Raw genomic sequence first — 72,089 nt, forward strand, 5'->3', positions numbered from 1 at the left:
TCCTCTATGTTTTACAATGTCTTTTATTGTTTACATGCCATGAATTTACAAGAATTATGGGGTTCTATGATTTTAGTTCCGCTATCTACTTTAGATTCTCATCACGTTTGGCTATTGATGAACATTAAATATGGAGCATTAGAAGCAATTATATGTTAAAAGGGTAGGCCATTAATGCATTTGCAATTGGTAATGTTGTATTTGGCATCTAATGTCTATCTTAAACAACCCATTTCACGCCTTAGCGTTTGGAGTAACTATGACCGAACCTCTTTCCCTTTATTTATTAAGTCCTCCTTTTGAATGAGTTATTAATTGATATTCTTGGTTTATTTTAGTTATTGCTTGGCTGTATGTTGTAGTCCTATGAACTAAAACTCTTTACTATTTTCGCAGTCATTGGATGTGCATGCTCAAGTTCCATCCAAACCTATTGGACTGTCATACCAAAGTGCGATAGCTACGAACAAGACAAATTGGCTTTGTTACTTTTACTTCAACGATTTATGCAATAAACATGATAGGTGCACTTTTCATGTTCAAAGTGCGGCAACCGCTGGATGTGCATGCAACAAACCTCAAATTTATATTAAAGTAAACACTATCAAATAGCAAATTCATGTTCAAAATTCCAAAACACTTTAATTACATTCTAAATCCCAAATTCTAAAATAATTTAATTACATTTTAAACCCTAAATTAAAGTATTTATAATTTGAGGTTTAAAATATAATTGAATTATTTTGGAATTTGGGATTTAGAATGAAATTGAGGAACGTGTTGCAAGTTTTAAAAGTTGGGGGACCTAAATGCAAGCGCCTGAAAAGTTCAGTGACCATATTGCAAACGTACTAACGGCAGTGTAACGTCGGGGGACCATATTGCAAACAGACTAAATGTTGGAGGACTGTATTGTAAGTTTTAAAAGTTGGGGACCTAAATGCAAGCTTTAGAAAAGTTTAGTGACCATTACTATACTTTACCCTTTAATTTAATATAGGTTAAAATACAAAAATAATCCTCCGACTATAGTACAATATTTTATTGAGTCTCTAATTATTAAAAGTTATAAAATTATACCATGACTATGAAGTGTTGCTTTATTGAATCCTGACTATTAAAAGTTGGACATTCGACTACTAATATATTCTAAACTTGTCATTTTCTATTAAAAAAATAGTAAATGTCTGAGTTGGACATTAACATATTGATTCAGTTATGATAAAATTTGGCAAATTTTAATTATATTTCATGGATCGACTATTTGTTTATATTATGTCGTCGAGCGAATACTTGAAACATTATGTTAGCCAGACAGTGCTTGATAGCAATAATAGTACCAATAGACATCATTAAATAAGCAATAAATTAATTTCCAGCTCAGACGATCGTCAACTTTTTTTATTGAAAATGATGAATTTAGAACATATGAACAATTAAAATACTTAATAAAATAAAATCATATAATCATAAGATCATTTTATAATTTTTAATCATTATAAGACTTAACAAAGCAATGTTTTGTAGTTAAAAATTATTTTATTAATTTTAATAAGGTTTAATACAAAAATAAGTCTCTAAAGAATGCCTCGAAAAACATTTTAGTGTCTAAATAATTTTTCGTTAAAAATAGGTGTCTAAAGTTTTCTCCATTATATTTTTAGGCGTCAATTGTTAAAAAAAACCGTTAAGTGACGCGTGTCTCGTTCATATTTTTTAAAAAATAAAATATTATTTAAAATATATATTTTTAAAAATCTAAACGTGACATGTGTCACTTAACGTTCTTTTTAACAGTATGCACCTAAAAGTACAACAGAGAAAACTTTAGATACCTATTTTTAACAAAAAAAAAACTTTAAGTACCAAAAGTTAATTTTGAGTATAATTTAAACATTTATTTTTATATTAAACCTTTTAATAATTAAGATATTCAATAAAATAACTTTGGATAATTGAGTATCAATTGAATACTTTACTCTTAAATATAAGGAAATAAAACTACAAGGAAATGGAATCCCGTCAGGGTGACTAAACAACTTAGTTTAGCAATTAATACTTACTTTATATATATTTATATATATATATATATTTAAAACAAGTGATAACTAAGATGTTGCATCCCAAGTTTATTAGGATCAAACTTGGTTTATTTTTCTTTTTTGATAAAAACTTGGTTTATTAAATGTGTAATAAATTACATTATCTCATACCTCCTATGTCCTATTTAATTTGCAATTAATATAGTTCTTTTTATTAATTTAGAGGAGTTACAAGTGATAGTATCTATTTTTTTTTTAGGTTAACAATAATTTAACATTAAATATTTAAATATCCTATGGTTACTGATGCACATTAATGTATAATGGATATAACTTCTTTCACCTAAAGTCGAGGTCCCATTGTCATCAAGTGGCATTATAGCCTAGGGATAAAGATAAAGTTTTTGAAGTGATGGTAGTACCATTTTTTGGGGTTTTGTTTTTGTCGTTGAGCTCTAAATTCCACCACCAGATTAGAGGGTTAAACCTAAACTGGATTCCATTTGCTCACTCTTTTGTCCAATGACTAATATAATATTATACATAATTCATCACATCCTTAAAAGTCTTAAACAAATGATAAAGTCTTTTATCTGGAAATATGCGTAATGAGCATTTGAATTTAAATTCAAATTCGAATTCAAATTTATAATAATGATTTACAATTACTAGTGTAAACTAATTACGTAATTAGAACATTTTTTTATAATGGTTGAGACAAGAAATTAGCCACTTAACATCGTATAAGAAAAATGTTAAAAAATCATCCAAAATTCAGACAAGATAAATATGCGAAAAAATCTGACTGTGTTGACAAACGAATCACAACAGAGTATCAAATTACAAAAAGATCATCGACAATTGTGAATTAGAGTCGAGCCAGTGAGAAAAGCATCTCTAAACGCAAATCACATATCCAAATCTAATTAGAGGACCCAAAGCAAGGTAAATCAACAAGATAACAAATAAGCGTCATATTAATCAACCGATTCGACGTGAAATCCAACCTTAAAAAATTTAATCGATGAGATCAACCAAACAACTTGTAAAAAGGACTTTAACATGTTAAAAGACAGACGAAAATATGATATAAAGGCAAAAAGCGTGTTATAAAGATATAATTATTAAAAATTTTAGAAAAATAAATATATGATATAGAAAAATAAAAAAATAATAAATATCGGTGATCGATCAACATCAGGACTGATATTACCGCTAGCCAACCAAGAAAAAGACTAAAGAAAAACTAGAGTAAATTTTATTTGATACATAGTTGTAGTTTGGATTGTTATATCATATAGTGGTGGTGAAAAAAATGGGACGTGAGAATGAAGGGACAAGAAAGAAATAAAAGCGGGGAACTGCCTTGCTTTTTCTGTAATTTGCTTCGAAATGGGTCCATAAAACTGGAAGTTTTTCTTTTCCAAATCATGGAAAGGAAGAGGGAAAGGGAGGGCAATTGGGCAATCCACATCCCCTACATGGAAAAGCACAAAATGTTCACAAATTGGTTTATAGCTGTGAATGGGTATATGGGACCTGCTTTCATTATCACATCAACTTACTCCCTAGTGATTTCATTAACATTATCTTCTCGCCCAAAGCCAAAAAGAGAGATCAGATTTCCCTGTTATGTATGCACCATACCACCAAATGCTTTTATCCATCCATGTGGGGAACCATTTCTTGACTCAAGAAATACACTTTGTTGTTCTGCGACTCTTGTTTGAACTGTTTGAAATCTTGGGCCGATTTGATTTTATAAGATGAGTTAATTTCGGATATGCTGAATTTTGTAACATCACTTTACTTGTTTCATGGTTTCATGTGAAATTCTTCAAAGTATTTTTTAGTTGATGTTCTGAGTAAGAAGGTGGCGGTCTTAGATGGTTCATTTCTCTTAATTGAAGATAAAGTTACAGTCAGTGATAATATAATCATAGGGACATATAATGAATTTATGTCATAGTATGCGAATTTAAGAAATTATATTAAAATATTTAGAAAATGCGAAATCATATAATCAAGAAAAATACAAAGAAAAAAATTCTAAAATATAAGAGACATTAAAATTTTTAGAGGAAAAGAGAGAAAAGTATTGGAGAATATGATGAACAATAAGTGTGTGATTGAAGACTTCTCTTTCAATCTTGCTTATATAAAATATCACTAAAGTACGAGTATTTACCTGTGTTTGTTAAAAAAACCATTAAAAAATAGTATTTGCGTTTATATAAAAACCACTAAAGTACAAGTCTTTAGTGTCGGTTTGTATAAAAATGGTACTAAAGTACGAGTATTTACTGGCTTTTTTCTAAAAAAACGTCGCTAAAAATCCATTTTGTTATAGTGATGGTTATTGATAGATTTGATTATCATATAATTAATTTAGTTAATAGTATGATTGAAGACGGTTATGTCGAGCAACTACAGTCAAGCGAAGGAAATGTAAATCATTTTCAAATAAATCCAAAAATGTTTTTGAAAAAACTTTGAAAGATAACGAGAAAAATATAACAAAAACATAATTTATAGAAGAGATACAATACATCTTATTCTAGAGGTGATGACAAATGACAAGCTCCATGTGCATGAACCGACAACGTTGGATGTTGGATGACTGTTTGGGTTTGTTTGTTACCTCTTTCTTTCACGATAGGATAAGGATGGGTTAATGGAGTTTGGGGAAGCTTTTTTGTTTGTCCGTTTTAAAGTGTTGTATGCTATGGCTGCTTCTTACAGAAACAAAAGTTAATGTGTAGACCATGAGTTGGCAAGTGGAGTTTAAGGATTTCAACTCTATTTGTTTACCTTTGATTATGATTGCAAATGGATGAAGTTGGAACTCTAGTGTTGACAAAAGGGAAAAGATAATGTTGTATTGTTTGTGACGTTGAGGATCGATTCTCTTCGTTTAATTTTGTATTTGTTTTTGATATTTTAATAGTATAAGATAATATTTACTCATATTTTCTCTAATCAATTGATAACGTGCACATACTGCAAACATAGTTGTTCGAATTCAAGACCTTTAATGAGAATAACATCCCTTTTAATTATTGAGACCATTTGATATATTACGTATTTGTTTTGTTTTGGTAAAAGGGTAACTTTTTCCATGCAATAGACCCAATTTATCACTTTAAACCTTATCGTATTTTCACATCAATTTAACTCTCAAAGTTTCTCAATTGCATCATTATATACCCTATCACTAACTTAAAACTATAAATTATACCTAAACCATAACCCTATTACCTCTAAATCATAAATTATACCTAAACCTTAAATCCTAAATCCTAACTTAGGATTTATAATTAGGGTTTTAAGTTAGGAGAAGGGTATAGAACAACTTTGAAGGTTAAATTGATGCGAAAATATGATAAAAGCTAAAATAATAAATTGGTTCTACTAAAGGGGTAAATATGACTATTAAACCTTTTGATTTTATTAAGTTTTACGAATTAGTATCGTTATCTTTCTAATATCAATTGTGATAGATGGCCGAGTTGATTCTAAAGGACAGATTTATAAAATTTAAATAAAGACAAATTTATAAAATTTTAATAGAAATAAAAAATTTCTAATAAAAATATAAAAAAGTATAAATACAAAGATATTTAAAAGATTTTAAAGGCGAATATCCTGTGACTCCTCAATCCATCCTTAATGATTGCGTATATGGATTGGTGTGTAAGAATTTTGAGTGCAAAGAGAACAGATCAACCCACATCCTCTATAGGATTATATTGTATCATACAAATGATTAGGCATGTAAACGAACCGAACGCACATGAACGAAGGTATGTTCATGTTTGTTCATTTAATAAATAAACGAACATAAACGAACACGAACATAAACGAACAAAATTTTTTTTGTTCATGTTCGTTTATTAAGGAATATAACTTGTTCATGTTCGTTCATTTAATAAATAAACGAACACGAACATAAATGAACACGAACATAAACAAACATAAACGTTGGAGACCCTACCTTCCATTGTTCTTTCATGAAAAATAGTAGACAATGCAAATCAACCAAATCTACAGTGATAAATAGCGTAAGAGCTTATTAGCAGTGATGAAATGTTTGAAGATATCAAATATTTCGATCGATCTTTTAAAGATATTAAATGATTCATACGACTTTAATTTAACGCTATAACATTTATCTTAGTGTTCCATGATTACATATGAACAATTATTTTCCGCTATTACATACTTTTTCAGAAATTACATAGAAACCTTTGTTTTGTTTTCTGGCAAATTCTATATATTTTTCTTTTTACTGGTGCTCATATACTTCCGATTTTTACCTTTATCTTCCCATTTATTTCTAGAAAGAAGTATTATGTTTTCTTGAGTTTTAGATGTGAAGATACCCACAATAACTTTACATATCAACTATTAAGTCAAATAAAACAGAGAAAGAGATGAAAATAGACCTGTAAAACTTCATATTGCACTATAATATAACTTATTTTGAATCTTTCAGAGATCGTCTCCACTCTCCAGTGAACAATAAGGTTTGGGAAAAAATGGGGAAAATGAATATAAGTGCGAGGTGCCTCACAGGTTAACATATTGGATTTAATCTCCAAGTAAAATTGGGTTAATTATGGAGTTGGTCATCAGAATATCATATTAATATTTTTAAGATACTTACAAATTGGTCACCAAAATTGATTTAAGAAGATTGTGTTAAACATACATAAACGAACATAATCGAACGAACATAAACGAACATAACCGAACGTTCACGAACGTAAATGAACGAACGAGACCTATGTTCATGTTTGTTCATTTAATTAAACGAACAAAAAATCTTGTTCATGTTCGTTCATTTAATAAATAAACGAACATAAACGAACTTCCCGCCGCATGGTTCATAAACGGTTCGTTGAACGTTCAGTTCATTTACAGGCCTACAAATGATTGGTCATGAGAATAAAATATATTATATTATGTTATAAGGTAAACTACGAATTTAATACCTAATCTATCAATTTTAGTATGTTTTAGTATCTAAACTTTTAATGTTTTTAAAAAATATACTTAATGTTTAGTTTTTATTTCATTTTAGTATCATATCATTAAACATTTAACGGAACTTTTGCATATGACATTTTTTAATGAGTAAATTACATTATTCACTATCTTTTCACTCATATTTTGATCATTAAATTTTAAAAAATTTAAATTGAAGTACTCAACTTTGAAATTGCTCATGTTTTAATCACTTTAATTTATTTTATTAATAATATTTTGTGACATGATATTTTTATTATTTTATTAATATATAATTAAAATAAAAAATAAATTTGAAAGTTAGAGTTATTAAATTAGGAGTAATTTAAACGTTAAGTAATTAAATTAAAAAATATTAAGCTTCAATGACCAAAATAGGATTGAGAAGATATTTGAGTGATGAATGATGTAATTTACCCATAAAAAAAGTGCCAAGTTGTAATAGTTCCGCTAAGTTTTTAACGCGATATACTAAAATGAAACAAAAACTAACTGTTAGGTATGCTTTTGAAAAATTGAAGGTTTAGGTACTAAACGTATAATTTACCCTATGTTATATTATATTTTTAAAAACCCAAAATCAATTATGATATAAACTTGTAAATATGTAAAATTTACGTAATCAATTATTAATATATAAAAAATCATACAAAATGCATAGCACTTCAAAATAAATATAATTCATGATAACTATTAAAAATTAAATGGAATATTATTTTTTAAATATTTTGATTTTAAACTACGTTTATTGTGTATGTATATATTATCAATTGATTAAAAAATTATAAATAAATATTAACTTATAATCATCATAGACTAATAAAAAAATAACTATACTATTAATTTTCTTGAGTAGGCTCAATAATAAGTCTACATATACCTAACAGCTTGAGAAAAATGTTTAATTGTGAGGATAATGGCCATATCTGCAAATAAATTTTGTTTTTCAGTTCTAAGCTACAGTTTACTGCATACCAATTCTTTGTAGGACAAGTGAAACTTATGGCTTAAACTTCAGAGCTTCTAAATGACTGAATTATGCGGTGGTGATTTAGAAATATTTGTAAAATGAATATATATATATCAATAAGTAATAATACAAACAATTTTAATAAGATAAAAATAAATAAAATTTTAAAATAATCAATATCAATAAAATAAATAACTAACTTCGAATTTCAGACATGTCCATCGTCAGATAGATGTGAATCTATCACTGGACCTCTTTCTAAAAAATATTAATTTTGGTGGCCTTTCCAATTGGACACTTAGTTGCAGAGCAGCATGTAAAAGTGTTTCATGCATTGGGCCAAATTGTTTTAGGCTCACTTGTTCTTGGTGGTCTCTATTGTGTGGGCTCATGACAAGCATCTTTTAAGAGAATATGGGCTTAAGTTGAATTAACCTATAATTTTATTGGTTGAATATTATTTGATTACGTTTATTCAATTATGAATTCTTATGGAATAAAGATTCTTGGAGGTCAAATATTTAATCGACTGTGTCTTAGCCTCTAGAATTATGAGAGAAAATTATTTTCGAGATATGTAGTTTTTTTTAGTCTCTACAACTTTCGGGTTTACGTTGTATAGATGAATTTGTAAGGATATTTATAGAGTAATTTGTGATACACCGAGTTCTAGGATACATGAATATCATGTATTTGTACCCTTTATGATGTCTACATTCACATTTGATTTTTATTATTCTCAATTCATAGAGGTAGACAAAGTTAAACCACGTTAAATCTTATCTCTTACATGTGTCTTATTTTGTGTTGATATCGCACTAGTAGCGGGTTGTAGATACTGTAATTTGAACTCAAACTTGCTAATATCAAGAGTAATTGCATGAACTAATTAAGCTAAGCTGAGTATTTCTAGTTTAGCAAGTTTGTTCTTCATAAACTATACATAAAGCAGTTAGTGTTTAGATGCCAATCTGTTTACTCATAAACACCTCCATTGTTAGAAAATAATTAAGTGTACAAGCATTGATGAGCAGTAGATAACTTATATATTGTTGTTAATAAATGACTTCACCAGTAGGTCTCTAACTTGTTTCTGGAAGAAGCTAATGCAAGCTGGAAATATAATATACTTGTAAATGCAATGCGATGGCTCTTCTTTTTATCTTGTAATTTGCCAGTAGGATATGACCCCTTTTGTTTAAATGAACACACAGTTATGTTGCTATTTATTGACAAGAATTTAAACAACGTAAATGCATTTATGGCTTTAAAGAATTCGACTAAGCCTGCCCGATCACATGGCAATGGCTTTTCTCTTCTGTTTTCTCCTTTTCATTCAGCACAAATTACCTAGCAAACAAGTTCTCGGGACTCTCGCAGCAAACTTTCTATAGATTTCAGTCAAAATTTAACTCTAAGGTTTGACAAAATAGCTATTTTTGTACTTATGTTCTTCTTCGAAACATTTTGATCCAATGTTTCATTCTAAAGTAAAATATTCATGTCTTACGTCAAAAGTGATATCACTACATATATCACGTGTTAAAAGTGATGATATAAAACATGTCACATTTCGAATATAATGATGTGCCACATGTCATGTAATAAAAGTGATGACATAACAGACTAACATTAGCAATAAGTGTTGACCATTAATCAAATCTTCATCTAATCAAAGATTATTTGATCCCAAAATAAAAGTACTAAAAATAATGATCAAAGTGACTATTTGGGAACTTTTTGACATCATATAGTTGTTTTTCTTTTCTCATTTCAAGGGCCATGAAGATTTCTTGTCTTTTCAGGGATTTTAAAACTCAAGAACATCCTAACAAACCAGACAACTTAAACCATATATAATTCTTGCAATTTAGACCAAATGAGCTGAAAATGGAGAGAAACTATATGGTGTCCATGTTGACGATAGAAAACCTTATACCAGATTCACATGCAAAAAGGCATGTAGGACTTGTCCCTCTGATTACAAGGACACAACATAATAACCTATTTATCTTTCCACACAAAACTAAGACAGAGATCTGGTCAAGTCAAGTGGGTTTCATGTCCTGAAACATAGCTGCCCATAATGTCTGATCACCATAGTCTCTACCTGTCTTTTCCTTGTACTCACCCTGAATCTTTGGGGTAGGGGGTCTTACATTGTTAAGGGTCGCTGATAGTTTAGGGCTCCTATTTGTGAGCATCAACCTCTCTTGTGCCACTGAAATATCAGTAGGGCCGGACGTTACAGGACTCCTATAATTCAACACCAATTTCTCCTGCATTTTCCTGTCTAAAGGCCCGGACAATTTCAAGCTCCTAGGAGGGGCAAGCAACTTCTCTTGTACCCTACAATCCAAGGGACCGGATTTTGCAACCCTCCTGCTGGCCCTTGGCACCGGCTGCTCTATGTTAACCTCCTTCTCACTCTTGCACTTCTTTGTCAATCCTCCTTTCCACTGATCTCGACACCGAACCGGCTCCGGCAGCGGCTTAATCGCGATATGGTCGAGGTGGACCAACTTGTTGACATACTTGTTGAAGCACTTTCTGGTTCTGGTGATGGCCAAAACGAGCTTGGACAGGCTGTTAGGGGGTTCGCTAACTTCTTTCCTGGCGAGCTTGAGAATCTCGAGCCTGTGCTTGGCAATTGAAAGGCCCATGCTCTGAAGAAACTCATGGTTGAAGTATGCTAAGTCCTCTCTTTGAAGCTCATTGCGGGAAAAAGAGAGGCCATACTGGTAGATAAGGGAGGGGTCAAGAGCAGTTTTTGATAACCAAGAGTACCAATCCATGGAGTGTACCACAGGATGCTGAAAAGATTGAAGGTTTGTGGTGTTATTTGGACTGTTTCATGTGCGCGGCGGTCCAACCTTCCTAGTCCCTAGGGGATATATATATATAGAGATAAGAAAGGTGAAGAGCAAATAAATGTGGTGGGTGTATTCAATTGTAGAGTTTCCTTGGGCATTTTCATCAACTTTTCTTTTTCTTTTAAAAACATAGATTTTTTATATAACTTAACGACTAATATATATAATCTACTAATCAACTAATCTATATTAAGTATTGTAAAGGTCTATTATGAGGGTGACTCTCGCAATCCAGTTTACTTCATTCACAATGTAAGGATTCGAACCTTTAATCTTATTTAAATGTTAAAATTTAAACCTCAAACTTTCAATTAGTCAAATGTTATAGGAATTTTTTTATTAGTACGAAGTGATTAAAATGTAGTATATGTTATGAATCTTTCTTAACTATTGATAATGCACACACATCTCGACCCAATACTTTTAGAAAAAAAAAATAATACTCCCCTTAATCACTTGACGGGTTTTTAGGGACTTTTTTTAAATTATATCGTTTTGATTTTGGCAAATGATAGTTGTTAATTTAATTATTCTCAAAGTTTCATCATTACAAGGCAACTAATCCAAGGACTGATAGCCATATTTAGTGTAACAAATTAGGAATTATATTGAAAGCATTTGTCAAAAATGTGCTACCTATTGTAAATGTACACTGTCGTTAAGCTTATGACAGTGACAAAAATGAGTTAACGATAAAGGCTGACTTTTCCCCATGAACGGTTGCTCAAGTATGGCCCATAACTTTCAAACAACTGCTCTTCTCTTAGCTATGACTATCTAATCTGCCTGCACATAGTACAAAAAGCTAGACATTCCTGGCTCAAAACTTTAAAAAAAAAGCTGCAGTATAGGTTATATTAAGATTGATTAATTCTGGTCTGCAATCTAACGCCTTGAAAGCTGAAATTTCTGGGTAAATTTAGTTGAAACATTTACCATTTCACGGTGTTAAGAGGGTGATATGAAATGGTGAATAGCAGTAAATTAGTATAGGGGGATTAAAAGCTAAAAGGACCAACAAAAACGGTGACATTAAATGTGATTTAATTCTATAAACTATTGAGAAATGCTGGGCCTATCATCAATAGTTGAACCATGTTTCTTTGTGGGAATTATTTTAGTGGGCAGGTACGTATGAATTTCGGTGAAAAGAGGCTAAAAGTCAAGGTGAGGTTTGAAAACTGAGGTCTCTAACCATATGGATCCCTACTAACTTTCCGGACTGATGTCCCTTCTAGAGGCAAGTCCGGGAAATACGTTCGTAATATATATTTTTGTACATAACAAACCTAAATAAAATTTCATAACGGTTACTATCAATAAAATAAATAAATCAAAAAATAAAATTTAGTTTCAGAATGGATATATAAATTTAATTAATGTGGATCCCTCACTATTAGTATTTATAGATATAGTAAAGAAATACAACGTTGAAGGTAAATCATCCGATCCACTTGTCTGTGTTCCGTCAATCTGCATTTGTCACATAACACCCAGAGTATGGCGCACTCATAAAGTATATAAAACCTGATACTTGAGGAGAAGTAACAGATTCCCAAAGCCTTCTTCAACCTTTAGCATTTCACCTCCTCCCTTCACCCTCTTCCAGACTCCACACACTAACTCTCCGATTAAGGTTATAAATGAACACAACATTCGATAAGATGTTTGTGAAGCATTTCTATAATATTTATTTATTAAGTAAAAAAAACGATTACGGATTTTTTTTGTTTATTTAATAAACAAACGAACACGAACAAATTTATATTCGGTTCATTTATGTTCACAAACAAACTCATTTAAAAAATCGTTTATAAGTTTATTTACCCGATTCTCTTTTTCCTTTTATTTGTTTTACATTTTAAATACGGGTGAAGATAGGGATTAAATTTAGCACATGGTGAACTTTAGAGTTCAAACTATAAAACTTAAGAACTTTAAGGATTAGTGGTATAATTTCACAATTTTTCTTTGGCTTGCGAGTAAAAAGGGTAAAAGATAATGTGCAACCAATATGTTATCGAAACTAACGAACATATTAAAAATATGCTTACGAATATTAAATGAATTGAACATGAATATTTCGAAAATAAACAAAAGAACAATACTATTCATTCGAATTCGATTTATGTACACTAATATAGAGGTCAACTAGATATTTGGGTTGAAGTAATCAGAGTTTGAGTAGTTGATGGGGTCAGCATCATAAAATAATAACGAGGCAGGTAAGAAAGCAGTGTTCATCAGGATCACCAAAGGAGCTGAAAATGCAAGGGTGGGTAAAGCGTATCAGATTTGTTGCTTTAGAGTGCACTGAATCTGAATTATACTAAATTAGTTATCTTTTGACTCTCACTTACCATATGCCTTGGATTCAGCAAACTTAGTGCTCTGCATTTGCTTTTCATATCTAATTTTCAATGGTATAATATCAACAAAAACCTAATGTTTAATTAAACAACCATTTTAGTTCTTATTCTTTTTCAGAGTATTTTAATCCCTATCTTGTCATTTGGGGGCAAAAAGAAGCTTATATGGATGAAAATTAGTAGTTAACAAATCATTAACGCTCCAAAATAGGCTTTTTTAATTTTAAAATGAAACATTAAGGGTCAAAATGTTTTTAAAAAAATAAGAGTCAAAATAATTATTCAGTTAGAAACTTTTTCTCTTAAAATAAAATTCGGAATGCCAAAATATTAAAAAGAGAAATAGGGCTACCACTTCGATAAACTTTGAAGGTTAATTTTGACATTACGCAAATTTTAATTGAAAGGTGGGCACTGAAGCACAAAACAAGAACCATTTTCAATTTAATATGCAAATTATTTATGCTATTTGAGGAGCCGAAAGCACTGTATTGACACTATAGTGAGTTTCATAAAAGTAGAAAGAAGAATACAGGATTGGGGTTCACCATTGAACTATTGGAATGATGTTGCCAGAAAAAAGCAAAGCTTTGGCCCTGTTTTCAGTCTTTAAGGGCAGCTGCATTATGTTTTTTTTTCAGAATAATGTAATCTCATCAGTCATTGTGTTGAGGATTTAGGTATACCTAACATGATATTGGGAAGCTATATATCCAACTATTTTTTTTTGGGGGCGTCTATTTAGCCTAAAGAAAAGGGGAAAGATATATTTAGCCTTTTATATTTAATAGGCTTAATGTTCATGTAAGGGTCTAACCTTTTGGAGACCGTTCATATAAGGGCCAAACCTTTTAAAATATCGGGCAAGATCTTAATATTTTTGAATATGTTCATATAAGAGTAGTAGCAGATCCAGAAATATTTTTAGGGTGGATACACATATGTTAGCAACATAAATTTTTAAATGGGGTGGTACAAATAAAATTTCAGGTTGGACACCATCTATACAATAAGTAATTAATCGAAGAAAAATCATATTTCAGGACGGACACGAAAAATTTCAAGGTGTGTACTATCAGTAAAATAAGTAATTAATGTTCATGTAATAGGCTTTTATATTTTTGAATATGTTCATATAAGAGTAGTAGCAGATCCAGAAATATTTTTAGGGTGGATGCACATATGTTAGCAACATAAATTTTTAAATGGGGTGGTACAAATAAAATTTCAGGTTGGACACCATCCATACTAAATTAATCGAAGAAAAATCATATTTCAGGACGGACACGAAAAATTTCAGGGTGTGTACTATCAGTAAAATAAGTAATTAATCGAAGAAAAATCGAATTTTAGGATGAGCACACCCTCACCGAGTTGTGGCTCTGCCAGTGAATAAGGGTATAACCTTATAAAAAGTCAAATAAATACTCAACATTTTTTGAATTTGTTTAAATAATTGTCTAATATTTTCTAAGATACTCAAATAAGAGCCTTTATTTGAAAATATTTTTAAAAAGTTAGATGTTTAATATTGGAACAAATTAAAAAAATATCTTAGCTTTTTTTTTCTTTTCAAAAGATATGATCTTCTTTAAGCAATACTTCAAAGCTAGACTCTTATTTGATCGTTCAACCTATTCCATGTAAATAGACCAGTAAAATAACTTGACGAATCAAGTTGAGCTTGATTTGAATATGGATAGGAGAATTATTTACAATTTGGACAATGACCCAACAACAAGAAATCTACATCCAAAATTGATCAATTAGAAAAATGAGAAACTCAATGAAAAGTTTGGTATGGGATCGAAGTTGACAATTACTTTAAAAATTGGGATGAGGTAGGAAATTGGGACGGAGTAAAATTTATGTTAGGAGATATGAAATTCTAAAATTTAGGAGTTACGATATTATACTATCAATACAAATATATGCAAATTTAAAATTTTTAGATATTACAACCGTCTCTTTCAACACCCCTCGACCCATTCCTATCAAGAAGTAACATGTGCTCATCATCAACTCATAGGTTTTGAATTAGGCTTAACACTTAACGATCAAAATTGAAGATAACCTATAGATATAAAAAACATACCAATAAATAGGGTTTCCCTACCACATTGACATGCAAGTTGCATCTTTTTAGCATGAACGTGCATGTTGAGACTTGAGATTAAGAGGCGTATTCAATGACGGAATTGCAATGTTCATAGTCGCCTCACATGCTAGTCCAGATCTTGGAATGTCAATATGAATTTAATTGATACTTCCTTTTCTGAGCTAGGAAGCGAGTATTTACATGTATAAAACATTATTTAATATCTTATCATCAAGTTTGTATAAAAATATTATCATGATTTTGTAGAGTGGCATGCATTTTTATGGGAAATATATGTTTCTTTTCAGTTTAATAAAAAATAAATACTCAAAGCATACTCAAAATTAATTTTAGGTGTTTAAAGAATTTTTCTTTAAAAATATGTACTTAACGTTTCTGGTATTACGCTTTTAAGTGTTTGGACTGCAATGGTTGTTAAGTGACATGGGTCGTTTTTATTAAAAAATTAAAAATTAAAGCACTTTAAAAATTATTTAAAAAACCATTTTTTCTAAAATTATTAAAAATCTCAAACTTCTTTAAAAACCTAATTTCAATCTCTTTGTCACCGCGGACCACTGTTAACCAGACGAAATTCCAACGGCGTGAGACCGACCAAACATCCAACACTAATTGAAGCAACCAATCGACAATTGCAACGTGGAGAACCCCTTTCAACCGGTCGCAAAATCTTATATTTACACGACCGTTGGGTGTTCATTCGGTCATAAAAATAAGGGGTTTTAACCGTTGGGTGGTTATCCTGTCAAACATCGTTTGGTGTTTGATCGATTGACAATGTTGGTCGTGGCAAAAGGTGCTAAGATATTAAAATTGGGGTTTTAATAGATTTTGAGTTTTTTTTTGGTAATTTTATAAAATTTTGAGTTTTATAATTATAATATTAAGTTTTTAATTTAAATAAAAAAATAAAATTTTATAAACGTGACATGTGTCACTTACTGTCCTTATAGTCCAGACACCTCAAAGTGCAACGTAAGAAACATTAGAAACCTATTTAACGATTTTTAGTCACCTAAATTAACTTTGGGTATTGTCGAAACAATTTTTTTCGGGGGGGGGGGAAGGTGGTGGTCTCGTTTCGAAATAATTCTTTTGTGACCGATTAATGATAAAACTAGTTAGAGAGTCGCCACCAATTTTTGATTATAGTATGATTGGGCATCCAAAAAACGTATTTTCATTTTAATAAAATAATATTTTTAATTAAAACAACAAGCTTGCGGTATGTGTTACCAAAATTCGAGTTCAGGAGTAGTTACATATGGGGAAGGATTAGCACCTCCACAGCACCCTAAATCGGTACCTAGACGATAATTAAATGTATTTGCAATAAAATTTACAAGTTCGAGTCTAATTTAATTTAAAATCCACTAAAATAGTATTCTTTGAATTTTGGACGAAACATGATAATATTTAATATTTCCTATCGAGAAGAATCAATCTCTCATACTTAAGTAATCGATTCTTACTCCAATCGAAATAAAGAAAATATTAAAATTCCGTTATAAAGTTCATTATTGATTCAAAATAACAACACCTAAAAATAATTTTAATAGAGAAAATAATAATATATAATTATTTCCAATCGAGAATAAATGACCTTTCATGCCTTAAAAGATCATTTATTACTCCAATCGAAATGAAGAGATATCATTATTCGTCATAAAATTCAATATCGATTCGAGATAAGATGGCAATATCGAATTATTTTCGATCGAGAATAAATGACCTCTCATTCCTTAAAGCATTCATTTATTACTCCAACTGAAATGAAATGATATTACCATTCTCAATATCGATTCAAATGTTATTATTCGAAAACCTATTGGGAAAACACATGCAAAGTAAAGCGAATTAGAAGAATACATCAAGCAAGTATGATTAATTATTTATTTTACCAATATTTAATGCTAATAAGGATGTTCAATTATTTTAAAATGAATTCTACTTAATTTGTGTCACTAAATGGGATATACTTTAATTTTAAAATTATCGAAAGTAACTTTCTTATACGTTAAGACAATCACTTTACGACAATATTAAAATGAAAGAAATTACCCTTAGTCAATTTATTTCGATTCAGGTCAAGTAATGCTATGAGGTAACATGCAAAATTAATTAAGGACTAAAACGAAAACATGCAAGCAACATGCAAAAATTAAAATAAAAAAAAAGGACTAAAACATAAACAATCAAACCATGCCAAAATTAAAATAAAATAAAATATACAAGTGACTAAAATGGGCATTTCAATATTAAGGGCTAAAATTACAAAATATGAAAATAAATAAAACGTTAGGCTAAATTAAAATAAATTAAAATTACATGAAAATTTTAAAATAAAAAAAACATATTTGGTTCGAAATACAAACATGCAGAAAAATAGGGGCTATTTCTATATATTCCTATTTTTTCCCTAAAAATACATTCGAATAAAAATTTGAATTATTAAATCAGTCCCTAAGTATTTTTCTTAAATAAAACAGTCATTACACATGTACCAAAATAAAAAACATGCTAAACAGCAAGGACTAAACAAAAATTAAACCAAAAATATATGCATAAAAATGGGTAAATCACAAAATAGTCCCCTACAGGTGACTAACATGCAAAAACACACGTAAAATAGGGGACCAAAAAGCAATTAAACCAAAAAACAAAGCATAAACAAAAATGAGTAAATTGTGTTAGGGTTTAGATCTCTGTAAAACGGGCTTCTGAAAACTTACCCAAAAACAACCCCCTCACTCCGATCTACCCACCTGGCATTAGGTCTAGGGTTTAAAACTACCAAAAAAGCTCCTAAATAACCCAAAAAGGTCCATTGACCTTTCGGTTTTACCCTCTAACGACCTCCAAAAAAGAACCGGTCCCCATTCTGACTCCTTCTAAGGTAAATCTAACCCTTTCACTATTCATTCGACTACATGCAAGGTTGTTTGAAGGTTGGTCTTTTTTAAAGTTTTTTGTTTGTTTCAAAACTAAAAAAATGCTGGAAATACCTTGAACCTTTTTTTTTCTGATTTTATTTACTTTCCAAAACCAAAGGAGGAACCCGTTTTAATTTTTGTTCGGGGTTTTATAATATCGTTTTATATAGATTTTGCTTACATAGTAAAATAAAATGATTACAAAAGTACATCATTGTTGTTATTACATGTGGATTTGCTTTCTGACTTGTTTGTGTGATTGATGATTTGACACTGCATGGTCCCATTGGTGGCATTTGTGGTGGCTAGGGACTGGTATAGAAAGGAGGTAGCTAGGATTGGTCTTGTGGTGGAGGCAGGCTTGATCTGGACCATTGGATAGGTCAAGATCAGACGATTCTCATGGGGCGGTAGTTAGGGCTAAGGGTAAAACCCTAATCAACTCTGATCTCAAACGGTTGGATTGATGGAATATATAAACAATATCCCAAATCATTTATGAAGACAAGAGAAAAAGAGAAAGCCAAACACAACAATTTGAGCCAAATCAAGTCAACATTCTTAATATTCCTTTTGCTTTCAAAGAACACTTCTTGTACTTATTTGTATTCATTTCTCAAGTGTTCATATTTGTTCTTGAATTGTCCTAACACATTCATAGTGAGGATTTATAAGTTTGCAATTTGTAATTTCCTCTTTGAGAGAGTGTCTCAAGAATTTGTGATATAATTCTTGAGGGAGTTGTAAGGTTACACCTTATCCTCAAAGGTAGATACACATTAATGAATTTGTGGAAATCCTGGTATGGATAGCTAAGGTAGTGGATGTAGACTTTGGTTGATAAAGTCGAATCACTCTAAATTCTGTGTTCATTTGTTTATATTTTTCTCTCAAGCTTCCACCAAATTTTTATTTCCAATTCACCCCCTCTGCTATTTCATCCATTCGATTGACTCAACAAATAATTTTATTGATCAATTGTAATATAATTTAATATAAGATGATGTATATCTTTGAGGATATATTTATTATTTTATTAGGAATTAGATATAGATAAAATAATTATCTTAATTTATGTTGTTAGAAACTAGGATAGTATGTTATTGTTATTTTTATTATTATTTTCAAGCTATTTTTATTATTATTTCAAGCATTTGGCACACTACCACAAGGAATCCTTCACCTTATATAAATGATGTCCTCTCACCATTGTGATCATCAGTTTTATCTTTTATTCAATACAACGAGATATCTTTTTGCTTGAGAGAGAGAGATCTTCACACTCCGATTGCCTATTCATTGTGATTGAGAAACTGGTTAGAGCCATTTATCGAGTTTTCCTTTTCATTGCGATTAGGAGGGTTCAATAGGACAATATCCATCTATTTTCAGCTTCCACAACTCCATTATCATCTCTAAATCATCATTATCACTCATCACCACTAAAACCCTAATTTGGCTAGGTATTTTCCTATATATTCTTGTTTTCTTTATTTTTTTATATTATCTTTATTATCTTAATCTTATTCATTTGATCAATTTCCAACAACCTTAAATTTCTTTAAAAAACCCTAATTGTCATCTCACCTTTATTATCTTTTTTGCTCTTTCTTTGATCAAATCTAGAGTTTTTAGGTTTGATTCTTCAACACAAAGCACAATCATTCATCCACTACCGTTTCTCTATCAATTGGTATCAGATTTGGAGGATTCTTGGAGAGAATCAAACACTTTTGATTCTTTCAAGCATACACCGCCCAAATACCCTAATGTAGTAGGTTGTGAAGATTCATTGTTTTCAGGTTCTTTTTCAATGTAGCTTTCTAGGTTTGGTTCTTCAACATGCACAATCATTCATCCGCTGCAGCTTCTCTATCATATGTGAACTGTCCATTTGGCAGAACGATACGCTTCTTTCTTTTCAAAGGTTTTCGCACATCTAACACCACTCTAATACAAAGACTGCCTCTACATCCGAAAGACATGATCGAATCATCGAAGTCAACAAAGATCAATAAAAAAATCCCCAATTGTGTTGCAACCTGCCTAGAGATGAAATTCACAGTCAGATCGTTGGAAATAATCCAAAAGTCAATCCGATTAAGTTCCACCAACATAAGATATTCACCCTTTTCAATCGATTGTTGGATCAGTAAATAAGCACTGAAATACCAAGGGCCTTCTGTTCTATTCTAACGCCCAACTTCATAAAAAAGACAAACAAAATCTCCCTCACTAACTGTGATCGATATGCCCCAGAGTGCCAAAATGGCTAGAGTTATTTATTCCGCCTCCGTCAGCTGCTCTAAAATCAAAGTTTCCTCCTCCTCCTCCCCCAAACAAAGCCCTTCCAATTCTTCCTCCAAATCGCCCATGAGATCCAATGAGAACACCAAACAAAAACAAAGCAGAAACAAGAAAACTAGCAAAGCTAGAAAACTGAGAAAACTCAGAGACGTGCCAAAAGGCCCGAGTGACAACTGCTAAAAGCTGAGAGAAACTCTAGCACAGAGAATTATATTATTAAATTGAAAGGGTTTTTTTAATACTGCCGAAAACAGTGTTAAATGAGGTAATTGCCGATTAGAAGCATGGAGGAAACTTTAAAAAAAAAATACTTCGATGCCCAATTCAATTCAATACTACTCTGTAAGTGTTTGTTGTATATAAATATAGTGTATAATAAATCAAATATGAAATATCTTGAGAATTCCATATTTTGTATTTGACACAAATAGAAACTAATGTATAATAATAATTAATTATGTCCATTTCAATATTTGATGCAATATAATTCTACGAATTAAATATAACATATCTTGCATTTTGAAACTCAAACTACAATGTATAATAAATCTTGTATATATCTAATTATAAATATGTTTATATTCAAGATGAAAATTTAGTATTTTTATAAAGCACATTTGATTTCTCTCTCCTTGCTCTCCTTTCTCCTTTGATATTTGATTTTAGGTTTATATAACAAATAAGTAACTAAAGTATATCATTGTTTTCATTTAAGTTTTTAAAGTATTTTTTTATCAAAATAAGTACCTAAGTTATCTTTTTACTAAGAATAGGTACTTAAAGTATTTGTTTATCAAAAATAGGTACTTAAAATATTCATTTCTTTCGTCCAAGTATCTAAATTATTCTTTAATTAATATCATATGCCAACTTTTTTAGAACTTAGATGAAAAAGTTTTAATAGTTTAGGTACCTATTTTGAAAAATTATTTTAGGTGCATATTTTGACTAAAAATTATAACTTTAGGTATTTATTTTGACCAAAAATATTTAGGTACTTAAATGAAAATAGAATATAAGTACTTATTTGTGATATAAACCTTGATTTTAAGTGTAGAGAGAAACCAATGACTCTTTACATACATGGTACTTTTATAAGACAATCTATTATAGTGCCAATGTAAAAGCTGTAATCTATGATTTTAGGTATATTTAATTATGTCATGGATGCTAAAAATTATACTATTCGATGCTGGAAATTATAAAGCATTTGCATTCACAAATATTAGCAATTATTAGAGAAGGGAGATATTTTAAGACTATAAAGTAGTCGATAAGTGAAACAGAGGCTTAAAAAAACGAACACAAACCTATGAAAACCATCAAAGCATGATGCTACTTGCTTTTCCTGAAGATGGAAAATCGCAGAAGATTGTCCTCATAAAATACTTGCAAGTCCTGATGCAGCGTTCAACAAATAAAACCATGCTCGTCGCCAATATGGATTGATGTACAGGATGGCAGCAATAACCAGTAACACAATTGCATAAGCAACAGAGAAGGTCACCCAGAAAACGTACACGTCCATCAAACCGTTTTCTTCGTCGTCGTCGTCTGAGGCGTTTGGTGTTGGGGGTGAATCGGGCCTGTCACAACTTTTATGTAGGGGAGGCCTACAGAGAAAAGGATTCACCTCGTAACTGCTTTCATCGAAGGTCCCGAATTGAGCTTTCTTAGATGGAATACTCCCTGACAAGTTGTTGTACGACACATTGAAGACTTCTAGGGTGTACAACTCCGTCAATTGAATAGGGATTCTTCCAATTAGGTTGTTGTGGGAAAGATCCAGACTCTCAATTTGCTTGAGCCTCGAGAATGTTGATGGTATGTGTCCAGTTAAGTTGTTGTGTGACAGGTTCAAGGAAAGGATTTCACTCAAGTTTCCAAACTGAAGAGGGATTTCAACGGTTATTCTGTTGCATGACAAATAAATCCCAGACATGTACTCGAGAATGTTTCCTTCGTATGTATAAGTTCCTCTCTTTGTTGTATAATCCACCCCTTCTACCCTTAGATCTTTGCTTATCCGAAATTCAGTGGCTGCCCTGTAACCTTCTAGATCGACATTTCAAAGTCCGTCAGTCCAAAGTAATCAGTTCTCTCAAGTATTGCAGCAAAACCACCGGCAGCATATGTTGATGCTGAAGATTTATTTTCATTTGGTTCAAGACATAAATAACTCAAACAAGAAGGTATTGGACCGTAAAGCTCATTGTGAGAAAGATCCATGATACTTAATGAGTACACTTTGCATAGCAATGGGAATTTCTCCAGTAAAATAATTGCCTTTCAGAAGGAGGATGCTCAAAGCAGAAAGATTACCAATCCAATTAGGAATTTCTCCTGTTAAGTGGTTTTCACTAAGGTCTAAAGTCACCAACGACCTGCTAATGAAAAATGCACTTGTCAAGGTGCCACTCAATCTATTGTTGCTCAAATGGAGATGTCTGCTGGGTTGTGCATTGAAGCAATAAGGTATTGAGCCAGAAAAAATTATTGTTTGAAAGGTCCAAAAGCTGGAGTTCATCCAAATAGCACAATTCCATGGGAATGGGACCCTTAAGTTGATTATCAGATAAAGCCAATGCCCTCAATCGTGATATGTTCCATATCCCTCCTGGGAGCTCACCAGACAAACTGTTGTTATTTAAATCCAAAGCCCAAAGTGGAGATAAAAGGACAGTTGAACAGTAGGCATTCCTCCATCAAAGTTATTCCCATCCAAATACAACATTTCCAATGATTGTAAACTGAAGATGGTGGGGGTTTCTTTCCGGTCAGACGATTATTTGATAGTCTAAGAGACCTTAACAAGTCAAATTTGGCCACGCACATCAATCAATATCACACAAGGGCAAAAAGATAACTCGGCTACTCACTATCACAGTTCATCACTATCACAGTTCATCACAATCAGGTGAGGTCATTCCCTCACTCACCATTATCTTGCTCATTCTATCTAGAACTTTATGTAAGGGTTAATTAATCTTTTAGTATTTTATATCTTTATGACAATTAATACTTATCATTCCCACTTGGTATTTATCAATAGCCCGACACTTGACTCGGGTTTACTATTTTATTATTTCACTTGTAAACTTTTATTAGGAAATTTCACCAATCCTAAACTCTTAATAGAGTCCCTTAATAAGGCAAGGCTTTCAACTTCTTTCTTTCTAATGGTACCAATGCTCAATCATATAGGATTGATACCGACCCTTGAGTATTGATATTTACCCCTGGTACTTGTAGATACTATATTTTATAATGGGTCCATATACCCGTTATAAATGCAACCAATCCCAAATGACCCAACAGGCCCACATGTGAGAACCCAAGTGATCTAGGGTTTCAATCTTTTCTCCTCAGCCGCCATTCACCCTAATCGTTAGATCTGAACCTCACCCAACGGTCCAGATCAAGCCAAGGCAAACTAGGATTTCTCCTTTTTTCATCAAGCCATCGCCACCAAATAGGGGATCTCTTCAGCTTCCATGCTCGTCTGACGTCGTCACCGGCGAGATTCGTGCCGGTCACCAAATCAAGGCTCGTGTTTCCTTCGCATGCATGCCCGACTGCACAGGTCAGGTGTTGTCTTCACCGAAAAGCACATTTCCTCTCTCGACCATGCAACAAAAAGAAAAAGAAAAAGAAGTTATTTTCCTTTCTCTTTTCGTGTGAACAAAAATCGGGTATAAAAAACCCTTCAACAGTGCATTATCATCAAGAAAAACCATTCGAAAAATATAAAAAAAAAAAAATCAGATTCGGGCAAGCAACACCATTATAGCAGGAGCATTGTTTTCTCAAAGGTTATTGTTTATTCCACTTTCTTTTGATTCGGATATAAAAAACTATATAATAATAATATAATAATAATATAATAATAATATAATAATAATAATATAAGGGAGGTTTTTGTTTTACCTTGCATGTGAGTGGTACTTAGCCGGAGTCGATTCATCGTTGGAAGTTAAGTCTAGCGTCGAGAATGTGAGCAGTCGGTTTAGATCTAGGAGTGTCAGGGGTTGTTTTCAATCTCTTAGGATATTTTTGGGAGTGGTTGGAGCGTGTGGTGGGCTGAGATTGTGGCCGAGGTGAGAAGAAGGGCCAAAACATGGTTATTTGATTTTAACGAGGAGCGCCACTTGAAGAAGGGGAGCATGAGTGAAAGCAAAGTAAAATAATAATTAGGGACTAAAACCTTAAATAAAAAAGGGTTAATCACAGGAGTAGTCCCCCAAGGTTTTTTTATCTTATTACTGTTTGTTTTGTTGATTTTTATCTAACCCACTAACTTTTATTTTATTGCATCCTAAACACTGTTATTTATTATTTATTGTTATTAATATTCGAATATTATACAACCTTGTGGTGACCCGATCCAGGATACAATCCACATTATTATGGTCTGGACTCGCTAACCACTACCCGCTAACTTTTCTAACTTACTAACATTCTAACTTTATTTCGTTCAAGCTAACATTCAGACTTTTATTTTATTGTTTATAACATACTAACTTTTATTTTTATGTTCTTACTAACATTTATTTTATTGCACAAACTAACCCGTAATTTTTAGCATTAGAATATTCAACGACCTTGCGGTGACCCACCATGGGTACGACCCGCATATTTATGGTTCGGGTTAAATGGTTAAAAACAACCCCTAACTTTTAAATTTATGCAATTTTTCCTATTTTTTATTTTATTTTTTTCCAGCACTTTAAAATTCAGTATTATTTTTCTACTCCTTTAATTTCTGCATTTTTTTCAGTCATTTTAATTTCCAGCATTTAATTTTCATTAAGCATCTTAACTTACACCTCGTTTTATTTTAGTCACTGATATTGCCTTGTGGTACATTTATCCCTAATGCCTAGGGTGTTCATCGGTTAAATGGTGCCGATCGAACCGAATTCCAACCAATTTTTTCTTTAACCGTTAACTGAACTGAACTTTTTTTTTGAAATATTATCCGAACCGAATAAATTTTAGTTAATTCGGTTAATTTTCAAATTAACCGAAATTTTTTAGAATTTTAATTTATAAAAATTGAAATTTTTAATTCAAAAAAAACAATTTACAATTAATTTAAATAATATATAATTATAAATAAAAATTTTATATGGTTTTTTAATTAATTAAAATTGATTTAGGTTAAAAGTTATTGGATCTTAAATTATTAATTGAATTTTAAATGGTTTGGGCTGAGCCCATATGTTATATATAAATATTTAATATTTAAAATATAATTTTGGTTAATTTGGTTAATTAACCGATTTCAAACCGAATTAAATGTAACCGATTCTAAAAAAATTATTAATCGTTCCCCGACCGAACTAATTTGGTGGCCGACCGAATTACTGTACTAATTCGGTTCGGTAGGTTAATTCGTTAAAACCGAAAAATGAACCCCTACTAATGCCATACTTTTCACTATTTTAATTTCAACCTTATTTGTTTATCCTATTTGGCTGGTATTTTAATTTTGGTTGTGGTATAAAGTTTCATGTTGGTCCCTTGTTATGCTAGTAGGCTACCGGTGTTTGACTCGTATTTTAGATTCGAAATCAAACTTGGTTATCTTTATTATTGCTACCATTTTTTGCACGTATCTTCATATCTATATTATTATTCAAACTTTATTTTTATATAATCATCATATTTTTATAGAGAAAAGATAAATTGTTGTGAGGGAAATATATGAAGACATCTCGTAACTATAGGGGAATGCGTCTTTCGAAGATTTTTCGCACAAAGGTTATTTTTATTCGATGGATTTTTCTTTATTTTTACCTTATTATATTGTTTTATTTATTTTATCTCGTTTTGTTTGTTTTTATTTGTTTTATTTTTATCTTGATAAAAAAATGTAAGACAAGTCTTTTTGTGAGAGGAATCTAGGGAAAAGTCTCCTAACTATAAAAGAAGTGCATTTCCAAGGATTGTTCGTACAAAAAATTTTTTTACTCAAGCATTTCTAAACTTTTATAATATATACTCTTTTAATTATATCATCCATACAATTAAGAAATACCATTTTGTGAGGGGAATCCATAAAAAATCTCCTAACTATAAAGGAAGTGAATTTTCAAGAATTGTTCATACAAAATAATGTGATCTCTTATAAAAATAATTGTAATTTTTTGGGTTAAATAAACAGCTTTGCTCCATACAAATATATTTGTACTCTTTAATTTCTGTGCCCATTGCTTCTATTCTTTGTCATCATATTCTTATTGGAAAGCAACATTGTTTTAGTTTTTTAAAAATTGACATATTTTAAGTAAAATGAATAGAAGGGTCATAATTTAAATATATTTTGAGTTGTAATTTCCTAACATTTAGACATCATATAATCGTTTAGGTACCAAACTTGGGCGTTGTGGGGGTGCTCACCCTTCCCCACACGTAATCGACTCCGAACTCTTAAAATAAATTTTTGGTAAAATGCATACCATTTTTTTCTTTTAATGATTTTTTGAACTCATTAAAATGATATTTTAGGTATTCAACCTACCTATGTTAAAGGTTGATGGTGACTCCAAAATAAATTGCTTCAAACATAAATTCATCGTCTTTCTCTGAATTAATTTTTAAGTCTAATGAATCCCCGAGGAAGACGTTATGACAGCTTGGCGACTCCGTTGGGGATTTTAGAGATACAAGCCATAAACGATATACGTTGTTTTTATTCTTGGGAATTATAAACTTAATTGTATTTAATTTATGATCATTTCGTTTATTTTAAGTTTCAACATATCATGCATTATTATATTTAACTAATTGAGTTTTGATTTATTGGTCTTCAGAGTTGAACAGATTTTTTGAACTTGTAAAAGTGTCTTTGTCACGTTTTTAAAGGTTTGTGAGTTTCTCCTCACACACAACACATCCATTTACATACCATAAGCTCATTACGAGCTTTGTCCCTTTTAAGTTAAGGTGAAAGCTTAGCCTACGTGAGATAACTCGTTTCTCCATATGGGTTTTAGCAAGTAACCTTTGGGTTTGTTGAAAACATTTGATATTTCGATATAACAAATTAAGTTAAATGAATTTAAGATTTTCCAAATGATTTGCTAAGTATATTCGATATAACTATTCGAATATCAAAACATTACTCCAAATCTTTCAAAGATCATTTTTTAATCCTTACTCAAGTATAAAATTAAGTTTTAATCTTAAAACAATCTCAAAAATTTACAAAGTATTCGAACCATTCAAAGCCAAAAATTCCAGATTGCTCAGAGGGAACTGATTCCCCCCAAGGGGGTACCGATTCCCCCCTGAATGGTTTGGCTCCGAGAATTCCAGTATGCTCGGAGGGAACCGATTCCCCCCCAGGGGGTACCGATTCCCCCTTGTATAACGGTCAAAATATTTGAATTTTACAATTAGGGAACCGATTCCCCATAGGGGGTATCGATTCCCCCCACGCTCTAAGCCGTTTTATTAATTGTTTTCACACTAAAACGGCTATATGATCTTCACTAATCATCCCCAACATTCAGAAGTGATTCAAGGTGTATTTAAACAAGTTATGAAGCCTTTGAAAGATATAAAATCATAGAGAAACAAGAGTGAAAGCATCAAACACCAAGTTTGTGCAAATCAAGCCAATTTTCCTTTCAATATTCATTTTGCTTTCAAAGAACACCATTTGTGATCATTTGTTATTTGTGAGTGTTCTTTTCTTGTTCTAGAATTGTGCAAACATCTTACCTTGTGAGGTTTTCCTTGTAAGTTTGCAAATTTGTAATCTTCTCTTTTGGAAAGAGTGTTCTCAAGAATTGGGGTATATTCTTGAGGGTGTTGTAAGGTTATCTCTTTGGCCTCAAAAGAAAAAACAAATTAGTGAATTTGTTGGAAAATCCTTAGTGTGGATAGCTAAGGTAGTGGACGTAGACTTTGATTGAGAAAGTCGAACCACTCTAAATCGTTGTGCAATTACTTTCAATTTTCTGCAAAAGCTTCCACCAAATTTTAATTGCCAATTCACCCCCCTCTTGGCCAATTCTGTCAATTGATTTACTCAACAGGGTTTATATACTTATGTCTACGTGAGATAAATTGTTTCTCCGCATGGACACAAGGGAATGTATCCTCTCGAATTGAACTCGATTTGCATGAGCCTATAATGGGCCAGGGTTGAGGGTTTAGTAGCTCAAGGGGGTACTGACATCAAGGATAATTCGAGTCCCTTTTCCCATTAGAGCCTAAACCATGCATAGTGAACGTAGAATGTCACCCTAGGTAGAGATGTAGAACCTCTGTCCGTTAGTAGGTGCCAAAATAAGTGTACACGAAGGAGGAACGACTCTAAACCTTTACTTTTTGCTTTAAATTCATAGAATAAATTTCTTTCGAAAGTTATGAATAAGGTACCGTGCGGTTAGGATAAATTTCACCAAAATAATTCATTTTGAGTATAAAGCATGTCCGGGTTGGATTGCTATTTAATGAAAGCATGCTCGGGTAGATACTATGATTGGGTATGTGTTATATTTAAATAGAATTTTTTTAATTCTATCGATTATCTTACTTGTACTAACTCGTTTCTTTTCTTTTGGTTTCATTTTCACATTTTTTTGCATTGCATTTCATCAACATGACATAATGTGAAAGTATTAATCCTCAAGAGGATATTTAAGTGAAAATTTTCACATAGAGTTCAATCAAGAAGTCGCGTACATAGTCATGTACCTATGGCTAAAAGAAGTTCAGAGAATACAAGAAAGAAACTTTCTTTGAAGATCATGCAATATTCGAGACTAGAAAGATGATTCACTGATCTGAAAAGTAATCTGGTAGTAGAGTCTTATCTACGATCATTCGATCGCTAATCACCAAGGAGTGGCGCATGATTCTACCACTACAGGGGCATTAACTGAGTTAGGTTTTAGCGCTTGAGGGACTTAATTTTCAAGGACAAAGCTCTGAGATGAAACATCCACCATTTCAGACTCAGTGTCCAAGTGAAAGCATGTCTGTAAAATGGACTATCTTGTAATGTGAAGACTTTTATCTATGATGAAAATTTTTCTATGATGTTCATTGTAGGGATCAACGTTTTTCCTTCTGCATTTATATATTTACATTCTGTACTGCATTTATTTAAATATTTTCACATGAATCATTCATGAAAACATGGGGATCAATTCATGGAGAATTCAATGGAAGTGGCCTTAATCACGTGACGTAAAGGAAGTAAATTTCAAAAAATTGAAGGAATAATTGCAAGAGAATTTACAGAGAATGAAACAAGATGGGAAAATTGGCTGGGCTCAATCAGGAAAAAGGAAAAAAACATGCCTCTTCATCCATGGAAACGTCTGAACGTGTGTGATACATGATCCACAGTTAACTATTTCACTTGAGAATCTTTCCAAAGGCCAAAAGAGTCATTATATCCCGAGGGTTACGATGTTGATGCCATATGTAGCTATCACATAGGAAGATCAGGGCATTCCACTGAGAACTGTAAGGTATTGAAGTGCAAGGTCCAGAATTTGGTTGATTCAGGGTCATGGACATTCGAAGAATGATGGGACATTCTGATGTTGATCAAGAAGTCATTGCATCTACCACTTGCATTAAGAGCATTGTTTTGTTTGAACTTATTTTTGTTTGTCTTATATTTGGTTAAATATTTTTAATCTTTTAATGATTTAATTTATGTTATTCTAAGGTTAAATAATTGAACAAGTTTTAATCTTGTAGTTCTTTTAATATCATTTGAACTAAAAGCTCATTTGAGACTTAAGGTAATGGCTCTAGGCAAGTGACAAGATTCAACCTTTGTAAAACAAGAACCCTTAATTACTCCAGAAAATATACCACAATACAAATCCTTCTCTTGTAGGGACCAAGCTAGCATTCTCCTCGATTGAAAGACAATAAGGATTTGACATTCAAGTATGTAAGGATGCGAACAAAATGAGGCATCTTACACATCAGATTGCAAAGCTAATTGTTTTTACTTCTATTGATGACGTTCAATGATGATCATGATCTTCATAGATGGAATAGTCATGTAGCTAAATCTAGTTTGGGTTAGTTTCTTGGAAATTGAACTCTAACGATGAGATTTTCTGACTTTCAACAACGCTTGGACTATAACAGTTTCTTCTTGACAAGATTAATAAATTGAATCCATATACCTAGAATATAATTATTTATGTATACAATAAAGTTGAGTTATTCCGCTAAAGCAATTGGTTATAGAGGAAACTCAAAGCCCTGGCTTTATGAATAGATTACATTCAAACCATGACATTATCGGGTACTTGGCAATTTGTTGTTTGCTCCACTGTAACTGTCAAGTCAAAGACTTTGTGACGATATGAATCCTTCAGATAGCCAAATAAGGCAATTTTAAAACATATACGTACAATAAAGTCGAATTCATCTAGCCAAACAATGGCAAATTAAATCGAATTTACTAAATAAGGAGTTTCGGTGGATGACTAAGGGAGTTAAGGAACACATGTTAAAATCAATTTCACACGAGCACTAAAAAATTTCATTTTTAGACCAATATTTCTGCATTGTCTTGGTTAGAGGAGTCTACGAAGCTTGAACAAATATAAGATTTTAGAAAAATAGAAGTGTTCTAAAAGGTGTAACATTTGATTATGCTAGTTGCGACTTTTGTTTGCACCCAATTAAATTCCAAGCCAGAAATGAGGAGCATGTATAATGTTTCAAAGAGCATGGACAAGAAGAAAGACTTGATGACTGAAACCTTAGAAATATGAAGTCATCCTGAAACCAATCCTAATCCTGACACTTGTCAAAGAGTTATAAGTTTGAAGGATTAAGAGAGTAATTAATTCTTTGATATTTAATGAACTCTTGTTTTATGATTTATTTCAATTGTGAAACCTAGAAAGGGGCAATATTTTTTCAAAAATTTTTATTAAACATTTTTCAAAATTTTGAAAATAATTGGAGAAGAAAAACATTTTCAAACAAGACAATCTCTCCGGAATAGATCTTGGTAGTTGACACGTGACTCTCAAACACAAAGCTCGTGCTTAGAATCAGTGTTGGAGCAAGAAATGATAAATGTTGGGGCATTTTTGAAGGCCCATGTCAGTCAGGAATACAAAGTCATTGAATTGAGCAGAAATTTATTTTCAATAATACTAAAAGGCATGAATACTGAAAATGGCAAAGCAGAGACAGTGAAGCTCGCTATATACGATTGCTTTGTCCATAATCACAACATACAATTGCATTATTCTGGTGATTTCCCATACATTAATGTTGGCAAGCCAAAGTGTCCCACTTACATTACCATTGAGCTTTGCTCTTCGATGTACTTGCAATGTTTTATAAAATCTCTAAACATCGTGCAAAGAGTTTTCCTAGTTGGAAATCTAGACATATGCCATAGAAAATGATGAATAAGTTGCTGAATGTATCACGTACCATTAATTATGGCGCTGGACCAAGGATTCGATCATATGAGGTTTCTAAATTCCAATTTAACTCAAATAAAAGGTCGTGTTCTTCTGGTGCCAAGGTTAAAAGTGACAAAGTTTTATTTTCGCGGAATGAGGAATGAAATCTTAGCAACAAGAAACTAGTGAAGCCAACTAAGATTGAACGATGGGCTTCAAATAACCTTATTCGAGATTCAATTAAGATAGATCCTCTATTCAAGGCGAGTCAAGAGCCCAATCAGAGCAAACACTACTATCTTATTGAAAGAATTTGAAGAAATGATCAGGGAAACCCAATCTAAACTTCCTGAAGCTCCACATTTCCTCATTTATGTTTTACCTGATAAGAAAAATTCTGATCTTTATGAATCTTGCCAAGTTTGGCATAGTAACACAGTGTATGGCTCCAACTAGGGTCAATGATCAATACCTTACGAATTTGCTTCTAAAAATCAATGTAAAGCTTGGATGACTGAATTTGATGTTAGCAATTGAGCAAACACCTTCAATTCCAATTATTTCTAAGGGTCCAACTATCATCCTTGGTATAGAAGTGGCTCATGGTTCTCTATGGCATCCATATTCCATCAATTGATGTGGTGGTCAGCTCTAGGAAGTGGTCTTTGATTCTCACTATAGAGCAGTTGTGCGTACACAATCTCCAAAGCTTGAAATGATGGATTCTCTTTTCAAAGCAATACGGAAAGCTCTATTAGATTTCTACACAAGTTCAGACAGAGAAAGCCAATTTTATCAAGGGCAAAAAAGTTTTTGTCACGAGTCAAATTTGCAAGGGTACACTCTGGCGGAAAATGCATACAACCGATCGGGAATAGAAGGGAGACTGCTCATAAACCATTCCCATCACATATCAAGAAAACAGCATCAACATAAACATAACATCACATGAAATTGCACATTTGTATCATACATTCATCATTGCATAAATAAAAAAAAGGTTTTCCCTTCTAGATAGTATGCTTTTATAATATTTTTGATAAACTAATTTCTTCTTTCTCAAGATGTTCGTCTAAGAACACTTTCTTAAGACTGTTTTTCCCTGAAATCCTTATTCATTTTTCTTAAAGAACATTTTCCCCCTCTCTCGAGGACATCATAATTTTCTTTTCTCAAGATCATTTTCTCCTCTCATGAGGACAAATTCAAAAGGTTTTTTTATCAAATAAAAATCAAATCAAATATGTACTTCAGCATAACATCCAAGATAGTCATTCATAAATGCATCATTTTTATATTGATCTTCCAGGAAATAAAAGTTTGGTGATGACTAACGTCCTCAACACTAAGGAACAATGTCATCCACAATTTACATCCTGAAGTGAACGATCAGATCTTCCAAAGGCAACTAGATCTCCTCACATGCAGGAGCAGACTGTCTGTCACCTTAGAGATTATTCCTCTCGAAACAAAGTTTCGTCTCGTTTGAGGCAATTTTTCTTGAAATAAAATTGATCTCACTTGACATTGTTTTCTAAAAACAAATTTTGTCTCACTTGAGACAATTTTCCCCAATTTTAAAATTGTTTCACTTAAAACAAAATTGATCTCGCTTGAGATAGTTTTCCTAAAAACTAATTTTGTCTCGCTTGAGATAATTTCCCTTGAAACACAAATTCTGAAATGTTTCACTTGAAACAAAATTTGATCACACCTGAGATAGTTCCTCTGAAACAAATTTCCCTCCACTCATTTATTTTCATTAAAATATTTGTCAAGAATTCAACTTTAGCAAAAACTCTGTTTCACATTCCACGTCGAAGAAGAAGATTCCATTTCAAGTCAATCATTGGTAACTATGACTAGCTCTCCTTAACAAAAAGGAGTAATGTCATTTCCAAAGACAAATTATCTCCTAAAATGGTTAGACTTCCTAAACACTAAGGAATAAAGTTGTCCACCGACCAGGTTTCTCAATGCGAAGGAGCAGTGTCATCCTCAAACAACCAGACTTTCTCAACACGATTGAACAATGTTGTCCACGACCAGATCTCCTCATGCGAATGAGCAATGTCATCATTAGAAATCAGACTTACTCAACGCGAAGGAACCATATTGTCTCGAAACTACCCAATACTTCTAGAACATCTTCAACACCAAATTATCTCTAAATTGATCCAATTTTCTCAACGAGAAGGAACAACATCATCTTCAAGAAACAATTTATCTGAAAGCGACCATATCTCTTCAACATGGACAAACAGAGTCATCTTCAATATCAAATTATATCCAAATTGACCAATTTCCTCAACGATAAAGAACAATGTCATCTTCAACAAACAATTTTTCTGAACGCAACCAGATCCCTTCAACAAGGATGAGTAGAGTCGTCTTCAACACCAAATATCTCTAGATTGACTCGTCTTCCTTAACAAGAAGGAACAACGTCATCTTCAGCAAATAATTTACCTGAAAATGGCTAGAACTCTTCAACACGGATGAGCAGAGTCATCTTCAACTCCTTATTATATATGGATTGACCCGATTTCCTCATCACGAAGGAACAATGTTTCCTTTACATGCATGCCCGACTGCCCAGGTCAAGCGTTGTCTTCGTTGAAAAGCACATTTCCTCTCTCGGTCGTGCAACAAAAAACAAGAAAAAGAAGTTATTTTCGTTTCTCTTTTCGTTTAAAAAAACCGGGTATAAAAAACCTCATCAACAGTGTATTATCATCAAGAAAAACCATTCGAAAAAGCAATACAGAAAAAAGCAAATTCGGGCAAGCAGCACCATTATACTAGGAACATTTATTTCTCACAGGTTACCAGTTTGTTCCACTTTCTTTTAATTTCGGATATAAAAATGACTATATATATATAATATAAATGAGGTTTTTATTTTACCTTGCATGTGAGTGGTCCTTAGCCGGAGTCGATTCGTCATTGGAAGTTGAGTCTAACATCGAGAATGTGAGCAGTCGATTTAGATTTAGGAGGGTTAGGGTCTCTTAGGATAGTTTTGGGGTTGTTTGGTTCATGACACCACCGCTCGTGGTGGTTTGCTGTGCATTTTAGCCTTTGGTCAATAATGAAAGGAAAAGAGTAGAGAGAGGAAGTAGGCATTCGGGTTCGTTGAGTGGTTAGAGTGCATCATGGCCGCTGAGATTGGTGGCCGGAGGTGAAGAAAAAGAAAAGTAAAGAAAACAAGTAGGTTTAAGTTTTCACATCGATAGAAACGGCAAAGACTAAAACCTTAAGGAAAAAAGGGTTAATCATAGGAGTAATCCCCAAGTTTTTTTTGTCTTTATTATTGTTTGTTTTGCTGACTTTTAGTCTAACCCACTAAGTTTTATTTTATTGCATTCTAACCACTGTTATTTATTTATTTATTGTTATTAATATTCGAATATTTATATGAACTTGTGGTGTCCCAATCCGGGGTATGATCCAAATTATTATGATTCGGACTCTGCTAATCACTAACCACTAACTTTTCTAACTTACTAACATTCTAACTTTTATTTTATCGTTCGAACTAACATTCTAACTTTTATTTTATTGTTCATACTAACATATGACTTTTTTTTTTATTGTTCTTACTAACATTTTATTTTATTGCACAAACTAACCTGTTAATTTTCTAACATTATAATATTCAACGACCTTGCAGTGACCCGCCTTGGGGTACGACCTGTATTATTTATGGTTCAGGTTAAACGGTTAAAAACAACCCCCTAACTTTTAAATTTATGTAATTTATTCCCGTTTTTTATTTTTATTTATTTTTTCAGCACTTTAAATTTTAGTTTTTTTCTGCCCCTTTAATTTTATGCATTTTTATTTTAGTCATTTTAATTTCCAACATTTAATTTTCTGTATTTTCATTTAAGCATCTTAACTTACACCCAGTTTTATTTTAGTCACTGATATTGTCTTGTGGTATATTTATCTCTGATGCCTATACTTTTCACTATTTATGTTTCAACCTTATTTGTTTATCCTCTTATTTGGATGGTATTTTAATCTTGGCTGTTGGTTTATAAAGTTTTCATGTTAGTCCTATGTTTATGCTAGTAGGTTATCGGTTTTGATTCATATTTTAGATTCGAAATCGAACTTGGTTATCTTCATTATTGCTACCATTTTTTTGCACATATCTTAATATCATTATATTATTCAAACTTTATTTTTATATAAATCATCATATTTTTTATAGAGAAAAGATAAATTTTGTTGTGAGGGAAATATGAAGACATCTCCCAACTACAAGGGAATGTGTCTTTCGAATATTTTTGCACAAAAGGTCATTTTATATTCGATGGGTTTTTCTTTATTTTTACCTTATTATCTGTTTTATTTTATTTATCTCGTTTTATTTTTATTTATTTTTTATTTTTATATTTGATAAAAAAATGTAAGACAAGTGTCTTTTGGTGAGGGGAATTCGTGGAAAAGTCTCATAACTATAAAGAAGTGCATTTCCAAGGATTGTTCATACAAAAAGGATTCTTTTTACTCGAGCATTTCTAAACTTTTATAATATTATACTCTTTTAAACTATATCATCCATAAAATTAAAGAAACACCATTTGTAAGGGGAATCAATGAAAAAGTCTCCTAACTAGAAAGAAAATGCATTTTCAAGGATTGTTCGTACAAAATGATGTGATTTCTTATAAAAATAATTGTTTTTTGGGGTTAAATAAACAGCTCTACTCCATAAAATATATTTGTGCTCTTTAATTTTTGTGCCCATTGCATCTATTCTTTGTCATCATATTCTTATTTCGAAAGCAACATTGTTTTAGTTTTTTTTTAAATTGACATCTTTTTAAATAAAATGAATATAAGGATCATAATTTAAATATATTTTCGAGTTTGTAATTTCCCAACATTTAGACATCATATAATCGTTTAGGTACCAAACTTGGGTGTTGTGGGGGTGTGCACCCTTCCCCACACGTAATCTACTCCCGAACTCTTAAAAATAAATTTTTGGTAAAACACATACCATTTTTTCGTCTTTTAATGATTTTTCTGAACTCATTAAAATGATATTTTAGGTATTCAACCTACCTATCTTAAAGGTTGATGGCAACTGTAAAATCAAATTGCTTCAAACCTAAATTTCATCATGTTTCCCTGAATTAATTTTTTAAGTCTAACGAATCTTCGAGGGAGACGTTATGATAGTATCGATACCATTTTTGCTTTCAAAGTTTAAGAAAAACCCCTTAGTATCAATACTCCCATACAAAGTATCGATATTTCGCTTTTGTGGTATCAATACTACATTAAGTATTGGTACTAAATTTGGCTACTGGAATATGACATAAATCATGGTATCGATACTACATCCTCGATATCGATACTCGAGAAAAAACATCGATACTATATGAACAAAGTATCGATAGTTCTCAATCAAAACCCTGATTATTAATCGATTAAAACATTTCTAGACTCCTCACTCGATTCTCATATCATTATTTAATCTCTTTGTAACTCAAACTCTTACTAGCATAAGTTATTTTATTCACTTAGGGCCATAAGAGTAACTCAATAATTTTAGCCCCATAAGGGTAATTTAGTAATTTTTGCCTTCTGAGGGTACTTTACTAATTTCCCATACTCAAGCTAAATGCTCGATCTTAATCGATATCAAACCCCTCACACTAAAGTTTATCTAATAACTCGAAGTCTACTAAATAATCTTTATTGATGATATTAATACCTCTACTTGGGTATCGGTACTAGCCCATAGGATATCGATACTTCCCCTTGAGTATCAGTGCCTAAAATAACCCTGAAATATATTTAACCACTTTGGATATTGATACCAAACGTTCGGTATGAATACCCAATATTTTGTATGAATATCAGTCCATTTGGTATGCATATCAGCCCTCCAATATGGATACCTCTTCATCTGGAATAGATACCAACCTTTCTATATCAATACCAAGAATCCAATATCGATGTCAGATCTTCAGTATCGAAACTACAACCCTTGGTTTCAATAGTAAAGGAGCAATATCGATACCAGTTCATCTAGTATCGATACAGTGACCTAAAAAATCTAGTTTTCACCTAGAATATGAATAATATCAATATTCTTCATACAATATCAGTGCTATAACCCATAAATACAATGTTTCACACGGGAAATACCTTGAAGTCAACCCCAAACACTTATTTTAAGGTCCAAGTTGGTTACTAAAGCTTATAAAAATCATTAAGAGTCATTATACATTATTTTTACACCAATATAACATAAAAACGTCCATAACAACAAATTAAGCATTAAATCCCCTACATGCTTTTCTACCCTATACAAGAAAGCCATGCTAGATAATATGTACTACAAGTAGTAGGGAAGAGTTATAGTATGTTACCTCAGATCATAGCTACCAAAAAATGTCTATATCTTACCCAAGGGCCAACCCTCTATTGGCATTACTCTTTTGGGGTTCTTTGCACCACCTTTCGACCTCCCATAAGCCAACCAACGATTCCAACATGAAAAAGAATGAATACTAGTTGTTAAACAACAACTCAACTACATGTAAATTGAATAGAACCCATGAGAGAAAGCCCTTGGAGCTCAAGCTCTCCCAAACCTTCAAATGAGCTCATGGTCACTGAAAGAGAAGATTGTGAGCTCATTGGAGCTTATGATCCAAGGATCATGAATCTTACTATAGGTTTTTCGAATGAGGAAAGAAATGAAGAAAGGTGAAGCCTTTGACTCTATATCTTGCTTGATGGAGAAGGATAAAAGAATAAGAAAGTGAAGTAGAAGACACAAAGAAAAGATGAAAAAAGAATTTTCATCTTTTACCCCACGATGACCTCACCAAAATTGAATGATATTCAACCTTTTTATTACCCAAGGGTCTAATTACACATTGAGTCCTCCTCATTTTATCCCAAGATCAAAAATCCTTTTTTTATCCCCCAATAAGGCTAATTTTTGATCCGATTGAACCTAAATTTGAACCGATGGACATCATGCTATAACAAATCTATTAAATAAATCTCGTGTCAACACTTAAATGTTGGCTCAAAACTTTGGGTCGTTACAAGTCTTGTAGTATGAAGAAACATCATCCATCAGAGTCAATTAACTCACTCCCATCTTCTTCACCACCAAACATTTTGCCTATGCGATACGCTTTTCCATCTTCATACTAAGAAAGTTCAAGTAAGAAAATAACAAAATTCTAAAAATAATTTAATATCTTAAAGTATAATTCTAAAAAAATTATAATGACTTATGATCATTGTATGAGTATAAATTATTATTATTTTTCATAAAAACTTATCTTTGTTTTTGGTAAAAAGTTTCATTTTTAACAGTTAATGTTTTACGACTTTATAGTTCTCTTTGACTTTTAACATTTAAACCATGAAATGAATAGGGGTATTCACTTATTGATTTTAATCGAATTAACCAATCGAATAGAATTAATTTAGTTAAACAGTCGGCCACCGGAATTAGTTTGATCGAGGAACGATTAATTTTTTCAATATTCGGTTAACGATTAATTCAATTCGAAATCGATTAATAAATCGAATTAATTGAAAATATTAAATATTAAATATTAAATACATATTTTTAAGCCCAAACTCATTAAAAATTAAAATTTAAGTACTTTCCAGTCACAATAAACCTATTAAATTTTCAAAATAGAATAAAATTTTAACCCAAATAAAAAAAAAATTCTTGAGGATTTGACTGGATATGTTTGAATGTTGATAGAACAGTTTCAACGAACTTGGGATTTGGCTATGTGGGTGGTTTACTGCGCGACAGTACCGGTCGTTGGCTCCTTGGCTGTCACAAGTCCCATTCCTTTGGTGAGAGCAATTCATACATTCCGACAATGTGCATGATGGGTCACTAATTTCTTTGGTGAAGGAAATTTTCCAACAGACGCTCGTTGATCCTCTTCTCCTATCATTGAACATCTATAACTTGCTTCTGATTCAATTTACAGTCTCTTTACGATGGAGATAATTTTGAACCATCATATTGTAAGTCTCGTTAAAAGATCTCCCTAAACTTAAATGGAGGAAAAAGTGTGTCACAAACAATCGGGACCAACTTGCTTATCTAACCTGACCACGCACCAAAGGAAGAAAGAAAGACCTGGTAAAGAGCCTTCTGCCTCACCCAAGCTCACCCAATATCAAAATCTGAACTGCACGAACACACCACTTAACAACGCCACTCACAATGCACTCAGCACCACAACGATCCAACCTGAACCTTCCTGAAGCTTATCGAACATGATCCCACCCACAATCCACAGCAACCACTCTGCTAAAATCCTGCACTTTATTGATCCACGTTACACATTAGACATTCCAACAACCCTTCACCTGAGGCCACATAAAACCGAAACTTCTTGAAACTTATGTGGGACGAAAACAAAACTGGAAACCAAAACAGCGAAGACATCAACACCTCCATCTGCACTACTACTTGCTAATGTTCCTAGAAAACCACGATCATCATCTCTATCGCCCACGATTTTGTATGCTCATTAACACCACCTTTCGCACCCATTGAGGCTTCTCATTCTTTCCCACTGAAGCAATACACGTTGAAGTATAGAGAACAAAACAACAACAGATAAAATCAGCACGCCGCAAACTCTTAGCCTCCCAAAAATAACAGGACCGATTCAATAATCAAATCACCATCAATGTCCACCACAATCAATTTTCCTCGCACAGCATCCAAGATCTCTGCAGCTTACATTCAGACTAAACATTCCAGGATCATTAAACCAGAAATAAAGCCATAATCTTTGTAACTCGAAAGAATAACCGACCAATCGGAACCACCACCTCCGAAATAGCATTACAAATATAATTTTAACTAGGAACATTGATAAAATTAGCGGAACGAACACAATCCGTAATGGAAGCACAGCAGAACGGCCACTTGCTCTTACACCAAAAACCCAACCTCAGCATAGGAAGTTCATATACGTACCGGCACTAAAAATTTTTTATTATAAAGGATTTCATTTCGGCACAGCCAAATGTTCCATATCACAGCATAGAATGCCATTCTCCACACCAATTTTGAGGATGATTTTAATGGTTGGTTTTCCCACAGCAAGATGAAATCTCGAACATCACCAGGAATCACTAGGTTAATTTTCCACTGCCAACATAACCTTTGCCAAATCCCCCACACAATCGAGCAATGACAAAAAAGATGAATAACTGATTCATTCTCCTCACTACACCACACACACATAGGGGGATTCGCGACCGCCACGCCCATAGCCGCTAGCTCAACAAGCATCGGAATTCTTAGATGGGCCACCTTCCACACAAAAGCTTCAACTTTAGGCGGATCTAAGTTAGACCAAATTAACTTACAACACCTATCCTCCTCGGATCCATTGCTATATAGGCTCTCATAGAATTTTTTGGGGGAATAGACTCCCCAAGAGGGCCCCAACCATATTAATCTATCAGTGCCCAAGCCACACTTCTTCGCTCTATTTAATACATGGATGAACCCATCCCATATGTCGCAACCGTATTTCGGTAGGGCTCCGGAATTAGGCTTCGACTTAGAAAAATGTGGATGAACCCATCCCATATTAATCTATCAGTGCCCAAGCCACACTTCTTCGCTCTATTTAATACATGGATGAACCCATCCCATATGTCGCAACCGTCTTTCGGTAGGGCTCCGGAATTAGGCTTCGACTTAGAAAAATGTAGATTGGAGTCGCCACCGATCATTTATTTTAAAATAAATGGGTTGATCGGATACCCTATTTCTTACCTGATCTGCGTCTTACCAGAAATATGTCGGGCTCGGGAGTCGGTTACGGTCAAGGAATGATTAGCACCCTTGAACCGCTCTTTCGGTACTACGTAATTTCCAGTTGTCTTAATTAAGAAAAATAACAAGTTAAATTAAAAGGTAAAGTTTCGATCCTAATTACTTACCCTTGATTGATTTGAAAATATCCTTTAAAAAAATCGAGAAATGTGTTAGATAAACAAGATAAAGAAAACAAATAAGATACAAGGGAAAAATAAAATAAATAAAATAAATAAAATAAATAAGTAAGATAAGAAAAAAATACTAAAGTAATAATTATATATAGTAATATTTGAAAAAAGGAAAAAAAATATATATATATATATATATATATATCAAAGTATTAATAAAATAAATAAGCTATATATATACACCAAATACTTAAAAATAGAAAAGCTACCCTCCAAATTCACCGAAAATGGGAGGCTTTAGTAAGAAATAAGACAAAAAAATGGGCCATCTAGGTTAGTAGTATATAATATAATGTTTAATAATAATAATGATAAAGACACAAGGTTTTTAAAAATAATAATAATATAATAATAATGAATAAAAAACGAAAATAATAAAAAATAATATAAATATATAAAGTTATAAGATATTACATAAATAAAGAAATAATCAAATAAAATAATTAAGAATATATATATTTAATAATAGGTATATAAATAAATTATTAAAATTATAAAAAATATATACGACTAGATAAAGATAATTACAATATATATATAGTAATATTAGATTTATAAGTTAAATATTAAGGAAATATATATATATAATAAAATATAGTAAAAAATAAATGAAAATAATTAATATATATATATACATATAATAATAATAACATGAATAATAAAAATAAATAAATAAAATATCCATATAATAAATAAAGGGACTAATATATATTTTTAAAAAGCTATTCCCCTCCTTTAATCGAAAATCAAACCGGTTTTTAAAAATAAGCCTCGGGGTAGATCTAGGTTCGAAACTTCGAAACCCCACCCATTTTGGTTATCGGCGCATCCCACGTTTTGGGTATTCGAACCAAATCTCAAGAAAATAACGTGCACATGCAAAAGAAAGAAAAAAGAAAATGCTACCTTTTATTTCATTTTCGAATCCTTTACAATAGTTTTGCCTTTGTATCTTCCCGTGCTTTCCTCTATGTTTTGTGTGTAAATCGTGTGTTACAATGGTGAGTTACAATGGCTATTTATAGTGCTTGTGGATTCTATCTTTAGGAATTTAAATCTTAGTAGAACTCTATCCTATTTTTAGGAGTTTGAATCCTAGAAAAATTTTATCCTATTTTTAGGAGTTTGAATCATAGTAGGACAAAAATGTGTGTTGACAGCTGCCCCTCTTTGCCCATAGTCGTGTAACGGGGATAGGGAAAAGATTAAAAGACACAGTTTTCGTTCAGTGGAGTTGAAAATTAACTCTGATGTTTCAATAACTCCCTGTCGAATTGAGTTACGGATGACTCCTCCATCGTGAAGTTGAGTTCATCTTGAAATGATATGAAATTGAAGCCGTAGTTCGAAATTTGAATCAGCACGTGGCTTTCTGTTACCCTTCGGTCTTCTTCTCGGTTTAAAGACCTTGGATCGGAATCGAACTCAGAAATCTTCATTGACAGATAGCTTTTTCTTGACTTAAGCTATGTTGTTTGAAAATGGTTGCTTGTCACTAAGGCACGGCTAACCCATGTCATCTTCTCGACTTGAAAACCTCGACTGCAACCGGAAAGTAGTGCGATTGATGTGTCATCGAGCTGAATGGAGTCGAACTCGACAATTTTGATGGCAGATAATCCTTCTTTGAGTTGGATATCCTTCGTCGTGAAGTTGAAATCCAAGTAACTAGCATTGTTCTGAGTCCAATATCCTCCGTCGTGAAGTTGACATTGGCTCTGGAACCGGGAAATAGTTTGTTGACAACCAGCCGTCCCTTCGTTGTGAAGTTGAACTTGTGTTGTCTCGAGTCCAATATCCTTCGCTGTAAAGTTGAAATTGACTCTGAATGAAATTTTGTTGACAAGTAGCGGTCCTTTCGTCGTGGAGTTGAACTTGCGTTGTCTGGTGTCCAATATCCTTCGTTGTGAAGTTGAAATTGGCTCTGAGATTGGGAAGTTGTTGTTGAAAAGCAGCGGTCCCTTCGTCGTGAAGTTGAACTTGCGTTGTCTGGAGTCCAATATCCTTCGTTGTGAAGTTGAAATTGGCTCTGAGATTGGGAAGTTGTTGTTGACAAGCAGCGGTCCCTTCGCCGTGAAGTTGAACTTGCGTTGTCTGAAGTCCAATATCCTTCGTTGTGAAGTTGAAATTGGCTCTGAAATTGAGATGTTGTTATTGACAAGAAGCGGTCCCTTCGTCGTGAAGTTGAACTTGCGTTGTCTGGAGTCCAATATCCATCGTTGTGAAGTTGAAATTGGCTCTGAAATTGACAAGTTGTTTATTGACAACCAGCCGTCCCTTCGTTGTGAAGTTGAACTTGTGTTGTCTCGAGTGTCACAATATCCTCCGCCGTGGAGTTGAAATTGCGGATGCTTGGCTTCGAGCTAGACATCATTCGTCGTGAAGTTGAAATCTATTCTCGAGCAAATTGTGTCATTTCAAGAGAAACTGTCTCAAGGGAGACAAAATTTGTTTGAAGGAAAACATATTCAAAGATTTTGTTAAATTGTTTTCAAAGTTTATGTTTGGAGAGAAACTGTCTCAAGGGAGACAAAATTCGTTTCAAGGGAAACTATCTCAAGCGAGATAAAATTCATTTCAAGGGAAATGTTTTCAATGTTTATGTTTCAAGAGAAACTGTCTCAAGGGAGACAAAATTTTATGTTTCGAGGGAAACTATCTCAAGAGAGAAAAAAAATCATTTCAAGGGAAATGTTTTCAATGTTTATGTTTCAAGAGAAACTGTCTCAAGGGAGACAAAATTTTCTGTTTCGAGGGAAACTATCTCAGGAGAGAAAAAATTAATTTCAAGGGAAATGTTTTCAAGAGAAACTGTCTCAAGGGAGATAAAATTTTCTATTTCGAGGGAAACTATCTCAAGCAAGATAAAATCTTCTAAAAAAAACACCCTTGAGTGAAATGAAATGCCTTCTTTCGAGTGAAAATGGTCTCAAGCGAGACAAATCTTGTTTTAAGACAAAGTATGTTTTAAGAAAAACAAATTTAAGTGAGATAATCATCTGCATTAAATGAGACTGTCTTAAGTGAGACAAAGTTTATATTGGAAATGTTGAATCTGGAGATGAATGTCGATCTTTCAATCTGTCGAGTTGGCTTTTAATCTTATCTTCTCCTGAAAGATCTGTAAAATGTATATGGATGTAACTATCCTGATGATGTATGCTTGATGTATGCCCAAATGAAACTTATTTGCTGTTGAATTTGCCCTCAAGGGAGGAAAAATCAAGGTTTTTATTGCTCATGATGATGAATTCAAAGATGCAAATTTCATGCGTCATGTATGTACGTGTTGATGTATATGTTGAGATGTGAGGGGAATGGCTACGTGTGCAGTCTTCATTCTGACTTAATTTGTCTTCATTTCCACCAGGGTGTACTCTTGCAGACCTCAAGACAATTTTTTCTTCCCTTATCAAATTTTGCCCCAAAGATGGTTTCCTTTGCCTCTGTTTCGATCTTGAGCTTCGGAGTGATATTTGTTGAATTCCAAGATATGCTTCCAGAGAACTTATCTTGTTTGAAAATGCTTTTCTTCTTTCGAATTTTCAAAATTTTGAAAAATATCAAAAAGAACTTTTGAAAAAGTTACCTTTTTCTAGGTTTCACAATTGAAGCAAATCATAAAACATGAGTTCATTGGATATCAAAAGAATCAAACACTCTTTTAATCTTTGATAGCTGTAAATCTTTGACAAATATCAAGATCGAAAAGTTGGTCTAGAGGTGGGTTTGTTTCATCGATTTGGTTATCGTGAAGATCATGGCATGCCCCTCTTTCTTGATTTGGTATTTTGATCAGAGGCGAAAAAAATGACACAACTAGCATAATCAATGACTAGACCTTTCAGAACACTTCTGTTTCAGTTCTCTGAAATCTTCCATTTGTTCAAGTTTCGTAGTGCAGAAATATCGGTCTAAAAAATGAAATTCTTGAGTGCTCGTGTGAATTTGACTATAACAGGTGTTTCTCAACTCCCTTAGTCTATTATTACCGAAAATTTCTTTTTAGATGAATTTGATTTATTTTGCCATTGTCTGGCTAGCCGAATCCATAAAGTCGGGGCATTCAACCAATTGATTTAGAGGGACATCTTATAATCACTTTTACCAGGTTTAACTGAAGGGTTCATCTCATCACAAAGTCTTTGACCTGACAAAAGCAGTGGAGCAAACACCGAATTGCCAAGTGTCCGAGTAATGTCATGATTTGAATGTAATCTATTCATAAAGCCAGGGCTTTCGAGTTTCCTCTATAACCAATTGCCTTAGTGGAATAGCTCAGCTTTAGAGGGACAAATCACTGAAGGGTTATTCTCATCACAAAGTCTTTGGCCTGACAAAAGCAGTGGAGCAAACACCGAATTGCCAAGTGTCCGAGCAGTGTCATAGTTTGAACATAATCTATTCATAAAGCCAGGGCTTTCGAGTTTTCTCTATAACCAATTGCCTTAGTGGAATAGCTCAGCTTTAGAGGGACAAATCACTGAAGGGTTCATCTCATCACAAAGTCTTTGGCCTGACAAAAATAGTGGAGCAAACACCGAATTACCAAGTGTCCGAGCAGTGTCATAGTTTGAACATAATCTATTCATAAAGCCAGGGCTTTCGAGTTTCCTCTATAACCAATTGCCTTAGTGGAATAGCTCAGCTTTACGGATTTAATTTCTTAAGATTGTCAAGAAGAACCTGTTATAGTCTAGGTGTTTTTGAAAGTCAAGGGATCTCATCTTTAGAGTTCAATTTCCAAACAACTGACCTAAACTAGATTTGCTTACTCGACTATTCCATCTGTGAAGATCATTATCATCCCTGAACATCATAAACAAGGGTATAAACCAATTAGTTTTGTAATCTCATGTGCTAGTTGCCCTATTCTGTTCGCTCTTAATACGTGTCTGAATACCAAACCTTGGATGGATTCTTCATGAGAAGAGAAAACTTAGCTCGGTAAGAGAAAAATATGTAGTCTGATGTATCTTTTAAATTAGGACCAAGGGGTCTTTGTTTTGCAGGGTTCAATCTTGTCATTTGTCAAATATTTACAACCTCAATTATTAAACAATTTTTAATTGAGGTGATATTCAAGGAATTCAAGATTAAAATTTGCTCATCTCCTAAGAAGGAAGCATTTTATTTAAAATGTTTAAACGTCAAGTGACTTAAAATGTTCACGCATAAGAAGTACGAAAGAAAAACAAGTTCAAACAAGATGATATACTTGATAATGCAACAAAATTCCTAATGGATGCCCTATATGACTCTCGATCAGAATGCCCCATTACATATTGAAAGTGAATGCCCCTAAATCGATCAGATCTTGGACCTTACGTCTCAATGCCCCACAATTCTCAATGGTGTGCCCTGAGCTCCCAATATGATAGCTGCATACGGCGTTAATATCATGACCTTCAGGATATGGGGCCTCTCTAGGTTTGGATTGAACTAGAGTCACAAGATTTTTCTCAACTAGCGTTGGGAGTAACTCCTCATATGTCATTGGGATTGTACTGATGCAAATCTTTTCTTTCCTTGGTTCTCTCTGAGTTTGTTTAGAAGTACTAGAATGTACAACTGCAACAGTTTTTGGACTTGAGACCGTAACACCTTTGTTGGCGTTGTAGGTACTGACATTGTTGATATCTCCCTCAATTTTTCCTTGTTTTATAGCTAGTTCGATCATCTCACCAGCCATAACTAGATCTGAGAAAGTTCCCAATGTAATTGCCACCAGGTACCCGAAGTAAGGTGCCTTCATGGTCTGTAAAAACAGCTTTTTTAGTTTCATTTTCATCCAAGGGTGGATGAACTTGGACAGACAAATCCCTCCAACGTTGTGCGTATTGTCGGAAACTTTCATTGTGCTTTTTCTCCAGGCTTTGTAGCATAACCCGGTCTGGTCTCATCGTTGATATGCTTATTGTTCTAGGAAAGACTTGGCTAAGTCTTTCCATGTCTTGATGTGAGTTTGGCTGAGCTGATTATACCAGCGGATAGCTGAACCGGATAGGCTCTCCTGAAAGCAGTGGATCAGGAGTTGATCATTCCCTTCATATCCTGTCATCTTCCGACAGAACATAGTGATATGGGCTGATGGGCAGCTGTTCCCATCGAACTTCTCAAACTCAAGAGCTTTAAACTTTGGTGGAAGCACCAAATATGGAACCAGGCTTAGCTCCCTTGCGTCCACTCTATAATAATCATGGTCCCCTTGGACTATCTTCATTCGATCTTCTATCATCCTGATCTTCTCTTCCATCCTTTTTGCTTTGTCATCTTCATTAAAATTCGGGATACTGTAATCATCCGGATGATTATCAGGATTAGTTTTGGAAGTTTGCACCTTTACAGCAGATGGTGCTTTTCCTTTGACAGCAGAAGAATTTTCTTGTGGTCTGGGTAAGATCTCGGGTGACATAATCACCTGTGAGGTTGGTGACATGGTTACCCCTTCGAAGGGACTTCCCCCTTCTGCACTAACTTGCTGTAAACATGATAACTTGGCCACTATTTGGTCGACCAAGGATTCCTGGTTTTTCTTGATGGATTCCAGAGTGCTCTGACTGTTTTGAGCCATTTTATCTTCCAGTTCTTTTTGTAGTCTTGCCATGTTCTCCTCGAGTTTTTCCATTCTGGCCTCCATTTGTCTTTTCTTTGCTCGGGTATTATGCGGATGGTGCGTATTTAATGCATGTAGTGGTAGACTTGATGTTTTCTTTTTCTCTTTCTGAGACATGTTCTGTTTGTTAATACGAATGTAAAAACATGGAAAATATAGAAATAAACATGAGATATAGAATGCAAAATATGCAATGCATGATGTATGCAACTTAGAGGCACTGATCCAGAAAAAGTGTTCATTATTATAAATAATCTTTATTCAGACAAAAATATCTTATCTTGTAAGAGACATAAAAACAATCAAAGGTACACTCGGCTTAAATCCTCTAAACCCCAAATAGCTTCTAGTAGATTGACAAGTCTTCTGCCTTCATCCGTTACTGGTTGAATACCTTGTCGAACCACTCCGGCTTCCCTTGCCAGGCTATGAAGATGACGGGCTGCCTTCTGTACTTGATCTAGGAAGTCTCGGATGGCTGCGTCTCTGGCCAATGTACTCTTGAAAGGCTGACTTTTGGTGTGCTTAACGTAGACTCGCCCTAGTTTGATGTTTTCACAGTGTAGCAGTGTGGTGTATTCTTCGATAGTAGGTACCATGTCCTCCCAGTTAAAAGTGAAACAATTGTATCCCGGGTTTCAGAATTGGACCATGGCTCTAATCAATGGCTCATCAATCCTAACGTGAAGTAAAAGTGCAATGTCACCGTACCGTTGGCTGAACTTCTGTTTCCGATCATTCTTCCAACTGTCTCAGATATCTCGAAGCTCCTGCACATTGTTCTGTTTTAGGCTGATAGATGCGTAGCTAACCAGCTCTGACACATAGCTTTCTTGAAGGTTGTCTCCCTTTTCTTTCTGAGTCTTCTCGGACCATAGTCGTACCTCGGGGTTCTTAGTCTCTTGTATTACAACACCTTTGTCCATTAATTCATATTATTTTGTGTAATAAACACCTTTTCAGGGATCAGTAACCTCTTGTTATGATGCAAAATGCTATAAAACAAACACAAAGGCAAAAATGTTAGTAAAATAATAATATAAAAATAAATAAGTAAAATACACAAAAACAACAGGGTTAAAAAAATGTCATAGGTTTCGGAATGTGGTTTCGAGGTAGGCTTAATTTCTCCATAGTCTCCTGGGTTAGGTTCTAAAAAACGGTACCCGAGTTCTCCTTGCTGGTGCCCCCTTGGGCCTACCAGACCTTTAGTCCTAAACCCATCACAGGCTTGTGTGGACTAAGTTAAACTCGAGAGGACACATTCCCTTATGCCCATACGGAGAATAAATTCACACGAAGGCATAAGGTATATGAATCCTGAATGTTACTTTCTAGGCCCATACGATGAATAATTCACACGAAGGGTCGCTTTCACCCCCACTTAAACGGGTTCGGAGCTCGGGTATAGATTTGGATGAAAACTTTAAGGGCTGAAATCAAAAAACGGTCAGTACAACTATTACTCGAAAATATAATCAAAAGTAAGTAAAGGATCAAAATGTTACCTTAAAATTTAAACTTACCCTTTTCGTTAAAAAGACAACTGGAAATTACCTTAGCCTGACTCACTTACCTGTGTCCCCAGTGGAGTCGCCAAGCTGTCGCAACCGTCTTTCGGTAGGGCCCCGGAATTGGGCTTCGACTTAGAAAAATGTGGATTGGAGTCGCCACCGATCATTTATTTAAAATAAATGGGTTGATCGGATACCCTATTTCTTACCTGATCTGCGCTTACCAGAAATATGTCGGGATCAGGAGTCGGTTACGGTCAAGGAAGGATAGCACCTTGAACCGCCCTTTCGGTACTACGTAATTTCCAGTTGTCTTAATTAAGAAAAATAACAAGTTAAATTAAAAGGTAAAGTTTCGATCCTAATTACTTACCTTGATTAATTTGAAAATATCCTTTAAAAAAATCGAGAAATGTGTTAGATAAATAAGGTAAAGAAAATAAATATAAATAAGTAATATTTATATATAGTAAGATAAACAAGGGAAAAATAAAATAAATAAAATAAATAAGTAAGATAAGAAAAAAAAATAGTAAAGTAATAATATATATAGTAATTTTGAAAAAAAGGAAATATATATATATATCAAAGTATTAATAAATAAAAGTATATATACACCAAATACTTAAAAATAGAAAAGCTACCTCCCAATTCATCGAAAATGGGGGGCTTTAGTAAGAAATAAGACAAAAACATGGGCCCTCTAGGTAGTAGTATAATATAATGTTTAATAATATAATATAAAGACACAAGGTTTTTTTAAAAAAAAAAATAATATAATAATGAATAAAAAAAACGAAAATAATAAAAATAATATAAAGTTATAAAGTTATAAGATATATTACATAAAAAAGAAATAATCAAATAAAAATAATTAAGAATATATATATTAATAATAGGTATATAAATAAATTATTAAAGTATAAAAATATATACGACTAGATAAAGATATACAATATATATAGTAATATTAGATTTATAAGTAAAATATTAAGGAATATATATATATAATAATAAAATATAGTAAAAAAATAAATGAAAATAATTTAATATATATATATATACATATAATAATAATAACATGAATAATAAAAATAAATGAATAAATATCCATATAATAAATAAATGGACTAATATAGATTTTTAAAAAGTTCTTCCCCCCTTAACCGAAAATCAAACCAGTTTTTAAAAAAGCCTCGGGGTATATCTAGGTTCGAAACTTCGAAACCCACCCATTTTGGTCATCGGCGCAACCCACGTTTTGGGTTATTCGAACCAAATCTCAAGAAAAATAACGTTACACATGCAAAAGAAAGAAAAAAAGAAAATGCTACCTTTTATTTCCTTTTCGAATCCTTTACAATAGTTTTGCCTTTGTATCTTCCCGTGCTTTCCTCTATGTTTTGGTGTAAATCGTGTGTTACAATGGTGAGTTACAATGGCTATTTATAGTGCTTGTGGATACTATCTTTAGGAATTAAATTTAGTAGAACTCTATCCTATTTTTAGGAGTTTGAATCCTAGACGAAAATGTGTGTTGACACCATATTCTATGTTCCCAAACGAAAAGATTTCTTCTTATTTCAGTTGACTAGATCCACTCCCCATTACGAATACGGCCAAACTCCGCGACTTTGCCATTTTTATTTATTGCCAACCCAAAGATTCTCGGGAATGACGCTTTTAACGAAGGAACCTATGTAGAGGTTGCACCGTACTCACTCCAAATGGGACGGAGATGGATATAATTTTAGTGCGTAATGGACGAGTGTGAATTTAGAAAGTGGTACCCGTCGCGGGTAGTGAGCAGGTTATGGGTTTGAGACCTTATCTGCCCTGCATCTGCCCGCCTTGCATCGGTTCGCCCTGCATCCGTCCGCCCACTAAATACCTATTAAATTTTGAATCATTATAAATTTAAGTATAATTTTAGAGTTTGTCATTTATGTGTGCCAAAGAACAAAAATATTATGAGTTTGTCATTTATGTTTCTAGGCTTTAATTATGTATTTTATTATGGTATTTTATGTACTTTAAGATCTATGTTAACACTTAATTCAGATAATCCTTGGTTTATTTTATTGTTTCTTAATAGACGTGTTTGTTTATGTTGTTGCTTAGTATAACTTAAGGTTGGTCAGAGGGTCTAACCGGATATATCTCCAGTTGGATAGTGGGTTTGGGGATAAATTTGAGAATGTACCCGTGTGAGCGGGTGTAGATTTAAAAAATTTTATCCATCATAGGTGGTGGACGGATGGTGGATTTCAAAATATTAGGAGATATGAAGATGGAAGAGGGTACCTGCACCTTATCTGTCCGTTTTCCATCCCTAAACCACCGTCCAACACCATTCCAAAAATCGATGACATTTTCGTTCCCCAAAACCCATCTTAACTTTCCTATAAAATGGTCCACCTTATATAACGGAGATGAAATATTCCTCCACACCCAAGGCCTTCTTCAGGAACTAACGACATCTGACCCAACCCGTATTTGGCTACCAAAACCTTTCGCCACATACTATACGCTTCTGACCAAATCTCCATAACTACTTATTTAGTAATGCTCGATTTTTCACCCTCACATCCACAATACTCAAATTGCCATGATCCTTTGGCTTGCACGCATTGCCGCCATGATCCTTTTTATTTGATTCTGTTACCGATTAAAAAATAAATAAATAATCCAATTTCGAGAAATTTAATTAAATCGGTGGCTGAACCGATTGTTTGTAAACACCATAGGAATTAGTAAACAATCTTCTAGATATTGTAACAGAGCTATCAAGCTAATGTTCAACCGAATTGACATTATTACAACTTTAAGATGATTAGATGTTATGACGAGCAATAGCAAGAAGAGATCCACATCAACAGTAATGCGCCGAAGGACCAGGACCCACCAGTGAGTAGCATTGCACCAACTACTAGACGCAGAGGAATTCGATAGAAATGCCACCTAAAGCGTTAACTGATTTTGTCTATTTGTAATGGTCAATAGGCTGTAAATAATTGTTTCTTATTTTTCGCAGAGGCATGTAAACCCTGAGAATATTCTCCTTCCTCTGAAATCTATCTTTTTCCTTCTTCTGCTAAATTCTAATTCCACGCTCAATTTGTTCATAACAAATTGGTGCTCTCGTTGAGAAACTGAGCTATGGTAAACAACACAGAGGCAATCAAAACTCTCCAGGATACTTTCTCTCGCCATGAAAAAGCGTTGGCAGATATTCAAACCATTGTGGCAAAAAACCAGAGTGCTTCGAGGCAAAGGGAAACTTAAGGATGATCTCGATGATGGGTTTCCTTTTTCTTCAAAACCAATTTCATGTCGAGCTTCCCTCTTCACGGGCCAAGACCCAGAAGAATGGACCGCATCAACCCATGATTTCTTTGATTTTCAGTACTGAAGATCACCATTGGGTGATGATGACATCATTTCGCATGGATGGGGTTGCCAAAGAAGTGGTTCCGGTGGATGCAACGCCAATGAGTTAGCTGGATGGGATCACCTGATTGAAGAGATCTGCAAAAGGTTTGTGGTGACTGAAATTGAGTCACCGGAAGGTCACTCACAAAACACTCAGACTACAGCGATGGCAGAATATAAGACCGTTTGAGGATTTGGTTTTGTGTACGACTAATCTTCCTGAGGTTTTCTTAACTCAATGCTTTATTCGGGTCTCCGATCAGAAATAAAGAATGAGGTTCTATCCATCGGGTCAACTCTATGAGTGAGGCAATGATTAGCTCGTTTCCACGAGGACAAATTGAATGAATGAACGGCTAAGGGTCGCTGTGGGGCCAAATCATCACCACTTCTGCCCAATCCTCCAATAACCTACTAATCCACACAACATGCCTGGCCGATACCACCCATTGATCAATCGCCCAAAGCTCTTCATCCTTTTCCCCAACACGTAAAATTAGCCACAAAGCTCAAGCTTAGCGTGCCAAAGGGTTATGTTATTATTGTGATGCCAAGTTTGTTCAGGCCATCATTGTAAGCCATCATTAGCAAGGATCCACAATTTGTTCTTATTGGATGTTGTCGATGATAACCAATCAGGTGGGGCTGGTGAAGAACCCGACAGCGACGAGAGAGACGTGGAGATCGGGAACACTCCTTGGTGTCCCTTAATGCTTTGGCGGGTTTTTATACCCCAAACACCTTGTACATCACTGGAGATGTTCAGGGTTGATCTGTGCGAATTCTGATTGACGGTGGAAGCTCACAATTTTGTGCAATCTAACGTGGCTCTTCATTTAGGGCTCCATGTTACGGGTACACGAATTTTAGGGTATTAGTGGGAAACGGGAGAAGCTACAAACTGAAGGTGCATCAGAAATTTTGCAGGTTCGAGTTCAGAACACTGTTTTAACTACAGATTTTTACGTTTTACCTCTTGAAGGCACTGAAATGGTTTTGGGTGTGACATGGTTGGCTACTTTGGCAAGGGAACACCGATATGGGACTTCAACCGGTGCAAATTCAAACTTTGCGACGAATGAAGAATAGGGATGTTGTGGCTTGTTTCTACCAATTACAGATGGGAAGTATCACAGAACAGATTAAGGGTGGGGAGCAAGCTGATATGGGACAATTGCTTCGGGGATTCGCAGGTGTCTTCGAGTCTACGGGCAGTTTACCACCACCGAGAGAGACCGACCAATTCCCTTAGATCCAAATGTGAAACCAGTAAACTTGCGTCCTTACCGGTATCCTCATTTTCAAAAAAAGGAGATTGAACGGCAGGTTCGTCAAATGCTTGAGAGCTAACTGATCCAGAAGAGTCATAGTATTTTCTCATCTTCGGTGCTTTTAGAAAGAAAAAAAAAAGACGGATTGTGGCGATTTTGTCGATTATCGAGCATTGAACTCTATCACAATCAAAGACAATTTTTTTATTCCTACTGCAGATGAGTTATTTGATGAATTGGGTGGTTCTCAATTTTTTATTAAGTTGGATTTGCTGGCAGGTTATCATCAGATTCGAGTGCAGCTGGACGATGTGCACAAAGCGGCCTTTCGCACTCACGACAGCCACTACGAGTTCCATGTTATGCCGTTTGGCTTAACGAACGCACCGTCCACCTTCTAGGCAATCATGAATGACATTTTTCGGCCATTTTTTTGCAAGTTTGTCCTCGTATTCCTCGACGACATTCTTGTCTTAGTAGTGATTGGCCTACTCATTTGGAACATGTAAAGAGGGTCTTGGAAGTGCTATAGGAACATGGTTTTATGGCCAAGATATCTAAATGTATGTTTGGGCAGCCGTCGATTGAATATCTAGGCCATGTAGTATCCAAGGATGGGTTACGATACAAGCTTGGCCTACACCGACTAATGTGAAAGAAATATGGGGATTTCTCGGACTCGCAAGGTACTATCGACAGTTTATCAAAGGTTTTGCAACCTTGGTTGCCCCCTTAACAGATTTGCTGCGAAAAGGGTAGCACTTCGAATGGACTACCGAGGCACAAGAAGCTTTCGAGTTGCTTAAAGCGAAGCTGTGTTCAACTTCAATGTTAGCCCTGCCCAATTTTTCCAAGGAATTAGTAGTGGAAACCCATGCCTCCGGATTGGGAATAGGGGCAGTTTTGACACAAGATAAACGACCTTTGGCTTATTACAGTAAAAAATTGGGTCCGAAAATGCAATGGGCCACTACTTACCATAGGGAGATGTACGCCATTACCCAAGCCGTTTGCAAATGGAGACAGTATCTACTAGGCAGACATTTCGTGATCCTAACTGACTAAAAATCGCTACGAGAACTGACTCAACAGACCATACAAACTCCAGAACAGCAAAAATGCCTCTCCAAACTGATTAGGTACGATTTTGAGATACGCTACCGGCCCGGGAGGTTAAATGTAGTGGCAGATGCGTTATCAAGAGAAGTCGGCACTAGTTTGATGGCTTTTTCTCGACCCTTGTTTGGAATCCTTGATGATGTCTTTCTGACAACGGATAAGGATCCGGAAGTAAACTAAGGATCGGGTAATTGCTGTATAAGAGGAACAACCTAAGTATACAGTGCAAGAAGGGTTACTGTTGTACAATGGCAGAATCATGGTGCCCAAGGAAGCTGCCTTACGCGCGATGTATTAGGATGAGAAAGGAAAGCAAAGATTTCAGAAAATGTATATTGATGAACATACTGATTGCAATACACGAGCTCTGTTTTTATACAACACAAGTGATCCAGCTTAACAGAAGCTCAACCGCTTCCTAACTGCCTAACCTCTCAACAGTTTCCTAACCGCCTAACTTCCTCTGAACGGCTACTGCCAGCATGGCACATCAATGTGGAAAGAAGACTTCATACAGCTAACATTCTCCCTGCTCATTCTCGTCTTCAGAATTAGACTTGTTGAACACATATTTTGGATCGAAACTCTTCAAATGCAGTCCTGGCCAGTGGCTTGGTGAAGCCATCTGCTATTTGATGCATGGCTGGGACGTAGCTGACGTTTAGCTGATCTGCTGCTACTTTCTCACGCACAAAGTGAACATCAAGATCGACGTGTTTGGACTGAGCATGGTATACCGGGTTCGCGCTCATGGCCCAGCGCTGGTGTGTCACCAGATTACTGGCTTGTGACTCTGATGAATGCCAAGGTCAGACAGTAAAGCTTGAACCCATGTTATGTCAGCTGCTGTGTCTGCTACACTCTTGTATTCAGCCTCCATCGTGGACCCGAGACTGTTCTTTGTTTTTTGAGCACCAGTAATGAGGCACTTGCCAAGGAATACCCCATATCCAGTATAGATCGCCTGTCATCGATGCTGGCACCCCAATCAGCATCAGCAAAGACAGTTATATCTAAGCTATTTCCAGCACGTGAGAATGAAAGTCCAAAGTTAAGTGTTGCTGATAGGTATCACAATATTCTTTTCACAGCCACGAAGTGAGTTTCTTGTGCATGCATATGTTGGGCACTTGTCTACACCGAATGAAATGTCAGTCTTGTGGCAAATGTATAGTAATGAGCCCACTATGTCTGTATTCGCTGGCATTCTGAATCAATTCACCCTCTTCATGAGAGAGTTTAGGAGATACAACCATGGGTGTAGCACTTGCTGGCATTACTTTTTTTGACTCAGAACAACTGAGTTGTTGCGATGTTTTACTTCAATACCTAGAAAGAAGCTTAGCACTCCTAGGTCCTTTAGTGAGAACCGACTTTGCAGCATTGAAACAACGTTCTCTATAGCACTGGAATTTTGTCCTGTAATGACTATATCGTCCACGTAAACGAGTGCATATATAGTTGCCATCATTTGTTGAATAAACAACGACGAGTCTGACGGGACACTAAACCCCATTTGCATCAGTTTTCAAGTTTGGCATGCCAGTTGCGGGTGCCTGTCGAAGCCCATAAAGAGCCTTCTTGAGTTTACACACTAGAGGTCGGTTGCACTCGTCTTCTTGTTCGAAACCAGGAGGTTGTTGCATGAACACCTCCTCGGACAGATCTCCGTTGAGGAAGGCATTATTGATGTCAATATGCCGAAGTCCCAACCATTCGAGACTGCTACAGCTAAACTGTATTGAATGTTGAAAACCGAACTACAGGACTGAAGGTGTCCTTGAAGTCCTGGCCTGGAACTTGTGAGAAGCCTTTTGCCACCAGCGTGCTTTGTATCTATTCACTGAGCCATCGGGGTTGCGTTTAACACGAAAGAGCCATTTGCATCCTACTACCATTCTGTCTTTGGGAAGTCTAACTAGAGTCCTGTACCATTATTAGTTAGAGCTTTATACTCTTCATGTACTGCTGCAGCCCAGTGAGGGGATTGAAGAGCAGAATCAATTGTATTGGGAACTCATCATCATCCATTATTGAAAACTCCACATCGACTACGAGTCATCATATGATGGACTCGAGTCTGAGGAGTACCAGCAGATTCAGACACGGTAGGAGCATCGTCATCAGACTCATGAATGTTACCTTGAGTATCATTAGCTGGTACACTTTCAACATCTGCACTCATATCGGCTGCCGTATCAGGTGCAGTCTCAGTTGAAATAGTAGCATCAGAAGCATGTTGTATGACATCATCTGGAACATGCTGGGTTTCGTCAATATCTATCTCAAGTGCGTTGGGAGCCTCTGTACCATTATCCTCTTCATGCATATTAGTTGTATTAGTCAAGTTTGATGGAGCTGGACAGCAGGAGTTTCTGAATGTTGTAATAATTCGAAGGGTCTGAGCATTCGGATTGACTGCAGGATCTAGGGAAGTACATCTACCTTTCCCTGCAAATGGAAAAATAGATTCGTTAAACACAACATGACGAGAAACTATACTCGTCCATCGGGTGCCAAGCATTGGAAGCCTTTGTGCTGTGGGCTAATTCCCAGTAAGTGCATTCTTGTGATCGGAATGACAGCTTGTGCTTTTGAAACATTCTCAGATGCGGGAAGCATTGGCAGCCAAAGGTCTTCATCATAGAGTATTCGGGTTTCTTGCCAAACAATTTTTCAAAAGGCGACATATCTTGTAATACTTTAGTTAGCAGGCGATTAATTAAGTGTACAGCAGTGGTGACAGCATATGACCAATACTTGATTGGTAAGGACGCCTGGGCTAACAATACTAACGCTAGCTCAACAATGTGACGGTGTTTCCTTTCTACCACACCGTTTTGCTCAGAGGTGTGTGGACACGTGAGCCTATGTATAATGCCAGCACGAGCCAGTAAGTGTGAAATGCTGCGAAATTCACTGCCCCAGTCCGTCTGCAGTGCTTTGATCGTGCTCCCGAACTGATTAGATATAAGTTTCTGAAACAGTTGGAATGCCAAATATGCTTCATCTTTGTGTTTTAAAAGGTAAATCCAGGTGTGTCGAGTGTAGGCTACAAAGGATATGTAAAACTTAAATCCATTGGAGGACATATGTGGGGTCCCCACAAATCTGAATACACAAGTTCAAACGGGAATTAGTCATGTATTGGATTCATTGAAAGGAAGTTTATGGCTTTTGCCTACATGGCATGCAACACACTCTTTATTTATATGAGAATAAATTTTAACACCTATTGCAGAAGCTATTTTTGATAACGTCTCAGCAGCTGATGTCCAAGTCGGCGATGCCATAGCTCATCTAACCGAGTAGAATCAAGACTATTATTTGTTTGGCAATGTTAGCCTCTAGAGGTTCATCCATGACAAACGAATACAAACCATCAGTTTCTTCTCCTTGAAGTAGCAATGTTCCAGTCGCTTCATCCCGAATACAGCATCGATTTGCATGAAATTCAATGAAGACATCATTGTCCTTAGCAAGCTTCGAAACCGAAAGTAAATTTTTGGTTATTTGTGGCACATGTAGCAAATTATTCAAGAAAAGTACACGCGATGAGGTGTTTACTTGAGCATGGCCAACCAAAGCAACATCGAGAGGCATACCATTCCCAATTAAAAGCTTACCTAGACCACGATATTCAGAGAAGTTCATGACCTTATTGGCATCAACAGTGACATGATGCGTGGCACCTGTATCAACCACCCAACGGTCAGATTGCATAGAGGCTGTGTGAACTTGTGGTTGATCGCTTGCAGCAGATCCATTTCGCTTCATGGCACAACATTCATAGCCATCATCAGCAGATGAACTTGTAAAGCTATTAGAGGGAGGAACCACTTTGTATTCAGATTGATATTGATCTTGTTGAACAGAAATAACACAGGAGAAGTCTTTGTTGAATCTGTGCCAACATCGATCAACAAGGTGACCAATTTTTCCACAAAGCTGACACTGAACTCTGGATCGGCCTCGACCTCTACCATTGGTTCTCGAACTATAAGAGTAATTAGATCGTTGGTTAGGATTATTAGAAGTATTTCTTACTTCACCTTGTGCAATATTCGCACTCATAGGCAGGGTTTCAAGCTGGTCATCAAAGCTGGCTAATTGAGTTTCTGCATCAATTAACATCGTGGAGATGCTATCTAAGGACAGAGTGTCCCTCATGGACGTGATGATCGCCATGAAAGGTTGATACTCTCGAGGGAGTCCTTTCAAGATGCTGGCTATTTGTTCAACTTGTGGAACTGTACTCCCACAGGATGCTAGAGCATCGCAGACCTCTTTGACACGGTTGAGATAGGCTCGCATGCTGTCACCGCCTTTCTTTAAAGACTGGAGCTTGTAGTGAAGGCTCATAACTGTTGTTGTCGAGCGATTTGCAAAGAAATGAAGAACTGTGTTCCAAACTGCTGTTGCCGTTTCAGCGCCAACGAATTGAGAAAGGAGGTGTGGGCTAATCGTGGACAGCAACCAGGATGCTAAGGCACTGTCTTGAGCCACAAAATCTTCATATTCCTCGTTGATACGAACGGTTCCATTTTCATCAACCACCGTTTCCGGCGGAGTCACAGCTGCTCCGGTAAGCAGTCGTTCCAAGCGGTGACTTCGAATGGTGAGCAGGATCTGTTGCTTCCAAAGAAGAAAATTCGTTTCATCTAACACCACATTTACCTTCTTATTGGTAAATGTTTTAGAACCCATAGCGATCTCCATCAGAAACTACTCAGGCAACGGAAACAGAAACCGATCTTGAGATCCCAAGATCTATGGCGATTGATACCATATTAGGATGAGAAAGGAAAGCAAAGATTTCAGAAAATGTATATTGATGAACATACTGATTGCAATACACGAGCTCTGTTTTTATACAACACAAGTGATCCAGCTTAACAGAAGCTCAACCCGATGCTTCTTAGGGAATTTCATAGTTCAACCGTGGGAGGTCATGCAGGGAATACACGCATGTTCAATCAATTATAAATAATCGATCCAGGGGCAACTCCGCCCGTAGACGCAAAGCCAAACCTTGAGGACAAGGTTCCTACACTTGGAGGGGGTGATGTTATGAAGGAGCAAGAGCAGGAAGAGATCCACATCAACAGCAATGAGGCGGAGGACCAGGACCCACCAGTGAGTAGCATTGCACCAGCTACTGGACACAGAGAAATTCAAGAGAGAAGGCCTCCTAAAGCGTTAACCGATTTTGTCTTATTCTGAATGGTCAATAGACTACAATAATTGTTTTCTTCTTTTCGCAGAGGCATGTAACCCTGAGAATATTCTCTTTCCTCCTCCTGCTAATTCTAATTTCCACGCTCAATTTGTTCATAACATTAGATGTGAAAATAAAAGAAATCTTTTATGGATCATGGATTAGAATTTACGAAGAAAGTGAATGATGATGCTACTAGGTAGTTCAGTATATTTAAAAAAAACAATAAATAAATTTTGTATGCTTATAAAGTTTATGAAAGTGGGTTTGTAAGATTACTAATCAAATTTCGTTTGATTGGGTGTGAAATGCTGATGGTATGATATGTTTGATAAAAAAATAAGTTTTATGGTTTAGTGAAGGACGTATCGTGACATGTTTACAGTATGTTGGGTTTCTTTTATATTTTATTTGTAACATAGAGAATTTCTTTCTCTGCTAAAAGGCTGTTTTACATAAGATGTGTGTTCATTTCATTTCTTCATATTATTTCATGGTCGGCTATTAATTATTATCTATGATAAATTAATATATAGATTTGTTGATTTTATCAAAATAATGACAATGTTAAAGTATGATATTATTTTTTTGGATCTTAATACTGTATTTTCGTTGTAGCAAGCAAAGATATGTGCAATTCTTGACCAAATAGATTTAGACGATGTTTTATTAGGAATTTATCAAATATCGCGTCATGGACACTGAAAAAGTAATGACACGTGGATCAAAAAGAAAGATTAAAATTGCATTGGGGTTAAAGTTTGAGCAATTGTGCATGGACTATTTTGGAAATTTTTAGTAATGAAACCCTAAACTACAAATTCAATTCATCTTATCGGAAAATGTACTTCAGCCTTATTGCCTATTTGGCCTATTTTGGACGATGTAGTTATGATAAAAAAGGAACTGAAAACTCTCATGCATATGTTGTGATCCCATTAAGCGAATTCAATGGTAAAGGAGAATATTGTTCTCTGTAGAGGTCTCCTGTATCTGCAGAGTGTATATATTCATTGTCAATTAGTTGACAAAATTCTAAACCGAAACAAAGAATGTGTTTTGGGAAGAGAAGAGAAAATAGAGTATTGGCAATCCTTTATTTTGATACAATAGGTTGTCCTCTGTAAATCTATGAAGATCGACGACGTTCATTCTCTTGAATCATAATTCTTCGATTGATGTTCCGAGTCCATTATCATACTAATGTGTGAGTCCTCAACCTTGGTAATGGTATCCTTGTAATCCTTTGGAAGGGCATTGCAGTTAATGGTGTGCCACACAGGTCTCTCCTCTAGGAATAACCTACAATAGAAAAATACCATACAACAATCCTTTTTCTCATGTTGGCATATCTTTGATTTTTTTTCCCAACAGGCACGATCGGCTGTAAGAAACTAGCATCAATAGTTATAAACAAGGATGGATCGGGAGGTGTTGGGAATGCGATATTTCCACCTAGAAATTTCAAATATCCGAATAGATTAGGTATCTTATTTGTATTTTCTATGTAACTTCTTAAGTCAGCATTCTCTAACATAAAATTATCGGTCTGTCTCTGGTTCTAAACATAGGAATTGGAGCACAAAGAGGGAGACTTACGGGTGTTTGCATAGCATAGGGCTGAATAGTAAGTGCATATTTGCATGTGGATACTCTGTGATTGAACTAATTATTGCTCTCGGCTCCAAGCAGACGAATCTCACCTACAAACGGAAAAAACAAAGCATGAAAAGATGAGAACGATCTGAAAACCATATCGTAGTACTGTAACTTCATTGCTTCATAGTCATACCTCAGTTTCTCGGCGCTGATTAGTAAGATCACATAGGGTTCCATTCGTATATTGATGAGCATGATACCTGCCTGAGACATGGCATCGTTATATAGTCTTTTTCTTTCTTTGGCTTCTTTTAATCAAGTATAATCTTCTACTTTACAACTTACACCAGTTGGAACTTTTTTTTCAGGTGAAAGTTGTGAAATTATAATGAAGATGACAAAGTTTAGGTGCAACCTAAATTTTAAACCATGCAAAGTCTCACCTTTGCGACGCATCGTTCGAGCTTAATTGTGGAGACGCCGGAGAGATTCTGGTTGAAAGCATCACTGGCCTCTTCATCATATACACCCAAGATAAATTGCTGAACCACCTGCAATAATTTCAAAACCATAGAAAATGTACATTGATAAACTATAAAAATTGCTGGTGGGAGCTTACTGTATTCAATAAGGTATAAAACACAGTAGTAGTACTCCAAATTATTTTTTAAGATGGCAACTGATGCTTATGCACCTGCTTTTATAACTAGTGCTGTAAATGAGACGAGACAGATTGTGAGCTACTCGAGATCGATTCGATCAAGGCTCGATAAATACTCGGATCGAATGGACTCGACTCGAGCTCGAGCTCGACTCGAATTCTTAACGAGCCGAAACGAGCTACTCGATACTCGACTCGAAAAGCTCGTGAGCTCGAAAAAAATGTTATATTATAATTTAAATTTTTTAAAATTATATTATTAAAAATATATTAAAAATACACTATTGGATAGTATTAATTTACATGATGTCAACTTAAGATATATGTTGTTCACTTTTTGGGTCGGGAATTACAAATTTGCTTTAACTTCTCTCTTCTTGAGTGGTACTTATAGTTCCTTGGCTCCGAATTGAGCGGATCCGCTCCAGATATAGAATCTTGTGATTTTTGAATCGTCAACACAAAGCTAAAAATGTATAAGTCTTTTATACATGGACATAGGGCAATTCATCAAGAACACATATTCTGCAGTAATGATATAGTTGGTATTTGATGTGTAATCTGACTTCATGTTAAATGAGCTACTCTTTAAGCTTCCTAAGTAGCTTTTGTTTGACGTGACATGTCTAAATCCTTCCCTTGCATGTTTGGGTGCTATTATGGTCATTTGACTTCGATTTCTTTCCGGTACCATCCGAACTAACTTCCTTCTTTGAACAAAATAGTCAAAAGTTGGGTTTACATTTCTAATGCATTTTGGTCAAAAGAAACAAGATTCTCAGGTTGCTCAACTCAGAAGCAAAAGCATGCACCAGAAAATACAAACAAAAGCATTTTGTCTTCCTTTCACTCTTTTAATGAGCATGTTAAGCACACAAGGGTAACATCTTTACTAGTTCCATTTACATTACCATACAAATTAGTACAGAAATATACCCAAGAAGAGCCTAAAAAACCACTCTTCTCACCATTTCTCTTCACACCATTCTTTTCATTTATGCATCAGTATTTGTCAAGAAAAAAAACATGTTTCTCATACAGACCCACACATTAGCACAACATTCAAAGTTTAAGTCTTAATATATTGTTTTCTTGAAGGGGAAAAAGGGGATAAAAAAGAACCCCTCAAGATAGCCTTCTGTTCTTCTTGATGGATCTCCATTTATTCACGTATATATGTTGTTTTATTTCCTTCAGGCAGCTGCAACAGTGCCTGTTCGGAAGGGGCGGAAGGGGTAATCTTCAGACTTCCTTTGATCTTTCTTTCTCAAAGCTCTCATTGATGAACAGTGGTTCCTATTCTTTTCCATGGCTTCATTCATGTCGATTTGTTCTTGCCTGCACTCTGCACTACAGAATGGCGTGTCCCCTCTGCAACACAATCCAGTATCCCACATCGGTAGGTTTAAGGCAGTTTTGCGCTGGGGGATATTATAAAAGGAGAGGATACGCGGGTTTAAGGCAGCATTGTGTTATGAGCAATGACGCATATAGGTTCGAATCGAGGCGTGTCTATTGCTAGTTGAAAATTATTTCCAAATGCCTTCTTAGGTTTTGAGTTTGAATCAAGTTCAAAATTGAGTTGAATTTCAAGTTAAAATTAAGGTTTTAAATAAGGGATAAAATGATTATTTAATCAAATATTAAGGGTATTTTTAAGTTTAATGACAAATAATTCTTGTAACATTTGACCAAACTGTCAATTTGGCCCCTAGAGACTTTTTTAACAAATGGTCCGTTTCAAAAATAGGGGTCTTTTTGTCAATAGGTATTTGTCTTAAATTGAAATGTGAGAGTTAAAATATTTCAAAAAAAGGTTAAAGTGATTATTTAGTAAAAATAGACTAAAATGCTAAAAAAAATAGGGGCAAGAATGATTATTTACTCATGAGTTTTTTTTTGTCGTAGTGCCTAATTATATTACCACCACAGATTACGGAAATTACTCAGATCAAAAAGATGGTGCAAGAACCATAACACTCAGTTGAGTATCCATAACAGGTTTTGCTTGTTGAACAGATTTGTTATATGTCGTGCGATTCATTTTAGAAAATAATGATATTCCGCATCACTTAAGGGTACATCACAGAAAGAACCCACTCTAGTGAAAGAACACAAGTCTAATGTAAATATGAGGACCTTAAATTCAATAAAAAATCTACCTTTTCATTTCCACATGTAGTTGCCGCAACTGCTTTTGATAGCAAAATTCATAGGACCACCAACCTTCTTGCTGCACAAAAACAGAGCTCACAACATAAGCACCGGAGGGAGATGAGTTATGTGCCACGTAAATCCGATGAAGAACAAGACTTTCTTTCTTTGCATTAATGTCCATGGAAACATCATCAATTCATATAGGGAGCACCAAAACAATGTGTGTAGAAGCCGGTGCTCACACTGATAAAAGCATCGATCTTTCAGAACTTCCAGCAGTTCATCAGGCGTCTTTAGTTTAACCCGTTTTTCGGACTCCACAATCAAGCTACTAGTGTTCTGCTGAGTAACAGACTTTAGGGTCTTCGTTTTCTCCACCTTAGGCAAGAAACATAAAAAATTATTTCCATCTTTATTAGGCATAGCAACAGACACCTGATCATCATCCTGCAAAGTGTGCCAGGCATTGTAATATTATAATCATTAAAAATGGCAAGTCCAGATGGAAATTGATAGTTTCACATCAAAGAAAAACCAGCCTACTAACTATATGCGCATGGAAAATTATGCAAAGATGAGACACCCACAAGATTTTCATTGTTCTTATACCATTATAACCATCTTTCATAGAAACAGTACCAAGTTGCCATCTACTCATAGTTGGAACACATCCTCTCCAATTTCTAAATACAAACTTTCTCAGCATTCGAACGTATAAATGAATCATTATGTTGAAGTGTTTTGCTAGATAAAAGGTACACTAGTTTATTTAGAAAAGGTATACTAGTTTATTTAGAAAAGGTATACTAGCTTATTTGAACTTTCTTATAGAATTTGAGTATATATATAATATCTAAATTATCTCTTTCTTTCAAAATAAATTATCTCACATTTCTAAATTAAAAATATATTTATATTTTCTTAAATATTAAAAATATTAATTTATCAAGTAACATGTAGGAGTATAAATGAATCGAGTTCGAACGAATAAAGTTGTGTTCATGTTTGTTTATTATTTTTGAAGGTGTTTATGTTTATTTTAGATTCATATTTGTGTTTGTTTAAATTTTTAATATCATATTTGTGTTTGTTTCTTTATTTTTGAAGGTGTTCGTGTTCAGTTCATTTAGTGTTCACAAACATGTTCGTTTAATGTTCTAGAATATGTTTACCACATGTTCATTTAGCGTTCGCCAACATGTTCATCTAGCATTCATCAACATATTTGTTAGAATGGTTAAATAACACACTAATCCTTAAGCTCTTTAGGTTTCACACTTTCTACTCCAAAAGCTCATCACATGTTTCAATTCAATCCATACATTCACTAATATTTAAAATATAAAAAATGAAAAGATAAAGATAAAGATAACTTCATAAACATGCTTATAAAAAGAGCTTTTTAATTAGCTTGTTTATGAACATAAACGAACTGAACACACTTCTATTCATATCCGTTTGTTTATTAAATAAGGGATGATTCTTCCACACTCGACGAGCGGCGATGAGCAACGTTAATGCACAGATAAATTAATTTATAAAAGTTTAAAATTATAAAGGACACAACATATAGATATAAATTAGTTAAAAATTTAAAGGTAAGATATTTAAAATAAAGAGTAAACTATACAAGTGACCAACTAACTATTGCCTCTTTTCATTTTGACCACCATTTTTAAAAAAATTTCAATCATGTCACTCAACTATTTAAATACATTCAATTAAGACATTTGTCGTTAATATTTAATAGAGAAGTTGACATGGAAGTTAAAATATTTAGTATAATTACACATTTGATCACAGTTACTTATATATTCTATCATTTTTATCATAGTTTTAATAAATTAAAGTAAACTCAAGCCTCAAATCAAATGGTTTCATGTGTCCATTGATGCCAAGTGTAATGACATGTGTTACTAGTCTTAATTTTAACTTATTACATGGCAAACCGAAGAAGAGGCCCGTTCAAGCCATTGCCAAGTTGTCACTTCATAGTGGAACTTTCATGAGGTAGACCTAAGGTGTCACACCCCAAATTAGGGCCTTATTTTTTTTAATTTTTTGAGGACTAATTTGAAATTTTAATTAAATTTGAGGACCAAAATGAAATTTTAATTAAATTTATACCCAAATCAAGAAGAAATAAAAATATGAGGACATATAGTGTAATTTTATCATTTTTCTCAAGGAATATATAACCCTAAATCTAGAAAGTTTTCTCATTTGGAAACCCCAATCTCTCTCCCTCTTCAAGCTTTCTTTTTTTAGCAAGAAACTTCAATCGCCGTTTCGTCGTCGACCATTGCTCCGTTTTCGACACCTCCCGCATCATCGTGTTCCTTGCGTTGTCCCAAGTCCATTGGTGTCCACTTTGTCTTCGTTGCCGCCAACATGTGAGAGGGTGAGGAAGATTAAGTTTCTGACGTTTTGAAATCAAGCTCTCTGCCGTTCATCGTTGTGAACCGAGCTTAATAAGTGTCTCAAAACCCTTAAAGCGTACGTAGGAATTTTTCCAACCCCTAGAGGCCCTGCACCTGCCCCCACGCACCGTCGCTGTGCATGGGAAAGTCCCATTGCCAGGTGGGTTGTTTGAATGTTCCTGCCCGACCCGTGTCTGACTCGACCTGATCCGACCCGACCCAAACTGAACCGTTGACCGGCATTGACTTTTTAAAAACCTCCATCTTGAAATTTTTTGACGTCCTGAGTCTAATTCTGTGATTTGTTTTGGCCAATTCTGACACGAAAGCCTCAATCGAGCCCGTTAATATGAAATGCTTAGTATTTTTAGCATGTTTGCTTATTTAGTTGGGATTTGATTATGGAATTGATTCGAGAATATATTTTTATGAAGGTATTGTATTTCACTAGACCGAGGATCGGTTAGATCTGGTGCTTCTCGTCCGTCAGATTGTAACACACCCAACCCATACCTGACCCGGATACGAACCTGATGTGTCACATTTGACTTTTCAAAACTTGACTCATATAAAAATCATGAAATCTAAACTTTCATTAAAATAAATTCGTTATTTACATAGTTGAACCAAAATAACAAAATCAATCAGAGCATGTGTACTCACAACTTGCTTACATGCCAACACACTTAATAAAACAAATACATACTTGCAAGTTACTTCTGGTCTGATCTGCTAGTAGAGGTATGTTGTCCTTACAACTCCTAATTTTGGTCCCCTATTTCTTGGTACCTACGTATAAACCACTTACACTAAGTCACAGACTTAGTGAGGCATAATCGAATATGTAACCATGAATCATGAAAAATACACTACTATCAGTACATTTTCAATTTTCATGTACCAAACAAACTATAATATATATGATCATGACATGCACATATAAACCTTCTTCTTATGAGTTCAATCCAATTTATCTTTAAATGCCCATGTACATTATTTAGAACATGAGGTACATGAGTACTGAGGTTGTGCACAAATATGTCACCACAGCTCGAATAATTCCCACTAGGGCACTTAAAATTTGTCCCGAATGACCACTTTATCCCGAATGACCACTATGTCATCACATTCACATATATGATCCTTTATCTTTTCATATATATCTTAGAATTATCCTCTGATGATTATATTCATCACATATTGTATCATTGAAGCATGTATGAATTATGCATTAATCACTATAACCATAATATATATGCATGTACATGAATTGAAATCATGAATTCAACTATAGGAAATATTTATAACAAGTTTTATTTCCATACAACTCTATCTAGGTATTCACTCACCTTGGCTTTGTTTAATCCTGTTGAAAATTTTAATATTTCGATATAACATTAAGTTAAATGAATTTTAAGATTTTCCAATGATTTGCTAAGTATATTCGATATAACTATTCGAATATCAAACATTACTCCAAATCTTTCAAAGATCATTTTTTAATCCTTAATCAAGTGTAAAATTAAGTTTTAATCTTAAAACAATCTCAAAATAATTTACAAAGTATTTCGAACCATTTCAAAGCCAAAAAATTCCAGATTGCTCAGAGGGAACCGATTTCCCCCAAGGGGTACCGATTCCCCCCCCCCTGAATGGTTTGGCTCCGAGAATTCCAGTATCGGGGAACCGATTCCCTCCCAGGGTGTACCGATTCCCCCCTTGATACGATCGAAATATTTGAATTTTACACTTAGGAACCGATTCCCCATAGGGGGTACCGATTCCCCCCGCTCCAAGCTGTTTTATTAATTGTTTTCACACTAAAACAGCTATATGATCTTCACTAATCATCCCCAACGTTCAGAAGTGATTCAAGGTGTATTTAAACAAGTTCTGAAGCCTTTGAAAGATATGAAATCATAGATAAACAAGAGAGAAAGCATCAAACACCAAGTTTGTGCAAATCAAGCCAATTTCCTTTCAATATTCATTTTGCTTTCAAATTTGTGTATTTCTCTTTGAAAAAGAGTGTGCTCAGAATTTGGGGTATATTCTTGAGGGAGCTGTAAGGTTACTCTTTTTCCTCAAAAGAAAGAATAAATTAGTGAATTTGTTGGAAAATCCTTAGTGTGGATAACTAAGGTAGTGGACGTAGACTTTGGTTGATAAAGTCGAATCACTCTAAATCGCTGTGCAATTACTTTCAATTTTCTGCAAAAGCTTCCACCAAAATTTTAATTGCCAATTCACCCCCCTCTTGGCCGATTCCATCAATCGATTAACTCAACAATTGGCATCAGAGCCTCACTCATTTAAAGGTTTAATCGCCTCTTGAGTCGATCCGGGAAGAGTTAAATCGATAAAGATGGCGTCTACTTTCGGTTCATTCTCCATGGAAGAATCCAGACCTATTGACGTACCTCCACACTTCAATGGAATAAATTATCGTCATTGGAAGAGGTGTATGATGATATTCATCAAAGCATTTGATATGGAAGCTTGGATAAATCAAGAAAGGATATTCCTCTCCTACTAAGAAGGCAAAGAAGTGGAGTGTTCAAGACGGAAGGAAGCTCAACAAAACTCAAAGGCTATGCACATGTTGTGTTGTGCAATTGATCCTAATATATAAAGGATTTCTTCTTGTTCAAGTGCCAAGGAAATGTGGGATAAGCCTGAGGAGATCTATAGAGACAAGGAAGATGAAGAACCAATAAAAGTGATGTCTCTATTAGCTCTCACAGAGTCAAAGGTATCTTCTAACTCAAATATATTAAATTCAAAATCTTTTAATGAGTTAAAAGATGCTTATGATAAATTATTTTCGGAGTTTGAGACCATGAACTCCAAATACAATAAATTGATTTCTAAATTTATTGCTAAAAATGATCTTCTTTTGAAAGCTAAACAAACTTGGAAATTAAATGAAATGTTGAGAAAGGAGTTAGAGCTTTCAAAAATAAAATCTGAAAACTTTGAAAAGAAATTTTCAAATTAAACAAACTTCTTCTAGAAATGAAAATGGATTTGAAAATCAAAAGAATCTTGAAGAAGGATTTAGAACTCTCAAAAATGAAATTTAAAGTATTGAAAAGAAATTTTCAATTTGAAAGATAAGTTTGAATGTTAACAAGAGAAAAGAGATCATTCTAATAATCATCTAGTTCAATAATGACATGTTCACATTGTCATTATCATGGTCATAAAACATCTTGTCCTTTAAAGAAAGGAAAACGATTTAAAATTAGACAAGTATGGGTTCCAAAAGGAACAGAGGCATTGAAACTAATGTTCAAGGATCAAAGCAATTTGGATACCAAATCTACTTAAATGTCTCTTGTAGGTGTGTGAGAGAATGGTGATAATATGATGATATTCAAGATGCTCTAGCCACACATAAGAAGGGAATGGGACCTCTAACTTAATATTTTTATTATTTGGTTGCTCATTTAGTTTATGCATGCATGAGTTTTAAAAATGTTGAATTATGTTTTATCTCATGTATGTTAAAAAATATGTATGAACATGGTAATTTTTTGTAATGTTTTATAAACTCTAGTTCATCTATTATTTTTTGGTCAAAATTGTTTTTAAATGTAATTGATATCTCTTAAACAATTGATATCGATTTTTCAAAAACTTTGGTTTTGCAAAATTTTGACCTGAAATTTTTCTTAATGTTTATGCATAGATTTTTGTCTAAATATTATAAGTTTTAATGCATACATTTTCAAAACTTTGCATGTGCTCTTAATCTCTATAATCAACATTGCATAATGTTTTATATGAATGGGTAAAGCATAATCTTTTGAAAAATAAATTTGATAAAAGATACAATGTTTTATTTTAAATGATTGCAAAATTGATTGACATTGCATCTATTTTCGATTATTCTTGTTGGTCATAAATAAGGATATACATGATGCATTTAGATTTTATTGATATGACTATTTTGTGCCTAGTTGCTAGGGATGTGCATGATA

General features: G+C 34.2%; 2 protein-coding genes and 1 pseudogene across 2 annotated transcripts; all 3 read right to left on the minus strand.

The window, feature by feature from the left end:
* Nucleotides 1-9,977: 9,977 nt before the first annotated feature.
* Nucleotides 9,978-10,891, minus strand: LOC120197386. The gene has a single exon (XM_039198932.1). The coding sequence runs from the start codon at nt 10,833-10,835 to the stop codon at nt 10,089-10,091; it is 747 nt and encodes a 248-aa protein (XP_039054863.1). The 5' UTR covers nt 10,836-10,891; the 3' UTR covers nt 9,978-10,088.
* Nucleotides 10,892-20,569: 9,678 nt separating this feature from the next.
* LOC120197365 (receptor-like protein 56) lies at nt 20,570-52,869 on the minus strand. Its single transcript, XM_039198913.1, has 8 exons — nt 52,837-52,869; nt 52,056-52,120; nt 40,438-40,575; nt 40,291-40,386; nt 23,180-23,278; nt 22,928-23,025; nt 22,031-22,696; nt 20,570-20,814 (listed from the first exon to the last, which is right to left on the minus strand). Exons 1-8 carry the CDS (start codon nt 52,867-52,869, stop codon nt 20,570-20,572), a joined length of 1,440 nt encoding a protein of 479 aa, XP_039054844.1.
* Nucleotides 52,870-62,417: 9,548 nt separating this feature from the next.
* On the minus strand, nt 62,418-68,046 carry LOC120197366 (annotated as a pseudogene).
* Between the last annotated feature and the right edge of the window lie 4,043 nt (nt 68,047-72,089).

This window comes from Hibiscus syriacus, unplaced genomic scaffold (genome assembly GCF_006381635.1).
Source record: "Hibiscus syriacus cultivar Baekdansim isolate YM2019G1 unplaced genomic scaffold, ASM638163v2 tig00117048_pilon, whole genome shotgun sequence".
Classification (NCBI taxonomy): Eukaryota; Viridiplantae; Streptophyta; class Magnoliopsida; order Malvales; family Malvaceae; genus Hibiscus; species Hibiscus syriacus.

Excerpts from the sequence above, each read along its gene's own strand:
- LOC120197386 (XM_039198932.1), bottom strand. The coding sequence starts at position 10,835 with ATGGATTGGTACTCTTGGTTATCAAAAACTGCTCTTGACCCCTCCCTT.
- LOC120197365 (XM_039198913.1), bottom strand. The coding sequence starts at position 52,869 with ATGGCGGCAATGCGTGCAAGCCAAAGGATCATG. Across the intron at positions 40,387-40,437 it reads TCGGTTTTATGTGGCCTCAG|GATTTTAGCAGAGTGGTTGC; the intron begins GTGAAGGGTTGT and ends AATAAAGTGCAG. Across the intron at positions 23,279-40,290 it reads GTTGTGGTGCTGAGTGCATT|TTTGTCTGGTGAGCTCCCAG; the intron begins GTGAGTGGCGTT and ends AAATAACAACAG.